General features: G+C 47.5%; 5 protein-coding genes and 1 long non-coding RNA gene across 10 annotated transcripts; 3 read left to right on the top strand and 3 right to left on the bottom strand.

Moving 5' to 3' along the window:
• The first annotated feature begins 2,481 nt into the window (after window positions 1-2,481).
• CTDSP2 (CTD small phosphatase 2) lies at window positions 2,482-22,228 on the top strand. Its single transcript, XM_090273526.1, has 8 exons — window positions 2,482-3,072; window positions 16,055-16,203; window positions 17,757-17,795; window positions 18,243-18,344; window positions 18,848-18,904; window positions 20,897-20,989; window positions 21,127-21,312; window positions 21,512-22,228. Exons 1-8 carry the CDS (start codon window positions 3,009-3,011, stop codon window positions 21,635-21,637), a joined length of 816 nt encoding a protein of 271 aa, XP_090129652.1. The 5' UTR covers window positions 2,482-3,008; the 3' UTR covers window positions 21,638-22,228.
• A 4,087-nt stretch (window positions 22,229-26,315) lies between these two features.
• On the top strand, window positions 26,316-44,325 carry AVIL (advillin). The gene is given in 20 exon segments (XM_090273523.1): window positions 26,316-26,412; window positions 28,630-28,714; window positions 30,291-30,365; window positions 31,303-31,499; window positions 32,372-32,480; window positions 32,561-32,671; window positions 32,979-33,181; window positions 33,878-33,956; window positions 34,056-34,154; window positions 35,026-35,274; window positions 35,276-35,380; window positions 35,865-36,002; window positions 36,106-36,264; window positions 37,037-37,216; window positions 38,548-38,693; window positions 38,801-38,945; window positions 40,388-40,576; window positions 41,158-41,226; window positions 42,135-42,251; window positions 43,676-44,325. Coding segments are annotated over 19 exon segments (2,550 nt in total). The 5' UTR covers window positions 26,316-26,412; window positions 28,630-28,648; the 3' UTR covers window positions 43,790-44,325.
• Window positions 38,249-42,011, bottom strand: LOC150012033 (uncharacterized). Its single transcript, XR_016510491.1, has 4 exons — window positions 41,917-42,011; window positions 41,316-41,441; window positions 40,472-40,567; window positions 38,249-39,251 (listed from the first exon to the last, which is right to left on the bottom strand). It is a non-coding gene; the product is annotated as an uncharacterized LOC150012033 (long non-coding RNA).
• Window positions 44,326-44,953: 628 nt separating the features above from the next.
• On the bottom strand, window positions 44,954-55,472 carry TSFM (Ts translation elongation factor, mitochondrial). Of its 2 annotated transcripts, none has more exons than XM_090273524.1 (6): window positions 55,304-55,472; window positions 54,914-55,087; window positions 54,201-54,329; window positions 52,854-52,976; window positions 47,485-47,572; window positions 44,954-45,562 (listed from the first exon to the last, which is right to left on the bottom strand). In XM_090273524.1, exons 1-6 carry the CDS (start codon window positions 55,400-55,402, stop codon window positions 45,156-45,158), a joined length of 1,020 nt encoding a protein of 339 aa, XP_090129650.1. In that variant the 5' UTR covers window positions 55,403-55,472; the 3' UTR covers window positions 44,954-45,155. The 2 variants fall into 2 exon arrangements, with proteins under 2 accessions (XP_090129650.1, XP_090129651.1); XM_090273525.1 differs by having other exon boundaries at window positions 55,346-55,472.
• A 146-nt stretch (window positions 55,473-55,618) lies between these two features.
• On the bottom strand, window positions 55,619-64,197 carry EEF1AKMT3 (EEF1A lysine methyltransferase 3). Of its 2 annotated transcripts, XM_090273530.1 has the most exons (4): window positions 64,166-64,197; window positions 63,674-63,899; window positions 63,435-63,546; window positions 55,619-57,720 (listed from the first exon to the last, which is right to left on the bottom strand). In XM_090273530.1, the coding sequence occupies exons 2-4, from the start codon at window positions 63,848-63,850 to the stop codon at window positions 57,329-57,331; spliced, it is 681 nt and encodes a 226-aa protein (XP_090129656.1). In that variant the 5' UTR covers window positions 63,851-63,899; window positions 64,166-64,197; the 3' UTR covers window positions 55,619-57,328. The 2 variants fall into 2 exon arrangements, 1 of the variants encoding a protein (XP_090129656.1); XR_016510490.1 differs by lacking the exons at window positions 55,619-57,720; window positions 64,166-64,197 and having other exon boundaries at window positions 63,485-63,546; window positions 63,741-63,802.
• METTL1 (methyltransferase 1, tRNA methylguanosine) lies at window positions 63,903-67,580 on the top strand. Of its 3 annotated transcripts, none has more exons than XM_090273528.1 (6): window positions 63,903-64,535; window positions 65,245-65,408; window positions 66,316-66,500; window positions 66,635-66,706; window positions 66,838-66,939; window positions 67,087-67,580. In XM_090273528.1, the coding sequence occupies exons 1-6, from the start codon at window positions 64,447-64,449 to the stop codon at window positions 67,240-67,242; spliced, it is 768 nt and encodes a 255-aa protein (XP_090129654.1). In that variant the 5' UTR covers window positions 63,903-64,446; the 3' UTR covers window positions 67,243-67,580. The 3 variants fall into 3 exon arrangements, with proteins under 3 accessions (XP_090129654.1, XP_090129653.1, XP_090129655.1); XM_090273527.1 differs by having other exon boundaries at window positions 63,979-64,535; window positions 66,593-66,706; XM_090273529.1 differs by having other exon boundaries at window positions 63,988-64,070; window positions 66,593-66,706.
• Window positions 67,581-68,152: the final 572 nt, after the last annotated feature.

Below are 68,152 nucleotides of genomic sequence, written 5' to 3'. Positions count from 1 at the left end.
AACAGCTAGAGCCACACACACACCCCACACCCTCCACACAGAAGGTATTCACAGCAGACAGGAGATGAAAGCAATGTTGTTGTTCCAACTGTAGATCACAACCTGGAGGTGGATCATAAAATCAATTTAGAGAGTTATGGCCAGCACCTTTAAAAAAATGAAATAGAATACAATAAATACAATAGAAAATATCAGGGTACATGCATAGAGCAAGGATAAGTATTCTTCCCATGAAATTTATTTCAGTTATTTCACAATATAAAACATTTCTTGCTGTGGGTCACTGAACCCCTATATGTAAGAACATTGGTTAAGACACAGAATCAACATTCATGCAGCAAACACATGAAGACTCCCTGCTGTGTCAGGCACCATGCTAGGCACAAGAGACTGATAAGTGAATAATACAGTCTCTAGTCTCAATCTATCTTCTTGTTGGGAAGCCAATAAGCAAACTAACAGTTGTAAGACATGACACTTAGTGCTCTGAGAGAGTATGTAAGGAGTATAAAGCCCTGACATGAGAGGGGATATCCAGAAGGGCTTCCCAGAAGAGGTGATGCAGTCAGAGTTCTCAGTACCTCTTCCATCCTATACATAGGAAAGGAACTAGGGTCAAATGTCATGAGTTCTAGTCTTAAAGTCTAATGACAACTTCTAGTCCTGCCTCTTCCTCCTAACAAGCTGTGAGACCTTAGGTGAGTCCATTAACCTTTCCATACCCTGTTTCCTCATCTACAAAATGGGCATTTCCCCTATCAATCCCAAAGAAGAGACAGATAATGTGTGAAAGTACTTTGTAAACTATAAAATAGGGAGGGATTGCCTCTATGGATGAGGAAATGGGAAGTGTAGAGAGGTAGTGTCCTGCTCAACACCACAGAGCTGTGGATAGCGGGTCCCTCTCAATCCTCAACCCCCTGCTTCTGCCTGCAACCCTCCCACTGCAACGGAGCTACCTTGCAAGAGGGTGGGGGCAGAATCCAAAATGGTCCCCTAGCAACCTAACTGTTGAAGATTTACCTTAAGAATTATATTGTTTTAATGATATGTTGATAATGATGGGCGGTAAATAAATGTGAGATTTCTTCCCTTTCTCCTTCTGTTAATGAAATGGGATCTGCCCATACTCAATGCTTAAAGTTACATAAGCATCATTCACATCTTCTGTAACAGCTTTCATTTTGGAAAAACAGCATTTCCATTAAAATGCTGTTATGTAAAAAGGTTTTGTGTATGTACGTGTAGGAACAGAAGGAATAGAAATGCATGAGCACTGGTAAAGCACACAGACATATACACCCATGCGGAGCAAGTACTTCATAGTATCTGGCAAGTTAAGATATGAGTTACTTGTCCTTCAACCCCCAGTTAGACCTGGTGCATGTTAGGCAATGGGGACTGCAGCATGAAGTCCATCAGCTACCTTCACTCTCCAGGGACCAGAAAAGTCCTGACCTTCCTGGAAGTCTCTCCCTTGGCAGGGTGAGTTCCATTGAATCATAGACTATTAAGGTTGGAAGTATCTCAGAAGTCACCCAGTGCATCTCACTTTACATCACCCTTGCCAGCCTTAACTTTTAACAGCTCTCTTCCTCCCAAGGCATTGCATGTCACCTTTGGTCAGATGTAGCGCATTGGAAAAGACCTGATATACAGCTGAAACTTGCCTTGCTGGCTTCTATTTCTTGGGGACAAATGTCTATCCCTCACCTTGAACTATTGGAATCCAGGAGCCATAGCCAGAGCATGGTTCCTGCGGCCTAAGAGCAAGAAAGGAGGCCAGCAAAAGTCCACGGACCTGAAGCTCTTCCCTTGGAGACCTCTATCCATCGAAACTGAGGCTCTTACTAGGGGGAGAGGTAGTATTGAAGTGGGCAGGGCTGGGTTTGGAGGAGGGAAAAAGGTGGTAACCCTTATGCAAATAAGTGGCTTTGAGCACATCCCTGCACCTCAAGTCTCAAAAGAAGCGTAGGGGTCAGACATCATGAAGTCAGTTTCAGCGCTGATACTCTGGAGTTCCACGTCTGTCTTTCGGGATTCGATGGTTGTCCTCTTTTATAAGAAATATTGGTCTACGATTCGAGGGTCAAGCAGGAAGTAAGAAAAATGCCTCGAACCCTCCCATCATAGGCAGACCTGGGTTAAGCTTCATGGCTTGCACTGGTTACCCGAGAAGAGACGCACAAACCGGAACACCCCAGCACCAAGTTGGGAAATATGAGCTTTGGAGTGTCCTTTTAAGTTGTTGAGGAAGGGGGTGTGGCCGAGGAGACGGGGAGGCCGCAGCCGCACGAAAGAGGAGTGGCCCGGGGGCGTGGCCGTAGCGACTGGAATGTTGTTGGGTCCTCGCACCGCATAGTAAGGAGGGGCCACGCCCCTTTTCTCCGAGAGGGCCAATTGGAGCAACGGAGCGGTTTCAAGTCTCCCCTGCCAGCCTGCCCGCCCGCCACCCCATCCCCCTCGAGGATTCGCCTTTTCTGTAACGAAATAGCAAAGCTCCGGATGTTCCGCAGCCCCGGGTGCTTACTGACAGAGGGTCCTGGGGCCTAGGACGGTGCTCCGCAACGCGAGGCGCCGGTGGGCCGTGGAGAGGCCGGGTCCAGAGCCGGGAGGCGCGCGGGGGTGGGCGCTGCAGCCGCGGGTTGTTTATCTGGAGTACGGAGGGGAGGGGGGAGCCTGGAAACCGCCCCGTGTCCCATTTCCTCCTCTTGTTTTCGCTCCGGATTCTCCATGTTGGACCCAAACTGAGGAGCCCGGAGCTGCCGCCGGGGGATCGGGGCCAGGGACACCCGGGGAAGCTGCTGCCCGGTCCGCCCGCTCTCCGGAGAGGCCGCCTCCCTTCCTGGCTCAGGGAGGGAACGAGAGCAGGGATGTGAACAGCTGTGGGAGTCCGAGTCTCGCGAGCAGGAGCCGGAGCGGGCCCCCGCCCAGGCCCCCCAGCCCAGCCTAGGCTGCGCGCCCGCCCGTCCTCCCGTCCAGCCAGCCCGGGCCCGCGGGATTGTTAGATGGAACACGGCTCCATCATCACCCAGGCGCGGAGGGAAGACGCCCTGGTGCTTACCAAGCAAGGTAGGGGCAAGCAACTTCCCAAAACTTTGCGTCGCCCGCGATCGGGAAGGGGGCTAACACAGCCCCGAAGCCGAGTCCTGACCCTCGACCGCCCGAGGCTCAGAGCCAGCGATTCCGACCGGACTCCCCAGTCCATCGGCCCCCGCATCTGAGGGGCACACTCAGCCCCCCGTGGGGGTTGCGCGGGCCCCGGACTCTGGGAGCCCGAGGGGGAGGGGCGTCATCTGCGCAGCTGTCACTCCGTCCTGCACCCCTCCCCCCGGTAAAAGGGACTGAGGGGGTAGCGCTGGAAGCACGAGTCCACCCGCGTCCGTCCCCTCCAGAGTTGGGCGGTGGGTCGTCACTTTTCCCGCACTACAACGCACGCTTCCCTAAGACCGAGGGGAGAGAAGTGGAGAAGGGGACGGAAGAGTCCCGAGCTGGAATGGAGCCAGGACTGGAGTTCAGCGCTTCCCAGGGTCCCCTTCACCCCCCAGCCCGAGGTTGCCCATCAGCGGGCAGTGTTGGCGTCTGGCGGGACTTGGGACCAAGTTCACAGCCCGAAGGCGGGGGCGGCCGCGGTGGGGGAGGGGCCGAGCCCTGACGGCCCGCGACCCTCAGGTGGGCCGCGGACTTCGGCGGCGCGGGGCTCTCTTACGGCCGCCTCCTGCCGCTTTAGCTGAGCTAACCAGCCCGAGCCAGAGGCCCGGCCTGAGCCCCTCCCTGCCCCGGTGCACTTCTCCGGGGCCGTCTCTGCACACACAGCCGCGTTTGTTTAGCCCGAGAGCGGTGTCCCTGGTTACATAATTCGCCGATGGCATCAGACCCGGCATGTTTCTGAATCGCGCAGCGAAAAAGAGCGAGTTCTCTGTGGGCAGTGGCTCGTGGCCCCCGCCTTCCTGAGGGTCAGGTGGAGATGCGAGGGGGCTAGCGAGCGGGCCCTCTCTGGGGTGGGCTTGGGGACCGGAGAGGGATGAGGCCGAGGCCTTTCCCGGGGCAGGGGAAAGGTTGGAACCCGAGGGTGGGATGTCTTTTGAGTTTGGTCGTGGTGGAGGCCCCGAAACTTTTCCCCTCCCCCCGCGTTCCTCTTCAGGCCTTGAGGAATGTGTCTAAAAGAGCAGACAGTTTCCTCAGGGAGTAAGGACTAGCGTCTTTTTTTTTTTCTGGATAACTTCCCGGAGTGAGGCCACCTGGCTCTGAGCTGAGGAGAGCTCGCTCTTGGGACCAAACTCGGAGTTACTGCCCTTCCCTGGACCCCCACCCCTGCCTGGAGTGGGGCATAAAGAGCTAGTGTTGCAGTGGAACGCATTGAGGCCTAGAATCTGATCGGGGGGCGCCAGCTCCCGGGTCTCCGTGTTGCCCCCAATCCCCCTATTTGGTAACATTAGTCAGCAGATCACTTATTCGTGGGGTTCAGGGCCCCAAGGAGCTCCTCCAACTTGCCTAGGAGCAAAGACACTGGGCTGGTGGTGTCAGCCTTTCCCCTCGCTGGGGGCAGTGTGTGCTTCCTGTGTCACTGTTCTTTAAACAAGTCTCTCCTTTGGAGGGGGAGAACCTTGCCTACTCAGATCCCAGCCCCTCCAAAGCCCCAGACTCCCTGGTCCCCTAGCTGCATCACTAACCAGGCTGCAGCTTCACCCCTCTGCTGGCTGCTCAGTTGTGCTGAGGGCAGAAGAGAGGCTTTCCCTGTTGATAACTTCACTCCTGACTCTTCGCTCTCTTTCCAACCTCACCCCAGGAAAGGACTCCCAAGAGCTAGCCAAAGCTAAAGAAATTTGAGTGTGGAAGGATTCCAGAGATTGGCAGTGTTATGAGAAGGGGGAAGAACAACCTTGCGCTTCACCACTCCTGTCCTCTCCTCTCTAGGGGCTCAGGAGGGTGCCTTCCCCGTGAGGACACCACACCACGAGTGAGGGAAAGCTGGACTGCTGAAGGGACATCTTATAAATCCATCAGGGCAATGGCAGGGAGGAGAATAGATGACAGCAGAAAGCAAAGCAGCTGGCTTCTTGACAGCGTTGAGGTTGATACTGGTTGGATTTTCTTGGAGTTGAGTTCTTCATTTCCTTTTTTTGTGTGGCTTGCACTTCAGACTTATCCCTGGATGAATCTGAATTCTTAAGCTAGCAGACATGGGTCTCCCCCCCAACCCCCCATGTAATTGGATTGCATTCCAGAGAAGAAATACTTTCTTCCTGGGCTGCTTGGGCAACCAGCAAACCAACTTTCTGAGTCCCTCATCATTTACAAAGAAACCCTGCATCCTTTTTAAAAAAAAAGTGGAGGTAGGTCGCAAATGTTTTAATTAGCTCCTTTAGGAGCTCATTGCCTTCCCCCCACCCCCATAGCACCTCATCTGTAGGCCCTCCTCCCTTTGGAAAAAGAGGAAGGAGTGTAAGGCAATTTATTAATAAATAAATTTCTAGAAAAAAAATTGATCCTAGCTTGAGTGTTTTTTTAATGAAGTTGTTGCCATTTCAGGGTTGTGGTTTTTGTTTATTTGTATGTGTGTTTGTTTTAGCATTCTCAGAGCTTTAAGGTTGGCTGGCTGGGTGTGTTGATGATTCAAAAGTAATTACAGTAGAGGAAGTAGAAGAAAGTTGCTGAAAGCGTAGATAATAAAAGGGCCAAAGTTGGATCATTGTCCCAGATAGATGGGTGAAATGGCTTCCTGGTTGGGACAGGGTTGTGTGTAATATCCAAAGTAAAAAATAAAAGTTAGTATCCGTTTGGCCAGAGAATGACCATATATTGCAGCCCAATATGAGGGTGTTGCCCCATTGCTGGGAGGTTGTACTGTGGGCTTTGGGGTTAAGTGGGGAAAGCCATGGGAACAGGCACCCCCTGTAACTTTCCAGTGTGAAATGAGAGGGTGGAGGCAGCTTCTTCCAGAGCTGAGGGTGACCCACAGGCCCTTTGGGGGAGTCAGGACCTTTGGGACCTTTTTTGTTTTCTATAGACCTGATGTCCCTTTTAGGGAGAAGATATGATGCCTCAGGTTGTCTTCCCAAATGTGCAACTAAACAGGTTATTGTAGCTGATCATCCCTAGGAATTAGGATGGTGGCAAGTTTTTCTAGCTTTTGGTTTCTCCACATAAGGGAGAAATTCTCCCTTATTCTGTCATGGAAAAACTCAAGCATCTTTCACTGTAGTTGTACTTGTAGCTAGGCCCATCACTTGAAAAGCTTGGCCCATCACTTGAAAAGCTTCAGCTGAGTCTTTTTGGGGCTTTCTTCCTTAACTTGCTCTCAAGGATCCAGGGTGCCTGCCTGTTTGTAGCTGACTCCTCCAGCCCCACTGGTTCCTATCCCTTCTCCCCCAGTCCTTAGTCTTGGCCTCTTTGTGGCTCCCTGAGGCTCATTTCTGTGTCTCCTTTGGAGTTCCCCCTCCCCCTATTTTGGAGTGGGTAGTGGTGGCCTGTGGGGAGACTTGAGTTTGTGTTTGCTCAAGGGAGTACAGCTAACTCAGCAGTGAAGTTTGAAATGCCTAACATCCTGGGGCGGGGAGTTTGCAGTTCTGCTGCTGAGTTTGACTTACGGAGCCCACATTGTGGTCCATCCCCAGTCAGGGCGCATAAGAGAGGCAACCCCATTGATCAGTGTTTATCTCTGGCATCCATGTTTCACTCCCTCTCTTTCTCCCTCCTTTCCCCTCTCTCTAAAATGAATAAGTAAATAAAATTTAAAAGAATATTTTTTTAAAAACAGTAAATACTGTATTAGTCACATTTCTAGGCAAGGTGAATTGATGCTCCCAGCCATTCTGTGGAGAATTTATTAATGGAAGTGTTGGTAACTAAGTTTGGGAAAGAAAGACAATATACAATTATGAACATATTTATATACAAATATATCTCTTTCTCCTTAACTTTATTCCTGCTAGTTTTGGGTAATTTGGGGTCTTGTCTGTTATTCCTATGTTGGGATAGGTAGTGTAGGTGGGGGTAGGGGGAGGCAAGGGCAGCAGTTGAAGTATTCACTGTTCTTCAGAGAATTCTTTCCCAGGCAGAATTGGTTGCTTCAGGCCTGGGTGCAAATCCTTTCGCCGTTCACAGTGAGACTTGACACATCACTTTAGTGTTCTGAGTGACCTATCTGTAAAATAGGAATATTGATATCTACACATCTGTAGTGCTTGGTACGTAGTAGGTGATTGATAATAAAGTCCTTTTTTACATAGCCAGACCACTGCTACTCAGCATGTCCTCCATTCCCCCAGGACACAGTTCAAACAGCACACCGGTCATATGGGTTTCATTGTTAAAGACAGGTGGCCAGGGGTCAGTGGGGACACTGATGTGAGGGCTTGGGCCTTCTGGAAGGAACAACCTCACGACCTTTCTACACAGACCCCTTCTTTGTGCCAGTGCGATTTGGGGTGGGATTTTATCTGCACTAATGCAAGTAGCATGTGCCTTGGGGCTTTCACAGTTCTGCCTGGCGCCTGGGCATCTGGTGATGGGAGAGGCCAGGAAGCCATGCACCTACTGTGAAGAGCGTCTGAAGTCTAAACCCTCTGAGCAGTTGCTCGGCCTCCCAGAAATGGACATAACGAAGATCTGAAAAAACTGTGTGCTGCATTCTCTTACCTTCTGTATTTGCTTTGAGAATTAATGAACCCAGTGAGATTCAGATTTCTTTTAGGGGATTCTAGTAACAAGAAAAGTACAAAAAGGTAGCAAAAAAACTGCTTTCATCCTGTCTCAGGCTGACCAGCTCAGGAAGCAGAGAACCCACTCACTAGTCTTGGGGACATGGGGTTGGGTGTGGCCCTGATATGATTCTCTGCCTTTTCTCAAATGGAGGAATAGTTCCCAAATGGGATGAAGATGACCTCATTAACATGCAAATCTTATGAAGGAACTAGTAGAAATCAAAGTGGAGAAGTTGACAGGGTACTAACCAGAGGCCAACTAGCACGGAGTTTCTTTGTCCAGCGAGGTGCCTAGCCCTTCGAGCCTGAGTGGTCTGTGCTACAGACTGGAAACTCTAGCAAGCATGCAAGCTTTCCTCTGGACAGGAGGTTGCAAATGTCCTGTTTCGTTCATCGGCCTTGAACCTCATCTCTGATTTGACCTCCTGACATTTCCTTTCCTTTCCCAGGTACTTCTTGTCCCCACATCAGACTTTGCTCTTATTATTTTTATTCTATACGTTCTTTTATGTCCTGCATTGTTCTCAGGAAACAAATGTGGCTCCAACCCCAGTAAGAGTCAAGCAGATTCATGGAAAAGCTCAAATCCCGCAGCACAGTCCTGTGGAAGCCCCTCCCCAAAATGGTGGATCCCAGCTCGTCAGTTTCCATAGTAGAATGGGGCTAGGGCCCCCTCCTTCACAGGAACAGTGACCTGTGGGAAGAGACAGCAGGCTTGGACCTTTTGATTCAGTGATAGAGCAAGTACCTCTAGAAAGGAAAACCAGGCCTCTGAGACGCAGCAGAGACACTGAGCCAGTGAGATATGGTGGGGGAAGGGGCCTGGGAGACTGGCTGAATCACCCTCCAGTCCTGGAAGGGTTAGCCAAGGACCGCTGGCAACCTTTAGACATCAGGTCTCAGCCAGGGACACACATCAGATTCTACTGTGACACTTACTAAAAATACAGACCCCACCTGGGTCCTACTGAATCAGAGTGCGAGCAGGTGGGCCAGGCTCTTGCCTGTTCCAAATGCTCCCTGTGATTCTGACAGGTGTCCCTGGAGAAGAGCCAGCTAAGCACAGCAGTGGCCCCAACTGCCTGTTTAGCCCTGAGCAGGAAGAGTCCCCTAGAGGAACCCAGTTTTGCTGTTTGTTAAAGATCTCATGGCTTCTAAAGGGAACTTCTAAAATTTTATCAGTGTGAATGGACAGAGTAATGATCTTTGCTCATCTAGTGATTTTCACAGACAATATTAATAGAGCACTTACCATGGGCCAGGCACTGTTCCTAGCATTAAATGCCTTTGAGTTCAAGCTTCAGGTAAGCTGAACCTTGAGGTGCAGACCTTTCCTGACTGACCTGTGAGGAAAATGACTGAAAAAAAGGTTGTGCCTTAGGCAAGACCACAAGCTGTTTGAGAGGCTGAAATGGGGCAGGAACCGGGTGTCACACACAATCTCTTAACTGTCACAATCTCTAACTCTGCTCTCCTGGTGGGCACACCTGTGCTAGTTGGTTGGTCCCAGGTGAAGCTGAGGGCTGTGGAAGGAGCAAGTCAGTGTCCCTAGAGGTGAAACAGACTCCCTGGCAGTCTTTCCTGGCTGACTCCTGCCAGTCCTCCTCCAGAGGCCAGCCACAAGAGGAAGGAAGGAAGGAACTGGTTGGCCAACCCCACTGAGTTTGCTTGTATATGTGTGTGTGAGGAAGAGACTGTGATTGGGTTTGGTGAGTCCCAGAAAGGCTATTTCCCTGCCACTAACTCTGTGTGACCTCTGAAATGAGAAGAAATCTCTATGGTCTCTTTCAATATGCACATTTTGAAATTGAGACTGAGATAAGAATATGAAAGTTCTTTGTACTTAATGACTAGTAGCTGACACTTACTGAGAGTTTACTAAGGCCAGGATACACCCTAAGCTCCTTATAAGTTTCACAGCTCTGTGAAATAGGTAATGTTAGTCTTCCTCTTTTACAGATGAAGAAACTGAGTCCCAAGGCCACACATCTTATACATACATGACAAAGCCAGGATTTAAAGCCAAGTCTATGCTAACTTGTGTAATCTATTGTTCCCTGGTCAGAAGAGAGATGGATGAGAGTCCCTTGCTTTGTCCTGTGCCTTCTCTCCTCTTTCTCCATCTCCCCCTCACGTCACAGAAAGCAGGCTTCCATAGCCGGACGGGAAAGAGGCACTGGATTCTTCCGTCTTTCACCAAATACAAGAATCCCAGGAATCGAGCAGAGAGCCTAGGCAGGGGCTGAAACAGCCACCCAGAGGGTGTTTGTGTCCTGCTTGGCAGGTTCTCTGAGCCTCCCAGCCTCCCACAAGGGCCTGCTCAGCACCTCCTTAAGGGAGGAGAGAGAGAGATTCAAGATGGGCAAGTATGACTTCCAGTCCTCCATGATGACATCTCTGCCCCAGCTGGCTCTCCATGGGGAAAAGCCTCCTGTTGGGGCAGGGGCAGGACCCAGTCCTTTGGATTTTCCTGGATGGTATCTCAGATCTCTCCCCGCTGCTGCTGTGAGCCATCAGATCACTTCCAGACATCCAGGAGCCCTCTGGCATTGGGCTGGGGGCTGAGGCTGCTGCTGACATATCTGTAAGGAAATGGCTGCTCCACCTCTGATCCAGGACTTGTCACTTCTTCTGGGAACCTCACCCCCAGCCCCAGCATGTTTTTAAAGTATGTGAGAGCTGCCCAGGAGGGTGTTTTGGCAATAACTTTTATTAAAGGCTGAGTCTAAAATTGATAAGAGTATCTTGATCATATTTTAAAAGTTGTCAGGAATCCCTGGCTCCCAAACTGAGTCCTCCTTGAGGAAAGGTCCTTCAAGTTGAGGCCCTATGTTGAGATCAGTGACTAGATTGCTAAAGTGGGCAAGGAAAAGGCAGGGAGGCAAGGTAGCCAGTGACCTGTGACCCGTACCCTTACGCCACAGGTGGCATTAAGGACCCAGGACTGAAAGAAGTCCTCCTTAGAAAGGAGAGAGGGAGATGCAGGGAACCCTCCTGCCCAGGGAAGGAGACTAATGGAGATGTAAAGGCCATGCCATTCTTGCTCTCTTCCTGTCTTTGTGCACATGGCTTACCCTGACTGCATGGAATTGAATGCAATCCCTTCTTTTTCCCATATAAATCCGTCTTGGAGAGGGGAAAAAGTCCTTGCCTTCAGATTCACAGTTGCTTTTTGGAACTTCGGGAACTGTGGCCGAGCTGGGTAAGGCCCTGCCTGCCTTGTTAATCCAAAAGAACAGAGTCAGCCTTTGGGCGTTGTGAAAACTGGTACACCCTCCCCATTATTTCCAGGCTTTTCTGTGTGGGGGATGTCTAGGCATCTCTCACCCTCCTGTTCCCTGCCGACTCACCTGCTGGTCCAAGAGCCCTACCGTCCACCTGGCACTTTAGGGCCTGTCCTTAGCCAAGGCACAGATGCCCCTTGCTGAGGACCTGGAGGAATCCTCTTCATGGGGAGCCCCAATCAGATGTGGCTTGGCTGCAGGGCCCAGGCAGCTGGCCAAGGCCGGAAATGCTCCAAATACTCTCCTCCTTCCAATAGCTAAGGGGAGGGAGGGCCCCTCAGAGAGGCCATTTTATAGTGGTAGCCAGACTAAATCCTTTGCTGTGGGGGTATGGGAGATGGTGGAGAAGAAAGTACTTCTGAGGGATGAACCAAGAAAGCATCCTTCTACATGAATGGGCTTGTTAAAATCCTGTAGCCTGAGAGCGTGCCTTGTACTGAGTCCCAAGCAGATGTGTAAGGAGGTTCCTTTGCTGGGACACGAAACTGTGTTGTTGGCAACAGTGATATCTGAACCTGACCTTCAGGAGAAGGTTAAAAATAGTGTTGTCCTGGCAAAGCCAGTCTGTGTGTGTGTGTGTATGTGCGTGTGTGTGTGTGTGTGTGTGTGTCCATGTACATGGACAGGCTTTTTAAGAGAGGGGCAAATAATGTTCCCATCTGGTGTATCTTGGAGGCCATGGCGGTAGACACAAGGGGAGAGGGCTTTGTTTATCTCAAGTGAAAGAGCCTCTCACCTGCTTTCCTGTTGTTTGCAGGATATCTGCCCAGGAGCTGCAAGCTGGAAAACAACTTTTGTAGTGGATTTGGGGAAAGGTGTAGGGGTTGTTTTGACTTTTTGGCATGAACTTATCAAAATTCTTCTGTCACCATTCATCTCCTTTCTGGATCTTCAGCCACATGCTGGGGATGGGAGGCCTCCTGATCTCCTGTCCTGTAGCTGGCTTCCTGGAATGAGGCCCACGATGTTGCCATGTAGTGGTCATCTCCCCTTTGAGAATTAAAATGAGCACAGCATTTAGCTTTGTAGTACATTACTATGCAGACAGTAAGTATTGGTTTTTTATCATTTCACTCAGGAGTGAGGTTTTACTGTTATCCTAACTAATGGATGAAGAAACTCAAAAGAGGCTATGTGGCTAAGTCAGTAACTGGCAGAGCCTGGACCCCATCCCAGGTGATCCTCCATGTGGGGGACACCTCTCAGGTCCCCCCTTTTCTTCACACTGTCTCAGCAGGAAGCCTTGAAATAGTGAGCTGGCGGGGTAGCCTGCCTTCTCTGTTCTCGGTCACCTGCACACTTTCTTAAAGTCAGAGCTCCCCCCATGAGCTCTGTGCTGGCCCTCTCTGACATCCACCCCTAAGCCAGATATTTGGAGCAGGGAGAGCAGATGCATGTCTGCAGCAGGCAGAAAAGGAGGGCTTGGTGTCCCCAAAGCGAGTAGCAGGGGGCAGAGGGAGGGAGCGCAGCTCGTTAGGGGGCTACATGGCACCCATTGGAATTCTGTCCTCTTGGGGAAATTGTGTGCAGCGAAATCCTCATGGGCCTGTAAATCTTGTGCCCTCCTTGGGAGGGGGAGCCAGTGCCCTTCTCCATCATACACAGGGGTGGGTGATGGCCTGCACCTGGCTGTCAGAGTCACAATGCTGAGTGCTGACTGAAAGGAGCCCTTTGAGAGACTCTTTGACACAAGTTTCAGATCCCACTCTGGTGTGTGTTCCCGCTCACCCTTAACCCGCTGAACAAAGCAGGTCTTGGACCAAAGCTCCTAGCTCCAGCTCCTCCCCCTCCCAGTCCCCTATTGTTCTCTTGATCTCCCAGAGGTAACTGCCAGGGTGAGCAGGTGCAGGGCTGGGGTGTGGGCGAGGTGAGCCCTGGAGTGGAATCCCAGAGCCTTGTACTGTTTATCCCCTGCACCTTTCATGGCCTGCCCGAGAGGACAGCAAAGAAGAGCTAGGCTGATCCCTAACTAGCCCAACCTAGGGAGGAATAGAGCAAACATTCTAAGAGACCTTGAGAGTGCCCACCACCTCCCAGTTGTTGGAGGAGTAAACACACACTGTGCCCCTGAGCTGTTGGAGGCCCTAGGTTCAAGGAGACCTGGGTTCAAATCCTGGCTCTGCTATCCCACTAGCTGTGTAACCTTGAACAGGTTACTTAACCTCTCTGTGCTTCGGTTTTCCTTCTGGGAAATGGGAGATTAGTGCCTACAGATGGGATTATAGTGAGGATAAAATGAGGTAATGATGTCAAGTGCCTTAATGCAGGCCTGGCAATCATAGGTGCTCAGTAAACATGACCAAGGCCCGGAAGGACTGAGTGCCTTGCCGCGGGTGCTCCGCTCCTTCACAGCCCACCTTCTTCTTCTCACACACTGGCACCTTTTCTGCATTGAACTCTTCTGGGCTGTTTTAAACCAGTGAAGACTTCCACAAGTCCTGGCTCTATAGAAGTGATAGGCCCTGGAGGCCCTGGAGTCATTCACTCAGCCAGCCAAAGTTATTGAGCACCTGCTACACAAAGAGCTGAGACCATTGCAGGCCCCGTCAGGAGACAGCCATATTTGGGGGAGGCTGAAGAGGCCCTGGTGGATTCTCAGTGGGGCAGTGTTTGTAAAGGTTAGAAGTACAGACAGCCTGGAGAAGGACTGAAGGAAATGGGGCCCCAATGGGGAAAAGGATAGTGACCTTGCTGTTACAGGTCTGGGGTACCGTTCCCCAGGCGCTGCAGCCCTTGCTGTGTTCTGAGCACCTGCCCCCAAGGTTAAGGCGTCTGTGGTCTCTGAGACCCAGGGTCTGCCTGGCCACATTGTGTTTTTGAGAAGACTCTCGTCCCCTGCAGAGCCCAAACCAGGCTGAGTGGCCCCCAGCCCCACCCCACCAAGCTCCCTGTCTGAGACTGGGCCTCCCGCAGCAGACACCAGCGAGGCCTCTCTGTGGCCTCAGCCAGCTGCCCCTTTCACCTCCTTGCCTCTCAGGATTACTCAGCCTTCATTTCACAGCGTCTGTCACTGAGATGCTGAGTGCGTTCTTGATGGCCTCTTCAGGAAAGGCTCAGGCTTGTGTGGCCTTTTAAAGAAAGGCTCATTGCCTGGGTTAAGCCTCTGATTGTGGTTCTGCGTGAAGAAACCATAAACCAAAGGAAGAGCAATAGTGCAGCTTTGGTCTTGGAGCTTTGTTTCAGTGTCTGCTTGAGTCCCTGGACTTGGAATTGAATGTGGGTCATACAAGCAGGTGGAGAAGCTGTCTTCTCCCTCTGGTTTCTGCATAGATTATTATGAATAGGACAAATCAAAGGACCCTCTTATCCTTTAAGTGCTGGGCTCTGCTCTAAAGTTTGTCTCCTTGACACAGGGGCCTTGCAGGGAGGTCCCCAATGTACTTTTCTTTCTTCCTGACAAAAATCCCGTCCCTGGAAATGTTGGTTCTTCCATGGCCAAGAGCTCAACAGTGGTGTCCAGGTTTTTAGGGTAATTGCTGGGGAGGAGGCCTGATCATTTTCTAAAAGGTTTCATACAGTTTCAAGGGATCTGGCCTAACCCAGGGAGAGGAGAGGAGAGAGTGTGAGCTTACCCTCCCTGAACCTGCAGGAATCCCTCTGCCTTTTCTGTTGAGTCAGAGCTAAGTCGTTGGTCCTGAGGGCGTGCTGATTGCCACTGGACTGACTTGCTCTTCAGCAGCCATTTCCTTACTCGTGGTCCAGGGAACAGAGTTTGGTTTTCTCCCCTCTTCTCCAGAGACACAGGCAGCCCAGTAATTGGGTGTTAAATGGCTCTTCCATCACCATGTCTGCAAGGGCCACCTTGGTGGTGCAGTGCACGCTGTGAGGACCTGGTCGGGGCAGGGGGCAGGGGCAGCTCCTGGGTGATCCCCACCACATTGTCTTCCCCTTCCCTTCTTACAGGGAACAATACAGGGAAAGTTGTCTTCAGTGTCACATTCTGTTAGCCTTTTTTTCCTCCACAAAGATACTGGCATTTCCAGCGTTTATTTTCCTGCACAGTGTACTTAAAGTGGGATGGGTTAGGTTTAATACTCATGCCCAACTTCCACACAGTCCTGGGGATAGAGACCTGTGGCTGAGGACCATTCTGGCAGTGGTTGTGTGGCGCCACCTCCTGGCCAGAGTACCCATGGTGTCTTCCAACTCGTGCTCAACAGTTGCCAGAACAGTTCCTCTAAAAACCAAAAAGAACTTGAAAAAGATGCTATACTCTGAAATCATTTCTGGTTCATCCTAATTTAATGCCCATAGCTTGGCCTTTCTGGGGCTGCCTTGCCAAGCCTTCTATTAACATGGCTTTGTATTTCCAAGGCCCAAATTTATCAAGGCAGGACCAAGCAGCAGCAATCTGGAATCAGACTTCAGGCTAGAACCTGATGTTGGATGTGTGTGTCCCATGGGGTTAATCTGTCTCTGGTTTAAGGTCAGGGGAGGGGAGTATTAAAGAAAGTGTCTGGGGTGTGGGAGGAGACAAGGGTATGAACAAAGCATTAGTTTTTTCCTTGGGGCTATGGTTCTTTTGTCCTCCAGTCTGCTGGGTCTACTCTGGGCTCAGTTTTGCTGCCACTGACCCAGCATCTAGGGACCCTGACCTTGAACAAAACTACAACTCCACTGACTGGAAGGGAAGGGATCTAGATTACTCTCTTGTCTAGAAATGGTTAATCTTGTGGGGATGGGTTTTAGTTAGGGAGAATTTTTGTCTTTGTGAATTAACTTTGAAGGTATCCTCTGGGTGCTGCTACCAGAATAAGAGGACACCTGGTTTCTATACCTAGTGCCATCTTTGAGTGCCCACCCTCCATAAAATGAGGAGCAAGTTTTCTGCAGCTCATTTCTGAAATCAGAAAGTGGGGATTCCTGCTGTTTTTGCTTTAGAGAAAAGGTGTTAGAATAAGCATGTACACTTCACTGTTGACTGTATTTGGTCATTGGCCAAGCACATACGGTGTGCCCTGGCAGAGCTTACAGACTGGAGGGGATACAGCCCTGGTGTTGGGGGGAGGTACCTCTGAAGAGAGATGCTCTGTAATTAATGCTTTGTCATTCCTTCTGCTCTAGGCCTGGTCTCCAAGTCCTCTCCTAAAAAGCCTCGTGGACGTAACATCTTCAAGGCCCTTTTCTGCTGTTTTCGCACCCAGCATGTTGGCCAGTCTAGCTCCTCCACCGAGCTCTCCGCGTACAAGGAGGAAGCCAACACCATTGCTAAGGTAGCTGGGTTGGGGTGGTGTGACGCTGAAGGCGGGGCTGCTAGTGGGGCCCATGCATCCACAGCCAGTAGGCCAGCAGCCTTGCCCTCAGGCGCCGAGGTCTCTGGCTCCGGAAGAGACCCTTCCCCTGAGGGGACCCATAGCCAGTTCATCTTCTTCCTCTTACTTCCCATTTGTGGTGTGGGTCAACCAGATGTTCCTGTTGTCTCTGAGGGCCCCTGCAGTCCAGGTCCTTCCAGGTTCCAGAAACTGCCAGGTGCTTTGCATATACTGTCTCACGTGATCAATGAGCAGCCCTGCAAGGAGACTCAAAGATTCCCACTTGCAGATGTGAAAACCAAGACCCAGAAAGTTTATGTAGTCCCTAAGGAGTGTAGTGTCCGGATTCCAACTCAGCTCATCCTGGCTGTAAATCCTGTGTTTCCTGTTTGTTTTTTACTATGCAAAGCTACCTTCCAACTTACTTGACTTTCAGGGAACCAAGGAAATGAAATTCTTCCACATTTTTGATAACTCATTCCAGCACTCTCACCTGTACGTGTGAGAGACATTTGGGAACCTGTGGGTGTCTTTGAGTCTCACAATGACCAGTAAATACGCCTGGAATTTCAAGGGTAGGGACAGCCCTGATCAAAAATCTTTCTGCCCCCAATGCCACAGGTACTTCTTTCGGAAACACCAAGGTCTAGCTCTCCTTCCTCTCTCAAAACCAGGCTGCTGATGTGCACATCAATGAAGAGTCACTTCATTATCCAGTAGTACAACATCACAGTATTATTAAGCAATTGATTTTTACAGAGTTCATAATACACAAAAAAGTATTGAGTTACAATATTAAGTAAAGAAATAGAATGCAAAATTATATATTATGGGGGAAAAAGACTGCTAAAATAAACTTGAAGGAAATACACTAGAATGCCAAATTAAGTTTTTCTAAGTGCTAGGATTTTCATTTTTCATCAAGGTTTCCATTAAGAACACGTTACTTTTTACAACCATAACAGTTTTATTATTAGCAAAAGGTGGGGAAACCATTCAGATCTCTTGCACTTCACCCCCCTGCCCATTTTGGGACCCATAGTGTGGGCTCGCGTTGGCTTGCTTCTGTTTTATAGAGGCTCAGTCGCCCCCCTCTCCATCAGTCCCCCCCAAGGAGGGCATAGAAAATACATGTTCTGAAAAAGCCTGGGTTCCAGGACTAAGCAAGAGGCTAAACCACACAGTAAGGGGTTCTGATTCTGGGTCTACCTCTGACTCTGTCCCTGCATCAGTTTCTTGACTCCCCTTTTCCTCACTTTGTCCAGCTGAGAGGCAGTGGCAGCTAGAGCAGGGCCACTGCCCTCCACCCTTCATCAGGCCTAATGTGGAAAGGAAGTTCTGGCCTTTCCTGCCCAGCTCTTAAGAAGAGTCAGTTTGGTCATTGTCAGTATCTTCTGGGGGTCTGAGATCTTGGGAGAAAATTACCCTCCAGTCCTGAGGCAGGGGCAGTGGGCTTTAGACAGGTGGGGAAGGCGTCTGTAGGTTGGCACTGACCACCCCCTTTCCTCCCACAGTCTGATCTGCTCCAGTGTCTCCAGTACCAGTTTTACCAGGTATGTGAATCAGACCGGTACGTCCTCAGATGCCCAAGACTCCGTGATCTGCTAACCCTGTGAGGTGGTGCCCTCATTCCTCCATGTCTGGCTGGCCACCTCCCTGTGCTGGGAAGCCATTTATTCCAGATATTTGCTGAGGGCCCGTTACATGCAGGGCAGTAGATTGAAAGGGTGGTGGGGGACAGCTGGTGTCCTTGCCACACCAGCCCTGGGCTCCATTTCCAATGTCCAGATCACTTCATAGTCCAGAAGGAGGCCGAGGCCAAGGATACAACTTTGTCTCTTCTTATTCTACCTCTTGGCCTTCAAGTGGGATCTCTCCTGGGTTGAAGTTGGGGGTCTTTCGTCTCCTTGATGACCCCGACTCTTCCCAGAGTTCTGCTGAGGGGAACAGCTGGGCTTGCTTGGTGACAGCAGATCTCAGCATCCTGGCTCTGGTTTTAGATCCCGGGGACCTGCCTGCTCCCAGAGGTGACAGAGGAAGATCAAGGAAGGATCTGCGTGGTCATTGACCTGGATGAAACCCTTGTGCATAGCTCTTTTAAGGTAACTTGACATCTGGAGCCCTTCTTCACTAATCTTGGGCTGTCTTGTGGACCTGGCTGAGGTGGCCTGAAGTTGCTGATAGAAAGGTGATCAGGATGGGGCCAGCCAGACCTCCAGCATTTTGGCCACACTGGCATCACATATATGGAACCAAAGAATGTTAAGTAGGAACCCCTGCTTTCCCCAGTCACTGTCAGCAGGCCGTCACTGCCCCTCCAGTCACATAGCACAGAGTGCCAGCAGGGTTTGTGTACAGGGCAGGCCCAAAAGAGGTTGAATCGGCTGCAGACCCTGCCCCTATCCATGGTATCAAAAAGTTTGTTGACTTAAGAAGGCCCTGAAACACTCTCTGCTTTGGTAAAATTTCAGGGGGCTTAGTGGGCTGGCAGGAGGAGCTTTCTGGAGTCTCTAAGACCTGTTCCTCCCTTCCCCTCTCAGGTTACAGTGCAGTGGCTCCTGTCTCCTTCCCACCACACTGACCTCATTAACTTTTCTCTTTCCAGCCAATCAACAATGCTGACTTCATAGTGCCTGTAGAGATTGAGGGGACCACTCACCAGGTGAGCTGCCTGCCAGGCCACACCCAGCCCAAAGGGCTCAGGGTCCTCCGTTCTTCCCAGGGCTTGTGTTCCATCAACTGATCCCTTTCTGTAACTTCAGCCTCTACCTTTTTATTGGTACCTTTACCACCTTTTCACATTCAGGACTTTCTCATCTTAAAAAAAAACAAAACACAAAAATCAGCCCCTCATCCCCCACTAGCTGTCACCTTTTTTCTCTTTGCAGCCAAGCTGTTTGAAATTAAATGTTGCATAATCATAGTCAATAGCTAACATTTATTGATCACCATCCCCCTCTCCCAGTGTGACCAGCACTATTGTATGATTTATTATATTTAATCCTTAATGGTTAGTTTTCTGCCTGTTCTGGGCAAGAAAGGCAGTGCTAGCTGTTTTCTCTCCTCCCCGTGCCCAGCCTCTCCATCTGGCTAGGGACTTTCTTCCTCCCCAGCCAGACACCTCTGTGATGCTTTCTCCCCACGCCTTTGGTCCCAACACTGGATTCTTTCTCCATTAAGTGCTCAGTACACATCTGTCAAAGTAAACAGCACTTGACTCTAAATGAGATCAGGCTATGGCCCTGCATAACCTGCTCAGTCCAGGGTTAAGGGATCGGGTGCTGTTGACAGTGGAAAACCACTTACTAAAAACGCCTGCCCAGGCCTGACAGCTGACCTGAGAGGCAGGGACAGTGCCCTGGTAGCCCTGATGCTTGTATGGCCTGGTCAGGTATTAGTTACTTGTACAAGAATGGGGTTCGAGACTTGTATGGGTTGCCGTCACTATTCTGTGTCTATCAGAGGCCTTCCCCAGCACCATGCCCCTCCCAGCTGAGGTGCTTTGCTAAGGCCAGAGCCAGCCCCTGCTCAGAGCCAGGCTTAGCCCTTAGACGACCTGGCCTCTGCCAGCAGCCCTGTACAGACTAGCTGAGGGTGTAGAGGTGTGCAGAACCCACAGGGAGAAAATGAAGGCATGATTTCAAACAGGCAACTATACTGTGACTAGTGAGGGTGGCTGCCTGCAGAAGGCAGGTTTTCAGCAGGGTGGTAAGGGCCTGCTGAGCTCAATGAAGAGCCAGGAAGAGAGGGGAATCTTGTTGAAAGTCAAAGAAATGGCAAATGATAGGGAGCCAAGTTGTAGCCACCTGGAGCAGAGGGTTCCTGCTGCAGAGCTGAGAGGGAGAGTCATGGCAGGTCCCTGCTCTTTGAGCAGGGAGTAACATAGATCAAAGGAGCTTTGAAAGAATGGTTCTAGGCGCACTGTGTAGGCTGGGTGAGAAGGGAAGAGCCTGGAAGCAGGGACGCAGTAGCATGCAGACTGATGAGGGACGTATAGCCAATGAATCTTTTAGGCCAAAATGTTCAAGATCGTGAAAGGTAGATATGAGTGTTAGAGTTGTCTGGCAGGAGCAAGCACAAAATGGGTGGGGACATTAGAGCAGGACACTGCTGAGTGTCTGGTCTGTGGTCATTAAGGGTCACTTCTCCCTGGTGCATTTCAGAGAAGCTGTGTGAGGGCATGAGGTTTCAGGAAGTTTCTGCAATCTTGCCCGATGGTGACCTGGACAGACTGTCCTGACGGAGCCAAGGACAGGAAGCTCCCACAGAGGCTGTGGCTGGATTCAAGTAATCCAGGATAGGCTGTTTCCATCTGTGAGGCCTATTCTTGATTACTTGTTTCTGGAGGCAGCTGATGGTTCGCCGCCGGAAACAGAGTTGGCTGCGAGACACAGGTGCATGCATTTCTTCCTAAGCTGGGTCAAGCCTGGGACCACCGAGCCAGCAGAAGCCTGGTGAGGTGGTGATGCCAGTGCGCTGCTCTGTGGGGCAGAAGGCTTCCAGCCAAGGCAGTCCCAGAGGCTGCGGTGTGGGAGTCTGGACAGAGTAAGGTTTGAAACTACTTGATGCTTTTTGCGTAAGTGGTGACAGTGACCCATGCTGTGAAGCTTCACCCTCACTGGGATGCCTCCAACAGGCCTCTCCTTTTCCTCAGGTATACGTACTCAAGAGGCCTTACGTGGATGAGTTCCTGAGACGGATGGGGGAACTCTTTGAATGTGTTCTCTTCACTGCCAGCCTGGCCAAGGTATCTGGGGCAGGAGGGGAGAAAAGAACTGGGAGCAGGGGCAGCAGCTAAGGGGTGATCCAGCAGCCCCTTGCTGGTCCCCAGATTGCCACTGGGAACCTGGACTACATCCAAACAAGTGTCCTCTCTCCTCCCAGTATGCCGACCCTGTGACAGATCTGCTGGACAGGTGTGGGGTGTTCCGGGCCCGCCTATTCCGTGAGTCCTGTGTGTTCCACCAGGGCTGCTATGTCAAGGACCTCAGCCGCCTGGGAAGGGACCTGAGGAAAACCCTCATCCTGGACAACTCGCCTGCTTCTTACATCTTCCATCCGGAGAATGCAGTGAGTGGTCTAGACACGCCCACTCCGGGATTGGGAGAGTCCCTATCCTATGTGGGAGAGGCGGCGGGCAGGGGGCCCTCAGACCTTACCAGAAGAGCATACTACCCCGTGTGGACCCTGGCAGGCTTCCAGGGGCTCTGGGGCAAGGGGGAGAGGAATGGCATTTGGGAGATTTATGCTGCCTTTTTTCCTGCTCCAGGTGCCCGTGCAGTCTTGGTTTGATGACATGGCAGACACCGAGCTGCTAAACCTGATCCCAATCTTTGAGGAGCTGAGTGGAGCAGAGGATGTCTACACCAGCCTTGGACAGCTGCGGGCCCCTTAGCCTTCCCAGCTTACAAGCAACGGTTATCCCAGTAGGGAACTTTCCTACACTGTGCCTTTATGATCAGCCTGACAGACGGAGTGGAAGCTGGAGCATCTCACCAAAGGGGGCCTGGAAATAGAACTGATGGGAAAGAGCTTTAGGACAGGTTAGATGCCAAGTGGGCAAATGTCAGACCAATGATACCCCAAGCTGCCTACTTCCTGAGTTGGGTTTCCAAGATATGAGAGAGAGGGACCCAGCGGGGCGGGAGGGGAGAGTGTGTGTGTGTGTGTGTGTGTGTGTGTGAGTGTGTGTGTGTGTGTGTGTGGTGATGCCTTGCACTTAATTCAAGGATATAAGTGTTTCAGGTTGGCAGAAAAAGCTGAAAAATCAGGATTCTCCCCAAGTTAGCTCGTCTCCTTTCCAGTCACCCTGAGAGCACCTGCGCTCCTTAGGGATGAAGATTATTCCAGGCTCCATTGCCAAAGCCATGGCCTTTCCTCAGTATTGTAAGGCTTGTGCCAAGGAGAAAGGAGAGGTCAGAGGCTGCTTTTAGGTGCCCCAGGCACACTCCTTTTTGAAACCTTTCTCCAGCTAGTTGCTGCAGATAGACAATTCTGGAAGATGAAAACTTGTTTCCAGGACCAGTAGCCCCAGTGGCCACGAGTCCTGCAGCCCCAGGGCTGCACTTGCTCTGGGCTGAGTGCCTGGCCTGCGCCTTTCTGTGTCTCCCCAGGGCTTGGGTGCTGGGCCCGCCTTCCTCACTAGCTAGCCATAATTCTCAAGCCCCTGGGGTGGGGGTGGGGGGCTCCCTGCCATGGAAGAGGGCAGAAAATTGATTTCCGTTCTTTTGACTCTTAAAATTCTCTTTCTAAACATGGAGTGTTGGGCCTGTTTTGTTTCTGACAAAGCTGCAGTCCCAGGCTTAAGGTGAATGTGTGGCACTGGGGGTGTCAGGAAAAGGAAAATCCCCAAAGCCATAAATGTGTGTGTCCCCTTAGCTTGTATGTAGATCAGCTGAGCTTGGGACTCTCTGTGAGTCTTCTCTTCAGGGATTCTCTGCTGGTGCTGGTGCAAGGACTTTGTTCCAAAGTCCGGGAAGGGCACTCCCTCTCTGCCCTTCCTATTTCTTGGGCAGGGCTCTTTCCTATTGTGTCTTCCCCTGAGGCCTGGCCTGTGCAAAGCTCTCTGCCCCATCTTCATCCTTTCTGGCTATCGCTCTTTCTCTCCAGGGCCCAGAGGCACTCCTGCTCTTCCTGGGCTGAGGGGGAGTGGGTGTTGGTTGTATCATTACGTGCCTCCTGCTTCTGGTAACAGGTACTTCACACACCTGCTCTTAGTGTGTCTCTTGCTTTCAAAGTTTCGTAAAAGTGAATTCTTTTTAAAAAAGAGTCACAAAATAGAAGTTTCCACCGGAGAGAAAACAAAAGGGGAAGTGCTGCAGTAACCAGGAGCACAAGGGGCCCCCAAAAGATGGCCCGACTGCAGCATCACTGCCTTAATCGTGGCCTCTCCCAGGGCTGCGTGGGGTTCTCTCTTCTTTCCCTCCCTCTGAGGCAGGAGGGAGTTCCTAACCCCATCTCTCTCTTCCCTGGAGGCAGGTGTTACAAAGCATTTGTACATTGTTTCAGGTGTGAGGGTACCTCCCACTCAGGATTCATCCCATTATCCTTTTCAATTTCCACACACTAGGTCCAGCCTGAGGAGCTAATCCAGGCAGGGGAGCAGCAGCTTGGAGTCCTGAGTGGTAGTCCTGACTAGCCTTTCTCTAACGTTACAGTGCCACCTCCCTGCTTTGTCCAGGGTTGTAAGGCCTTCTGTTTCCCTTTGGTGTCACAGAAGAGGAACAGAGTCCCCAAAGCCCATGTGGTCATTTCCCCCAGCATCATTCCCTGGTTCCCACGGGGTCCTCCTGCAGGTGGGGAGAGGGCTCTGGTACTAGCTTTTGAAGGAAATGGGGGCTTCTCATTCTAAGGCCCAGGTCTAGTCCCTCCATCCTGATGTTGCAGGAGGGGCCTTTCTCTCAAGGCCCACCCTTAAGGTTAGTTTAACTCTTGGGTCAAATCCGCCATCTGGACCCAGCCAAGCTTTTCTGACTAAAGAAGCAATAAGAGGCTCTAAGCTGGTCCAGTTCCAAGGACCCTTTCTGCCCTCCTCTGGGTCTCCATGTTCCTCCTGGCGAAGGAAGAACCTGTGCCAGCCCCTTTCCTGTCAGGCCTGTCGAGTGACCAGAGCCCAGGACTGCACGGGTGGAGTGTCCCTGCATCTCCTGCATGAAGCCCCTGCTCTGCAGGCCTCACTCCCCTCAGAACTCTGCTGCCCACCTGCAGTTCCTCAACAGATAAGCCATTCCCACTTCCCCAGAGAAGCAACAAGGCCAAATCTGTACAGGGCCCACCCATGTGGACCAGAGCCAGCCTCATTGCTGTCTGATTTCCAGTTTCACCATGTGTTAGGGGCAAGTGAAGATTGCTCCTGAGAGCAGTCAGGCCAGACTCCATTTTGGAGGAGGGAAAGATGGGGAGGGAGCCAGTTCACCTCAGGATCTGGTCTGGGTTTCTCACCAGCCCTTCCTGTGTGAGGCAGTCGGCCACTGTTCTTGGTCAGCACCAATTCAAGCCATGCCAGGGATCTGCTCACCTGCCAGGTTCAGTTCTTTAATGTGCCTCTTCAGGGACACAGTGTGTCTCTCTGATTGGGCTTCTAAATCAAAAGCCTAATGTTCGTGTCCCTCTCATAGGGGGAGCTTTGGACACAGGACCAGTTTGGAAAGGGTCAGGTAAGAGTTTTCACTCTGCACATTGTAGAGGGGACACTCTGTAGGCCCGTGGGTCCCTTATTATATAGAGAGGTTGAATAAATTTGCCTTTAATTAACTTGGGACCTTCCGTTTAGTTCTTTCCTGCCTCCCAAAGATTTTGACCATTCTGTACGTGTATGAACTCACTTTTGTTAACAGTGGCCCAAAAGCTTCTTTGTGCTAAAAATCATGGGAAATCTTAACGGCATCCAGTCCCTGGGAAACAGATGCCATTCTATTCTGCTACCCCTGCCCTGTTTCCAAGGCCTCGTTCAGCAGGACAGCCCCTGTCAGGCTGTCCCGGGTCCCACGTCCCAGCCAGGCCGAGTGTCTGAGGAAGGTAAGCCTATTTTCCCCTTGACGTTTTCAGTTGGTTACTTCACCAGTGCTGTCCGTCAGTCACTTTGTAAAATGGGGTTTTAGTTCCGCACCTTGTTTAACAGCAAATAGTTATATTTGAGCAGGGGAGGGAAGGCAGAGGTCTGGCCTGCTACCCCATTCCCTCAGTGTAGGGCCTGCCCCTGCAGCAGACCCTCCCAACCCCACAATCTTCTTTGCTTGTAGTTATCCCGAGTTTGACATGTTCCATGTCAGTGTCTCTTGCCCCCTTCAAGAAGCCATTTGGAGGGTGGGGGGGGGTCTGCTTCCCACTGTGCCTGGGCTACGGGATTCTGACTACCTTGCTTACAGATTTCATGGTTTGATAAATTTGTTGTATTCAAAAACTTGAAATATGGGATGCCATTAAGTGTCTGTTTATATTTTTGGAGTATTTGTATTACAATTAATAAAAGCAGGTTTAGCTCCTACTGGTGTGGCTCAGTGGATTGAGTGTCGGCCTGTGAGCAAAAGGATTGCCACTTCAATTTCCAGTCAGGGCACATGCCTGGGTTGCGGGCCAGGTCTCCAGTTTTGGATGCACAAAACAACTACACATTGATGTTTCTTTCTCTCCTTCCTCCCTCTCTACCCCTCTCTAAAAATAAATAAGATCTTCAAAAAAACTAAAAGCGGGTTTAAAAAACCCATCTGGGAATGGGCGCTGCCTCCTGACCCTGCTGTTCATTTGGGCACACCCTTCACCCCTCACTGCCCCTTCTGTCACAGTGGAGCTGGAGTACTATGGCTGGGAGACCGACTGCGGACTCAGCGCTGGGCTTCTGCTCAAGGTTGAAGAAGTCAGGCTACATTAGCTTTTCCCTGGCCCCCAATGGAACCAACTCCATTGCCATCCAGGTGCTTAACAAGCATATGCTTTGTGTCCTATTGACTTCTGGGGATGACCCAGCAGCCCCGGAGGACTTGGAGTCTTCACTCTTGTGTGGTCCTTACTGATGTTCCCAAACCAGGATGCCTGAAACACAGAACCCAGGAAGGGTTTTGGCACATAGTGGGCACTCAAATACTGATTGGACTGCTGTATGATCCTGAGGAGCAAAGCAGGAGGAGTTAATAACACACTCCTGCCACATCTTCCAGATATCTTCTCCCTCTGAGAAATGCCCAGAAGCTTCTCCAGGAGGCGCTTGCCAGCTTGAACATCCCAGGCACTAGGCGAGGAGCTCTGGCCCCTGCCTTCTGTCAGCATAATGCATCCATATCTACGATATGGCAAATTTCATATCCTCCCACCCTCTCCTGCATTATTGATGGGCTATGCACTTTTTAAAAATCAATTAGATCAGGGTGTGGAGCTGGAGTTAAAAAAAAAAAAGCTTTTGAAAGTCTGCTCTTGTTTTGTTGTTTTGAATAGGAACAGATAAAGCTTTCCCTCTGGTTTGAATAAGTCAAGCCCAGGGCTAGGTTGGCTGTGATTGGCCGGGACTAGGAAAATGTGGTTAAGATGCAAACCCAAGCAAATATAACCCAGTGTCTGTGCAGCCATTACTAAGCTCCGGCAGCAGACCTGGAGCTTCCTGCTTTGGGGTGGTTCTTCAGTACCACTGCTGCTGACTTGCCAGCAAACTGGGAAGACGGTGGGAGAGAAGGCAAGGTAAGGTCTGTGGTTTATGGGTGCATGTCCTACTGAACAAGGAAGAAACAAAAGGAAGAGGAGATTGAGATTCCCCTGGCATTTTGTCTTCTTGGATGAGGCTTTTAAGGGGTTGAACCAGGAGCTTGTGACCAGTTTTGCAAATGTCCTGTTGAGAAGCCAAGAACCTTTTGAGATCACTGAACAGATAGGGCACATTTTTTAAAGCTGATGATGAATAAGACCCCTCAGAAGGATGGTATGGGGCAAGGCAGAAGTTAAAACCAGCTTTCTGTTTGGGATCCGTTTATAGTGATACCTCTGTAAGACAATTAAGGGCCATTGGCTTTTAACATGGGATTTCAAAATTGCACCCCACACCAGGGATTTCTACGGTGATCTTAAAGGGTGCTGAATTAATAAAAACTTGGGGAGGAGGGAAGGAATGACCAAGTTTTAGGGAAATTTGTTGTCACAGAAGGAGTCACGTTATTTCTAGGTGTCCCAGTGTGACAGGAAGCCCCTTTGAGCATGTCCTCTCCTGCATTTGGGGGACCCAGGACCAATAAAATCCTTCCTGATTGCTATGTCCCTGCTGGCAAGTGGGACTGCTTTTGGCCTCTTAAGACTCACAGACAGCCCTAATTAATGGCAGTTGGTTTGGCTCTTACCAGGTTGACACTTCTCTGTCTTCAAGGAGTGAATTCATTGGCCCTTGTCCCCCTCACCTAGTTTGGTAACAGCATTTGCTTTCGATGCCTGAAATCTAGGGTCTAAAGAAAACCTGAACAAATATTTCCTGGCAGTTCTCAGCATAGGGTGGGGCGGTGCAAGTTATCAAATTAAGTCCTCAAACATTGGCTGCTCCGAGTCACTGTTCCGCTTTAGTCCTTCCATAGCAGCGGACAAAGGGAGTTTGTTTTTGTGTTTTTGCCAAGATCCATACTAAACTGCGCATGTTCTACAAACCTTGCTTCATCCACCAAACCTGGCTTCATCCACCACGGCACAAGGAAAGAATGGCCAGACATGCACTTCTTAACAAACATAAAGTGCCTCCAGATAGCAAAGCTCCACACAGTTGTTTCTGGATGGGTTTTCATCCTATGAAGATCCATCGAACCTGTCCTTTGCTTCGGAGCATTCATCAATTTTGTATTGTTATCAGATGGTATACTCCTTGAGAGCAAGAACCAGGCATGCATTTTAATTATATAAAGCCCCTATGCGAACCTGGATACTCCTTCAATAGAGATGGTGCATGATCCACACAGACTTCTCTTGACCACTTCCTCCCTCCTGCAACCCAAGGCCCAGCCCTTCACACTGGGCTCCTTAGGGTCTGCGTGGGAGGGGAGAGGAGGGCATCAGCTCACTGGCAGGCCAGACCACGCCCACCCCACCCCCTGTTGGCACCTGCACGCTGTTCCAGGCCCAGCCCTGCCATTTTACTCTCCCTTCTCTTCTGTGAGATACAGGGACCCTATCAGTCGTAAGACAAAAGCAGGATGCGTTGTCCAAGTTTTAAGGTAGTTTACTTTAAAAAGTCTGGCCCTTGTCCCCTGGAAAGTAAAAACTCAAAGAGAAGTCAAAGAGTTGACTGTGGAGAGGAGCTGGGAAGAGTTAGAGGGGATGAGAATGAGAGAAGGCAACCCAACTAAGACACTTTTGACATCAGCTTTTCTCCCCGTGTACCACTGAATTTAGAGAAGTTTAGGAAGGGCTGCAGTATATCAAAATAAAAACAAAGGATTTTAGGATCAAATACAGATTTCATTCTAGTGTGTGATCCTGGGAAAATTATTTAGCCTCTTGGTACCTGTTTTCCTGTAAGATAAAATATATTCAGCTTATGAGAATTAAATGAGATAACATAAAGTGAATCAACATAGGGTCTAACATATTTATCACCCCTTCAGTAAATAATTGTGGCTGTTACCAGAGCTCTTAACACAGAAAGTGGCAAATGGGAAGCAGAACTTCCAGGTGGGGGTCCTTGAGCCTGCCAGGCTAATGATGTGACCTTGGACAACTCGTTTCCCCCGTCACTGTAAAGTAGCACAGGGATGCACCACAGGACATGGCAGGATGACTGCCAAGAGATTTGTAAGTGACGGAAGGAAGGAAGGAAGGAAAGAAGGAAGGAAGAAAGGGAAAAAGGAAGGAAGAAAGGAAGGAAGCTGGGTGAATGCCTGCTGGGAGAGGCCCCACCTCCTTGCTTGCTCTATGATGTTTCAGTCCCAGGAAGACAAGAGCCATGTCTCTGAGCAGCGCCTTCAGGGCTGTGGGCAACGACCCTGGAATCATCATCTGGAGAATAGAGGTGAGCTGTGCTGGAAGCACACCTTCCTCCTCATTCTGAATATGGGGGCAGTCTTGAATCACCCAGATCTCCTACATGACAGTGGTCCAGCCCTCCTTAGTCTCCGGGCTGTGGTTGGGCAGCAGTGAGAGGTGGCATCAAAGTGCATGTTTTCCCACCCTTGACCCCTCCTGGGTGCTCAAAGCAGGTGGGTGGTGGGTGGAGGAAATGTTCTCAGCCTTGGAGAGCAGGGCTCCAGGGAAAATAAGCGTGCCCTTTATTCAGCCATCTGCTCACTGAGTCCGCACTTCCAGTAAATGCCCTGGAGAGATGTGTGTGGCCAGGGCCCACCCAGGAGACTGATACTCCTGGCTACTTCTGACAGAAAAATCTAACCAGTCTTCCTCGGAGGGTTCTGGCTCCTGCAAAGTTGTAGGGTAGGTTTGAGGGCACTGCCCAGATGGGGGCACCACTCATCACTTCTCCCACCTGGACTGGAGCCCCTATGGCTGACCCTGAGCTCCAGCAGTCTATAACGGAGAACTTCCCTGCCCTGGGCAGCCCCACCTGCCACATGTGGACCCCCACCTCCCTGCTCTGAGTTGAGTGGCTGCTGCGTAAGACCCAGAGGTGCCGCCTCACTCCATCCTCCATCTGGAAGAGGGAGCCACAGCCTCCAGCAAGCAGCTCAGAGCTAATGAGAGGCCTTGGGTATTTCCATTGTTTCAAAAACCAATAGATACTAAAAAAGTATTGTACAAAAGTTATGGGGTATTTACCATGTTTTTTATTTATTTATTTTCAGAGACAGGGGAAGGGAGGGAGAAAAAGAGGGAGGGAAAACACTGATGTGTGTTGCCTCTCGCACACCCCCCAACTGGGGACCTGGCCGCAACCCAGGCACGTGCCCTGACTGGGAATCAAACTGATGACCTTTTGGTTTCACAGGCCAGTGCTCAGGGCAACATTTTCACAGTCACACATATTTTACATAGAAATCACACAAGTATGATTGCGGGTTTACCTCACTTGGAGGTAGTGATGAAAATCTACATCTGAAGCCATGGGAACAGCCCTCCTGAGACAAGACAGACATGCAGGTGACATGTCTCCAAATATGGGACACTGAGCTTGGAGCCCCGCACACTGCTGGCACTCACGCCCCAAAGCCCCGCAGAATCTCAGCGTTATGTTCTGTCAGAACTTGGCCAGCACTGGTGGTCAGAGGCAACGGTGCAGCCGCTCCGAGGCAGGGTTTTACAGGAGAGCTTATAGCCAACTCTTTTCCCTGCAACAGTATGGAGGTAGCTCACAAGGCTCCTCTCAGTACAGCAAGACAGGACAAGTCAGGCAGCAAGAAGGAGTACAGGGGTGAGGACAGGCACCCAGATTCAGACTGGGCCATCATACTGAGCTCAGAAGGCAGAAGGTGGCCACATGAATTCTGTAGCTCGCTGCCACACCCTGTAAGGTCAGTGGGGATATCTCCCCTACCTCTCCTCTGCTGCCTGCATCAAATGATGGAAAGGAAAGGCAGGCTTGGGGGGAGGGGGAGGAAGGGGAGAATTCAGCCTGTGCACATTCCTTGTCCTTCCAGAAAATGGAGCTGGTGCTGGTGCCCCTGAATGCCCATGGCAACTTCTATGATGGGGACTGCTACGTCATCCTTTCGGTGAGCACTGTTCCTGCCACCCCATTCCCACAAGCTTCTCCCCTGAGAGCCAGGTTCCACTGAGGGATCTGCCATTGATGCTAATCAGGCCCCTGGTATCCACCTTGACTCTTTCTCGGTGTTGTACAAGACAGGCCTCCAGTTTGACCATTTTTTAAAATTTATTTATTTTTAGAGAGATGGGGAGGGAGGGAGAAAGAGAGGAAGAAATACATTGATGAGTGAGAGAAACATTGATCAGCTGCCTCTCACACACTCCCAGCTGGGGACCTGGCCTGTAACCCCAGCATGTGCCCTGACCGGGAATCAAACCTGTAACCTTTCGCTTTGAGGGACTATGCTCAACCAGCTAAGCCAGGCTTGTCAGGGCCAGTTCGACCATTTTTAAAGGCCATTCTTAGGTGTGTGTATGTGGGCGTCAGAGGGTGGGGGTGGGACCCTCAGTCTGAACCTGGGTAAGTAGCTCACAAACAGTACCTCTCCCTGGGGAGGGAGCAGACTCCAGAGTAAAGCGGGGTTGAGGAAGGCTAGATAGTTCAGGCCATTTCTGGCCCTACAGTGCTCTTTCTAGTTGAGGCAGCAATACCCCCATGAACAGCGCTGATAGAGAGGCGCAGAAGTGCAGGTCAGCGCTGTGCCAGCCGCTGAGCGCAGGGAACAGTGCGGGGAGCAGCACAGTGAGTCTCCAGTCCAGGCTGGAAAAGGTCCCCACTGCTCCCATTTATTTTGAGAACAATAAGCTGTCAACTTTTCCCAAATGTGGGGGCAATCGGGGCTGCCAGAGCGTGAACCACATGGCAGGTCCGCACAGGGGCCACTGCAGGGAGGGAGAAAGGTCAGGACACAAGCCACTGTATGCTGCACTCTTCCCATGCCAGAGGGGCCAGCACCAAAGGGGAAGCTGGTCCCTGACGTGATCTCTCTGGCTGCATCTCAGACCCGGAGAGTGGGCAGTCGCCTCTCCCAGGACATCCACTTCTGGATTGGGAAGGACTCCTCTCAGGATGAGCAGAGCTGTGCAGCCATCTACACCACGCAGCTGGATGACTACCTGGGGGGCAGCCCCGTGCAGCATCGAGAGGTCCAGGACCACGAATCCGACACCTTCCGCGGCTACTTCAAGCAGGGCATCATGTGAGTCGTTATGTACAGAGTGAGGACAAGAACAGCAGTTTACCAAAAAGGAAACCCAAAGGGCCAATCAGTGTATGAAGAAAGTAATCAAAGAAATGTAAATCAAAACACAGCTATCATTTCCATCTACTAGAATAGCACAAATCTGAGAGCTAGGTGGTGCCAACTGTTGGCGAGGTTGTGGGGAAATAGGAGCCCCCGTGCCTTGCTGCTGGCAGGGAGGACTGGCACAGCATTCCACAGAGTAATCTGCCCCTGAGGGAAGCCCACTTCTGGGTATATAACTCAAAGGAATCTTCATGGACCCAGCTCCATAAGGGCACATGAACCAGAATGTTCTCAACAGTATCACTAGTGATGGTGAAAGCTGCAGGCAATTTAGAAGCCCAGCACTGGGAGACTGGACAGGAAAAAATACTCCATGACAACAGGAGTACTTTGCAGGAGCTGGAAGCAATGGATTAGATACGTACCTAACATGTAGACAGAGTTTAAAATCATGGTGTTTAGTGAACATAGTAAGAAACAGCCTTGAGATATGCAACAGAATGCAAATTCCTGTTTTTAAAAAAATACACGCTCTTTCATGCTGTGTGGTCTTTATCGCTGATGTTCCCTTTGTCTTGAGCACCAGTTCCTTGTTGGTTCCTATTCCTCTTAATACCTCTGCTAGAATGTTGCTCCTTCTGAGAAGCTTGCCCTGACCACTCTGTCAAGAAGCCTACTACCTCTGTGTCTACCTCTGTGGCAGCAATTACTACCATCCTACATTTACCTTGCTTAACTACTGCATCTGTGTAATTCACCACTGTCTCCCCTGTACCTAGCACATAGCAGGTGCTCAGTAAATAACTAAATGGATGTTCCCTTAGCTACAAGAAGGGAGGTGTGGCCTCTGGGATGAAACATGTAGAGACCAACACCTATGATGTGAAGCGGCTGTTACATGTGAAGGGGAAGAGAAACATAAGGGCCACTGAGGTAAGTCCTGCCCTCTCTGTTCTGGGCCCAGGGCCTCTCTACCTGGTACCTAAGAATTCCTCCTGAATGTCTTCCTCCAGGTGGAAATGAGCTGGGACAGTTTTAACCGAGGTGATGTCTTCTTGCTGGACCTCGGGAAGGTTATCATCCAGTGGAATGGTCCAGAGAGCAACAGTGGGGAGCGCCTAAAGGTACAGCTCTTTCCAGCCTTCCCACTCTCTACTCTCCCTCTGGCCTGGCCATAGGGCTTGGCTGTCTCAGGTGCTCTTTCCTTCTCCCTTCCTCGCCAACTTTTCCCTGAGATTCCAAGCGGGACCCCTGCCTTGGAGTAGAATCTGTTTTAGAAAGAGGCCAAGTGTGTGAGTCTGTGAGGCACCCCTGGGCTCCTTAGCATCAGAATAACTCCTGTCTGGGACCTAGGCTGCTTCTCCCAAAGCCATCAGGCAGAACTAAGAGCAGGGGCCAGAGGAGCTGAGTTTCCATGGGTTTCTTCGACAGGCTATGCTTCTCGCAAAGGATATTCGGGACAGGGAGCGAGGGGGCCGCGCTGAAATAGGAGTGATTGAAGGAGACAAGGAGGCGGCAAGCCCAGAGCTGATGAAGGTCCTTCAGGACACCCTCGGCCGACGTTCTATTATCAACCCTGCAGTCCCAGATGAGACCACAGATCAGCAGCAGAAATCAAGTGTCGTGCTCTATCAGTGAGTAGTTAAACCTGGCTGCTGGTTGGAAGCTAGGACAAGGGGAAGGTGTCCCCTAGAAGACTAGGCACTTCTGCTTGACTCTTCATTTTGGGTGCCAGACTGCAGCTTTCTTTTAGTCTTTCTCAAATGCATCTTCTTGATAGAGCTTGGTGTTCTAATTCAAGGAGGCAGCTACCACCTGTTCTTATCAGCAACTCTTCCTGGTCTCTTGGGGAAACTGTTCCTTTACTTGGAACTATACATGCACAGGGATGTGGATAAGATAATATTTGGAGAGAGACACACAAAAGTCTCCTCTAGAGAAGAGAGACCCTCACACTCCCATCTGCATTCAAGCCACATCTGTCACAGAAAGTCAAACTCTACGTAGAAACTCCATACTAAAACAAAGCCAGGAAAATATCAAATGACTATGAAATGGATGGTGCTAAGGATGGAGCTTAAGAGGAAGCAGTGGTGGGAGGTGGGCCACAGGACTTGTGGCAGAGCAGGAGGCCCCCTTACCAGGGAAGGTGGGGGCAGTGGTGATGTTAGAGGAAGCTCAGGGTTAGCCTGGAAAAGTGACTATTAGCCGAAGTCTAGCCCCACCCTTATCAGGAGATGGAAGGGAGGTCGGGGCAGGGAAAAAAAAAAAAAAAGACTATGAAATGCTTTGTAGAAGAGAAGGCACAGGCTAACCTCTCCCTTTTCCAGTGTCTCCGACTCAGCTGGACAGCTGGTGGTCGGAGAGGTAGCAACAAGGCCTCTGGTCCAGGATTTACTGAACCACGATGTAAGTAGAGCTTGGGTGTGCTTGGTGTGGGGTGATCACACCTGGCTTCAGAGGCAGGCCCTGGGCAAAGTGTAACCACTTCCTCCCTGACTGCTTCAGGACTGCTACATCCTGGACCAAAGTGGAACCAAGATCTATGTGTGGAAAGGAAGAGGAGCCACCAAGGTTGAGAAACAGATGGCCATGTCTACAGCCCTGGTAAGAGCTACAGATGTGTAATATTGTCCAAAAATTATGTCAGTAACACTTCAGATGTGCTCAGAGAGCCATACTAGGCATTTGAGTGTATAACACTGCAGATATATACATGGACTTTGACGTCAAACAAACTGGGATTCAAATCCAGGTTTAATACCATCTCCTGGGGTTGTTAAGATTAAATAACATTTGTAAAGCATTCAGAACAGTACTTGGTATATGTTACTATTATTATTTTTTAAAGATTTTATTTATTTATTTTAGAGCTGGGAAGGGAGGAAGAAAAAGAGAGGGGAACATCAATGTGTAAAAGAAACATCGATCGGTTGCCTCTTGCATGCCCCCCAACAGGAGACCTGGTCCGCCACCCAGGCATTTGCCCTGACCAGGAATCAAACCAGTGACCTTTGGGTTTGCAGGACACTGCCCAACCCATGAGCCACACCAGTCAGGACGGTGGATGTTATTATTGAAAAGGATAGATACCATTTATCAAAGTTAATGGCCCTGTCCTCAAAGAGCTTATGATATTGTGCAGACCCATTCAGATGAACCCAGCAGGATGCACTTAAGAAAGCAATAAATGAGCAAATGAATGTGAAACAAAGTCAGGAGAATACATGAGTGTGGAAAGAACAGAGTATAGAGGATCATGCAAAAAAACTAATAATCATGACAAGCCAATCAAGAGATGGCAAAATGTTCAGCTCAGTCCTTTCCCTGAGTCAGGTAAGTTTGTCCCCAGACGGAAGTGAGTCAGGATTTGACTCTCCGTCCCAGAAGGAGGAAGGGAGCAATCCTACCAGTTGGCTTCAAAGGGGTGCATTCCCTGACTGACCTGCCTTTCGGGGGCTGGGCGGGTTGTCTACAGAACTTCATCAAGATGAAGGGCTACCCCAGCGGCACCAACGTGGAGACTGTCAACGATGGTGCTGAGTCAGCTATGTTCAAGCAGTTGTTCCAGAGGTGGTCAGTGAAGGCACAGACCACAGGCCTGGGGAAAACATTCAGCTTTGGTAAAATTGGTAAGATTGTCCCAAACTGTCTTCTCACTGCTCGGACTCCAGAAAGGCAGGCACGGATGCTTGTCACTCACTTGGCTTCTCCCAACCCCTTCTCAAGCAGCTAAAGTTTTCCAAGATAAATTTGATGTGACTCTGCTGCACACCAAACCAGAGGTAGCTGCCCAGGAAAGAATGGTGGACGATGGCAATGGAAAAACTGAGGTAAGCCTAATGATGCCCATCTCAGGGCAGGCAGGCAGCACTGGCCCTCCTGGCTATCCTGCTGTAGAGGAGCAGGTGAGTCCGTGTCTGCTTTGCTTTCATCTTCATCTCCAGTGCCTAGAATTCTCCAAGAGGTGTCTGTGTCTGCAGTTTTTCCACAAGTCTTCAAGGAAGTGAAAGGCAGATACCCCGGTGACCTGTCAATAACTCACCTGGCAGGTCTATTCAAATCATCTCTGAGCTGTGATGGGGAGGTGCCTGACCAGGAACAATCCAGTTCTCCTACAGATTCAAATCATGCAAATGTGATGAGCCCTCACCACTGGGAAAGCAGCAGCAGAGGGGGCAGGGAGACTGAGTGGACAGATGTTAGTGCCTCACATGGGGATTCTCTGCTAACCACGTCCCCGGACCCCATTCCCTCAGGCAGCTGTCTCTTCAAATAGGACCCCCATCGCTGGGGAATTGTGTCTCCTATGCCCAGGTCTGGAGAATTGAAAACCTGGAGCTGGTCCCGGTGGAGCATAAGTGGTATGGCTTCTTTTATGGGGGAGACTGCTACCTGGTTCTCTATACATACGAGGTTTATGGGAAGCTGCGTTACATCTTATACATCTGGCAGGTAGGCCTGGGGCGGGCTCTTAGCTTTCAGAGAGGATGCTTCCTCTGGCCACTGAGCTGGAGACAGGGGCGGCAGCAGCCCACTCCTCCCATCACCACTGCAGGGCCGCCACGCCTCACAGGATGAACTGGCAGCCTCAGCATACCAGGCAGTGGAGGTGGATCGCAAGTTTGACGGGGCCCCTGTGCAGGTTCGGGTTACCATGGGGAAGGAACCACGCCACTTCATGGCCATCTTCAAAGGAAAGCTGGTTATTTTTGAGGTGAGAACCCTCAAATCAAGTTACATCATGAGCTAGAATGCTCAGAACTGACAAGCCAGCAGGGGCTACAGTGAAGGAGGGGAGGGGTGGGGAGCAGGCCTTGGGGTAGACATGGACCATGGGTTAATCTAAGACACTAAAGTGAATCCCAACTGCCCAGGACTTCAAGTCCAAACCACTGCCTGATTAATGTTCAAGGTCTTTCATAATCTGACCCATATTACCTGGGTTGGTGCATTACCCTCAGCTCCCTAACCTACACACTCCACTCATCAGGTGGGTCTCCCTCACTAGACCTCATATGCGCCATATCATTCCCTGTCCACCTCCCTCACCAAATGTGCCCCTTCAGATTCAAGTCCTCCTTCTTCCATGAAGCCCTGACTGAAGCACTACCAAAAATGTACAATGCCACATGCTTGATATACACAAGTCTGTGGTCAAGTCCTAGTCTTGTCATTTATTAGACAGGTTCCTAAGATTCAGTTTCCCCATCTGCACTGTGGGATACCTTCAGTTACTTAGAGGATCAATGAAATAATGTACACGGGCACCAGCCACAAAGCCTGGCCTATAATAGCGGTCTCAGAATGAAAGCTAACATTATTGGTACCATAAGTCCAGCTCACCCCAACCCCTGCCAGTTAGCCTACAAGCTCCTCAAGGGCAAAGACAGTGTCAAATACATCCATGTTTTCTGCAACAGCTAGCCCAGTGCTCTGCTCACATGGTCTGCCTTAAATCCAGACTCTGCTTCTCTCCTTCTCTCTAGGGTGGGACTTCCAGGAAGGGAAATGCTGAGCCGGAACCTCCAGTAAGGCTCTTCCAGATTCAAGGAAATGACAAATCTAACACCAAAGCAGTGGAGGTTCCAGCCTTCACCTCCTCCTTAAACTCCAATGACGTCTTTCTGCTGCGGACCCAGGCAGAGCACTACCTGTGGTACGGCAAGGTAGGATGGCTGGGCCCAGTGGTTGCACCAGCCTAGCACCCACCCTCTGGTCAGCAAGGGCAAAGGAACTAAAGAGTAGGCTGGGAAGGTCCACAAAAAGAGGAGTCTTTTCCCTAAAGGATCTTCAAAAGAACTGCCAACATTCCCCACAATTGGGCCTCCAATTAAAAAGTCAATGACAGCACTGCCCACTCATACCCAGGAAATATTCCATAAACTTCTCAATGGACAGGGGCTGAATTACCTCCGAACAAAAACACTAAAAATGTGTATCTCCATAAAAAAATCACTGAATTGTCTTACAAAAGAGAATTAAACAGGAAAAGCTCACCATCGTTAGTCATTAGGGAAATGCAAGTGAAACCCAGTGAGGTGCGACTACACACTTACTAGAATGGCTAAAAAGTTTACAATATCAAGTGCAAGTGAGGATGCAGAGCAACAGGAACTCTCACATTGCTGGTGGGGATGCAAATATGGCCTCTGAAAAACCACCTGTCTCATAAAACATACACTTACCACATGATCCAATAATCCCACTCCTGGGCATTTACCCATGGGAAATAGAGACCTGTCTTCACACAGAAACCCAAACACAAATGTTTATAGCACATAGCACCTTTATTCACAATTACCAAAAACTGGAAGCAATTCAACCAGAGAATGGATAAAGTGTTGCCTCCATACAGTGAATACTACTCAGCAACACAAAGAACAGTCCGTCGATACCCACAGCTAAGGGTGATAATAAGTGGAAGCAGCCAGATTCAAAGGCTACATAGCATATGATTCTGTTATGATCCCCTGGAAAAAGCAAAACTACTGTGATGGAGAGCAGAGTAGTGGCTGCATGAAGTTAAGGGTTTGGAAGGGTTTGAGACACAGGGGTAGCCTGGGTGAATTTTTTGCAGGGCGAGGCGTCTGTTCAGATTCTTTGTTGTTGTGGTAACATGATTCTATGTCAAGACTCAGAACTGTATGCAAAAAAGAGTGAACTTTCTTGTATGTAATTTAAACAATGTTTATATTTTTCTCTTAAAAAAAATCAAAAGTAGGTGCTAAAATTTCATCCGCAACCAAAACAAAGGTGACTTCTGTCAACATCCATGGTGGGTTTCAGAGTCCAGTTCTGTTCTTTGCCACCATATTGCTTTCCACCCCCCAACCCCGAACCCTTCCCAGCACTAGAACAAACCTATTTCCATGTCTGACAGTACTGTGGCTTGGTCGCTGACCCTGGCTACACTAAGCTATTAGTCTCAGCAGCTTTTTTTCCACATCAACATGGTCATGTGCTATTAACATCTGTGTTCTCCTCACCCTACACTCAGGGCTCTAGTGGGGATGAACGGGCAATGGCTAAGGAACTGGCCAGGCTTCTCTGTAATGGCACGGAGGATGCTGTGGCTGAGGGCCAGGAGCCCCCTGAGTTCTGGGACCTGCTGGGAGGGAAAGCTCCCTATGCCAGCGACAAAAGGTATGGGACCACAGCATCCCCTTCTCTTGGCTCCCCCTGCCTTCCAAGCTTGTGAACTGCACATGATTTCTAAGCAGCTCAGTTCCCCTAAATGCACTGCATTGCAGACTACAGCAGGAAATCCTAGATGTCCAGTGCCGTCTCTTTGAATGTTCCAATAAGACTGGCCACTTCACTGTCACTGAGATCACAGACTTCACCCAGGATGACCTGAACCCAGATGATGTGATGCTTCTGGACACCTGGGACCAGGTAAGACACAGTCAGAGTGCTTGGAACTAATGACGAAGGTCCCTACAGTTTTGATTATTTTAATGTAGTAACTCTCCTGCAAAGATAAACCCAAGGAAACCCTGGACCATCCCCAAGTCAATCAAACAATGGTGACCAACAAGAAAGTCTGCTTTTTGCCAGGGTTGGAGAGAACAGAATGTTGTTTAAAACTCACCATCCTGGGAATTTTCCCACCTTGCTCTGGGAAAATCAGGTCATCCTATCATCAGGCACTTCTTTTTCTCAGGATCAATAGCAGCAGGCTCCACACCCAGAGATATGGATCTCTTAGGTACAAAAGGGTGGAAAAGGGATATTTTCAAGGCAACCCATCCTGACATCCATCTTCTTCAATTCAGCTCAGCAAACATCTTCAGTACCTCCCCTGTTCTAGTCACTGTGCTAGGTGTGGGGTCACCAAGGTGAAGAGTGTCATCATGTTCTGAGACTTGACAGGTTGATGGAGGGAGGGGGAACATAAAGCATCGTTTATTATGATGGAGGTACATACAAAGGTGCCATGGGAGCACAGTTTAGTGGCTCAGAGAGGACTTCCTGAAGAGGATGGCTCCGAGGCTGACTCCCAAAGGATAAGCAGGCATTAATCAGGTAAAAAGGGCATTTTGGGCAAAGGAAATAGCACAAGTAAAAGCAAGGCATGAAACAGACTAGTATACAGGGAGCTACAAATAATGTTATCAGAACATAAGACAGAGTTAAAGAGCACCCTAGAGATGGGCTGAAGAAGTAGGTACAGACCTTACCTACCGTGTGAAGAAATTTGAGATTTATCCTCCGAAGCTACTGAAATTTAAGCAGGTGAGTGACAAGGTCAGACTGTGCTTCAGACAGAGCCTCCCAGCAAGTGTAGGAGAGGAGGGGCGGAGGTGAGAACAAAAGAGGACTGTGCTGGGAGGCCAGGCGGTGGGCTACTGTAATAGTCCAGTAAGAGCTGCTGTGGGGAGCAGGGATGGACGGGTGGTGACCGACCTGACAAGTGCGCTGGCAGCCCTGGTAACTCACTGGGTGTGGGGGGTACCTAGGATGACTCCCAGGGTGTGGCCTTAGAACTGACTGGGTGGGTGCCACTCACCAAGAATGAGGACACAGGCACAAGTTTAGAAAAGAAGAGCTACACTTTGGGGGTGTTAATAGTTGAGCTGCTTGAAGAAAGCCCAGAGGAGGTGTTTTGCAAGAAGTTGGATTCAGGAAGTTGAGGTTCAGAGAAAGAGCTCAGGACTGGAAATGTGGATGTGGGAGATACACATGACAATTAAAACCTCAAATCCAGATGATTCTCAGAAAAGCTCTCTCTGCTGAGGCCGTGAATTGCTGAGGGGTATGGTAGGGCAGTGTTTATGATCTAGTACATAGTCCTCGTTGTGAGTGCATTAACAAATATTCAGTCTCGACCACCACAGGTGTTCTTGTGGATTGGGGCCGAGGCCAATGCCGCAGAGAAGGAGAGAGCTCTCGCTACAGCCCAGGAGTACCTGCACACTCACCCCAGTGGCCGAGACCCTGACACACCGATCCTGGTCATTAAACAGGGGTTTGAGCCTCCCATCTTCACAGGCTGGTTCTTGGCTTGGGACTCTCACCTTTGGAGTGTAAGAATGGGGAGAATGGGGAAGAGGTTCTACTGTTAGGGAGCTCAGCGGGAAGCTGGGGTACTCAGGGGCTGAGTAAATCCAAGTCCACATTTCCCTTACCCCCTGTCTCCTCCCCGCTTTTTACTTTTCTTTCCTTTCCCACTCTCAACAGCACGAAGTCCAGTTATAGAAGTCACAGTTTGTTTCAGGAATAAGCAGCCTGTATGAGTAATAATCTTTTCTAGCTTTACAGTTATCCTGACAGCTAGGGTAAACATTGTTTCCCATGTTACAGATGAGGAAGCTTAGAGAAGTTATTTGTCTAAAGTCACAATTGTGCAATTTTCTGACTTCCAGTCAACTGCTTTGTCTTGTATGGAGGATTGAGGGACCACCAGCAAAGAAGCATATTATGTTTATGTACTTTCCAGTCCTGCATGGGCCCAGAAGGAGAGATTTTCCTTTTTGCTTATCCCTGAAATATCTTCTGATTCCCTAGCATTTTTGCCTTTCTCAAGGGTACAGACTGGGCCTGAGATGGCCCTCCCTTATATATATATGCAGCACCCCATCTTATGTTTTCTATCTCTTCTTTTCAGGCGGGGAAATCATATGAACAGTTAAAAGAAGAGCTGGGAGATGCTGCTGCTATCACGAGAATCACTGCTGTGAGTTTCTTAGAGGAGCAAGTCACACAGGCAACCAGAGCCAGAGACAAACAGCAAATGCTACAGACGCCACATGGGTGAAATCCTACCATGTTCTTCTTAGTATCACTCTAGTGGTCTGCCCTGATATGAAGGTTGTTTTAATCAGTAGAAAAGCAGGTCTCATCGAGTCCAGTTCCTTATTTTACCATCCTCCAGAATTTAGAACAGACTTGCTGTTTAAAAAAAACAACAACAAAAACTAATTTTATTGTTCAACTCTGCCATTGAGGACAGATTAAATTTACTGGCAGCATTTTTCAGAATAAGTTTCTAACTGATATGTTGATCAGTTTCTGATGGTGGAGTTCACAGAAATTCAGGGCCATTACCCCTATTTTAATGGCTGCAAGAAGTGGAGCTGCTGGCCAGGAATTCAACAGCAATTTAACATCAGGATGAGTGCATGGCACCAGCTGTCCAAACCAAGTGGCAATTTTGTCCTTTGTGCTCTACAAATTCAAGATGCCAAAGCTAATGGTGATGTGGTATCTTTAAAATGTATTGAAAAAAAGTATGACTTCAATTTAAAGTTATGCAGAGGCTGGAAATGTAGAGCCTAAGTGAGGTGCCAAGAAAAGGGATGTGATCACAATATTTAAATAAGATTTAAGCACAGCCTTTATGCCAAACTGGCTATACAGGATTTACCTTAAAATTATTCAGTCAGCTTTTCCAAGGACCACAAAATCTGAGTATTTTAGATTCACAGATGACTCTGACAGGTTTGGGACAATTGTTCTAAAAGATAATTAGAGAAGGTAAAGTGGTATAAACCAAAATTTTCATATTATATTCATAGAACTTCAACTGCACAGACCTGAACAGTTTTTTACCCTTTGTCTACGCTTTAATCTTATCTTACCTAGGACATGAAAAATACAACCCTCTTCCTGAATTCTGAGATAAAATATTACCCTATAGAAGTTCTATTGAAAAACCAGAGCCAAGAGTTGCCTGAGGATGTGGACCCTGCCAAAAAGGAAGTGAGTAGCTGAAGGAACTGTGTCTGATATAAGCAGAGCGCTCCATGAGTAAAGCGTCTGTCTCAATATATGGCCTAGGACAGTTCTGAAACACTGTAAGCACTCAACAGATATTTGAGCTACCCGGGAGCTCAAGCCAAAAAACCAGGGCTCCTTCTTGATACTTGATTCTCACCTCCTACTCAATCCATCACCCTCTGTCCACTCCTCTCTATCTCTCTGGTCCAGCCGTCATGGACTACTGCAATAGTCCTCCAACTGGTTTCCACACCATCCATACAATCTGTTCCCCACATAACAACCAACAGCGTTTAAAAACAGATGACACGCTTGTATTTAAAACACCTTGAATGGCTTCCTACTGCACTTAAGAATCCAGAATCCTTTCCATGGCCTCCAAAGCCCTACCCAATCTGACACCTGCCCCCTTGATTTCATCCCACACGCCACTGCCCTTTTCACTTAGCCCCCTTTAGCCAGAGGCTGCTTTTCCTCAAACATGCTCATTCCAGCCTTAGAGCCTTTACACTTGCTATTACTCCTGCCTGAAAAAAAAAAAAAACATAACAGAGCCATCTCCTTCCCATTTCTTAGGTCTCAGCTCCAAGGTCACCTTCTCAGGAAGGACTTCCCTGACTCCCCTACCTAACACTGCTTCCCTCACCACCCTCTAGTCCCTCTATACTTGTTCATTTTCTGTATCCCCCTCTAGAAATATCCTTAAGAGCAAGGACCTTATCTGTCTCATTCACCATAGTCTCAGCTTTTCACCTAAAATAGTGCCTGGCAGATAGTAGGCAATTGTTAAGTTTTGACTGAATGAATTAACATATTTATATTGAATGAATAAATTTATTCTCCTTTTAAAGGATTTGATTTGGGAAGGGTCTCTAGATTTTCCACAATATCTTATCTAACCAACTCTTGACTACTGGACTCTACAACTTTCTTGAAAACAGGGGTCATATTTTAATAATTTTAACTTGGATAGAAAATATTCATTAAACATCAATAAATCAATGTTAGGAGAATTTTATGCTCTCAACAAGATCTTGTATTTGAAGATATCTGGATAAAAATGGCAGATAAGGGCATAGAGCAAGGAAAACCATCACTCAGTTTATGTTTAGTTCTCCATTTAGCCAAAACCTAATGTCTACAATTCATATATAAATATATCCAGTTCCTTGTCCTTCTGGCAAGAAATTGGTGCCAGGTGAAACTGTGAGAACAGTTGATCCAGCCAGCTCTACCACCTGGAAAACTCTCCAGTGACTAATTTAAGTCCTTTACAGACTTTCTGAACATGTATCCTGCTTCCCTCTTCAAGGACCTGCCCTTCTCAGCCCCACTCTCCCAAACGCTGTTGGCACGGACAGGTGCCACATCTTCCTTCTAACTGGAAACTCTGTTTTCTCTCTTAGAATTACCTCTCTGAACCAGACTTTGTTTCCGTGTTTGGCATCACACGAGAGCAATTTGCTGCTCTGCCTGGTTGGAAACAGCTCCAGATGAAGAAAGAAAAGGGGCTTTTCTAAGGCAAGGCCACAGAAAAGAGCAGATAGTGCCAATATCAGGAAAGAATTTATCTACCAGTTGTTGCCTAACAGGCAGCTGCTTAATGTAGATAAAACAGTGCCTGAAATTACAGCATGCTCTCCCTTTCTCTCATCCCTGCATTCCTTAGTTGTTATATCCCTAAAATGTTAACTATCCACTTTTTGATTTTTGTGGTCTTCTGGCTAAAGCCTCAGCGGAAAGCACTAAAACTACATAATTTGGAGAAGTCAAAAGTAAGAGAACAAAAAAGAAAAGAAAAATGAAATTTTACATATCCTCCAGTGAGGATTAAGAAAAAAAAGTTAAGAACAAAAAGAAAAACAAAGTTTAAAGTGTTTAATATTAAGGCAAAAACCTAAGTTTTCAATTTTAACATTGCTATTTTCAAAACCTATTTAACCTACAAATCACTGAAGTGAATCACATGTATACCCCAAAGCCAAAATCCAAATGCCCAGAACTGTATATGTCAGGCGTTTTAACTCTTCAAATAAAGATATCTGTATGAGCAAAAGGTAGTTCTTTTCAGTATTATAGGTTTGCCTATTACAGTAATTATCTGAAGTATTGTTGGAAGAAATGTCTCAGTATGAGGGAAGGAAAGAGGCACTATTGCGTGAGCTCTCTAGATAACTGTACCACTGTTAAGTCCTGTTTCTGGCAAAGAGTGCCAAAATCTGCTTTACAGCTGTACAGGAAACCTCAGTCTCCACCCACCCACACCCCATTATCCAAAAGAGAAATAGGGTCATGTGTTATTAATTTCAGTAATTAGGCCAGAACTAGTGTGTTTACCACCGCAGAGAGCCTTCAAAGCATACTACAGACATCAACAAATGAACCACATTTTCCAAACAACTCTTAAGTTTGAGTCAACAATTCCAAAAGAGTCCATGTGGCAGGGGGAATCTAACTGGGAAGTTTCAGGATAGAAGTACAGTCCAAAGCATCATAAGAGAGTTCCATGTCACAGAAGAAGTAAGACAGAATGAGTTAGAATTTTTAGGGACACCATAATAAATCCATGTTGAAGGGAACATATTGAAGCCTGTTTTCCCAGACACTGTCGGTCACTTCAATAAGGCCCACCGTTGTTTTCTTAAACTTGTCATAAGGAAGACACAAAAAAGCTAAACCCAGCATTACACAAACAAGGAAAAAATTCTACTCTCTTTATTATATAACAATTTTATTTTATAACTTTACCCATGAAGTATGATTTCATTATAAACTCAAATGAAAAACAAATCCTGGGTTTGAAGAGACTTAGGAAATAAGTTCTTTGTGTAATAATGTTCAGAACTAAGAATAAACATTCCTTCCTAGGCCAGAAGTCTCTGGAACCTATTCAGCCTCTGCTGCCTCTTCCCCTTCTCCACATTCAAACCGCACAAAGTCTACTACAGACACTCCCTGGGGCTGCACATACTGTCCCAACGTGATAGAGGGATCCAGCAAGTATGGCTGGGACAACATCTTGGTTTCTGCCTCTCCCCCAGGCTCATCCTCCAGGGAGCCAACAGAGAGAGGGGCCATGCCTACCACGTGCTGCCCAAGGCGGCGGCCAAGGTCTTCGAGGTTTGCTTTCCCCTCAGATGTCTCGCAGATGACCAGGGCCCCATACTTCCCCAGCACCAGGTTGTGGAGTGAAGGGCTGTGCATTTCTCCATGGACATAAGAGCCAACATAGAACCCAGCTGGCACCTTCACCCATGCAGCTCGTTTAAGAATCATGTTTTCTCCCAGTTTCCCTATAAAAAACAAAAACAAAAACAAAAACCACATTTCCAGAACATGATACCTGTGATAGTACCAAAATACACACAGAGGTGACCAAGTTTGGGAGACAGTCCTCTGCATTTCCACTGCGGGTATGAGATGGAGATACCATTTCCAGTTTAAAGAGGAAAAGGTGTGTGCAGGGAGCAGGTAGGGAAAATGGAGAGTACCTTTACGGAGCACCAACTATGTGACAGGCATGCTCTTATATATTATATAACGACATAGGCTATAATGCCACACATACCCTGGACTTGGGTCTCAGTTCTGCCTCTTACCAGCTTACCTTACCTCCCCTCTGTCACTCACCTTAAGCAAGTGACTTAATTACATAACCTCATTTACTAATTTATCAAGCCTTAGTGTCTTCATCTGTAAAATGGAAATACCACCACTTAAAATAACCCGAAAGCAGGATTATTGGAAGAAATATATAATTATGTAAAAGCACTTATTAGAGTGTTTGGCACATAAGTACTCAAATGCTGGCTACTGTTACTAAACTTAGGCTTAGATAGCTAAAGTAACCTACACGTACAAGGGTACACAGCTAACACATAGCACAGCTGAAATTAAAATGCAGATGTCACTCCAAAGCAATTAAGTATTATTTTTCTCACCAAATTACCATCCCTCACAAATGCCACCATGATACAGACAACTCCTGATCACCCACTTCATCAGGGAAAAGTCCACAACTAAAAGCCCCAGAAAATCCAAAATCCTGTGTCATCTGGTAGTTTCAGCTTCCTCTCATTAAAAAAAAAAAAAAAAAAAAATTAACATTTTCAGAGGTGCTTGGGAGAACCAAAAATGGATTTCAGTTTTCCCCTTTCTCTCAGGATGCTCTACCCTCTAAGAGAAGTTCAAATAAGCCAAAAGGTTGTAAGGAGTAGGAGAATAAACAAAGGGGTCCAGATAAATATCCCTGAATTAGCCATAAGTCATATCTGAAAGTCACAAAAGGGTAGTATCCACAAACCAGAAAGAATCTTAAAAGAGCTCAAAGCAGCCACCCAATAGTTAATTCCCAGAAATTGACAAGGATGAAACAACCAGTTCTTCCAAAATTTCTTAATAAGCCCCATACATGACTGTCTGCCTTGTTTCCCATCTATGACTCACTGAAACATTATACATACTTCAAGGCAACTCGATAAAAATTGATGCCTTGACTGGAAATGTTAGATGAGCAATATATTCCCAGCAATCTCAAAACCCAGCCTTACTTCCTTCCCTCCATCAAGGGCACCTAGGAAGAAGGCAAAATCCCCACTAGTCCCAACACAATGATCCAGATACAGTTCCTATAGCCAGTAAGTTCTGAAAGACTGTACCTTCACAAGTTCAGGATCAGGTGTTTTTAAAAAAAAAGAGCCCAAATTCCCAAAAATGATGCCCCTAAATTTCCCTGAATCCTTTTATAAAAAGGTGAAATGACCTTGGATTACTATCTCCCCTACTGCGTACAGAGAAGTAGTCAGCTGGAAGTCATAAGGTATCTCTGCCTGAAGATGTGCTTTGTTTGGTCAGCACAGTGATGCATGCAAGTGTGGAAATCATTTTAGTTTCAGACAGCTAAAAACTGAGATTTTTGTACACAAATCTAAATCCTTTTAAAGAAACTTTAAAATTCTGACAATACTGAAACCCCATTTCCCCGAGGGTAACAAATGGCTAGAGCTTGGTAAAGGTTCCCTTCAGCTGAGCATGTGCTTTTCAGGGTTCTACTGCTCCCTAACATCTAACACACAACCCACTGAGCACATTCATATTATCTCACCTTTTTAGGCACATGAGCTTGCAATTCTTGATATAGATTTGGAAGAATACCAAAGCTACAAAGAGATCCAGTTCTTAATTTCGAGGTTCCAGAATCCTTACAAATACTCACCAATTGCTAAGGCCAGCTGATCCTTGAGAGGGCCTTCCCTCTCAGGCCCAGCGGGAAGTTCAGAGAGCTCAGAGGAATTCAGGAAGCCCTAAATGCACCCACACATAAAAAAAAAAAAAAATGAACATGAATCAGTTTTGTACTACTCAAATGATAAAAAAGCTAGGCAAATATAGTCTATTTCTCAAAATATGATTTAAAACAAGTATAGATGATATTTTCATTAAGCCAAAGCCATTAAAAATTGGTAACAACAGATCATTTCAAAGAGAGCTTATGGGGCCAAAATCAGGAGCTCTTAATGCTATGACCTACTCAATAGTGCTATGTCTTCCTGAGGAGATATAAAGTTTTTTAAAGAATTGTTAACAGTTCCATTTTTATAAATATTTTATTCTATCACTATACCACCCCCAATTCCATCCCACACCTATCATCTGGCCTAACTTCTTAAAATGTAGTTTCCTAGAAATCAGGAATAATATTTGCATTATCAATCATAAAATATTAAAGCAAAAAGCCTGCAGATTGTTGGACTGCATAATGGTACAATCTAAAGGAGGGGAATTGGACAATAGCTCACAAAAGTATATACATTTTTATCCTTTGACCCTGCAATCCTATTTCTAGGAATTTACCCTGACAATACACTTTTAACAATATCAAGCATACACATGCACAATGGTATTCAATGAACAATTATTTCTAATTGTAAAATACTGGAAATAGCCTAAATGCCTGTTCATGAGAAAAGACTGGCTGAATAAACCATACAACAGCCATACAATGGTTTATTATGCAGCTTAAAAAAGAAAATAAAGAGAGGTCCATGAGCTGCTATGGAATATTTCCAGGCTATATTAAGTGAAAAAAGCAAATTAAAAGAGTATATAAAAATTATACCACCATTTTTAAGACGTATTTGTATAAATATGCTTATTTTTGTGAAAATACATAAGGGATAACCAGAAACCAATGAAACTGGTTTTCTATAGGAGTGGATAGGAAACAGGGTAGAAGGGAAAGAGGGAGTAAGGCATCTGTGTGTGTGTGTTTGTGTGTGTGTATTATTACAGTTAACTTTCAGAACCTTGTTAATGTTTTATACATTCAAAAATTAAATTAGCAGAGGGAGGCAAAGAAACTAACCCAAGTAACTTTTAATACAATCCTTTGACCACATAACTTCAATATAAAGACAAAAGGAATGTCAAAGAGCCCTGACCAGTGTGGCTCAATTAGTTAGGCATCACTCTGCGAAGCAAAGATCGCAGTTCGATTCCTGGTCAGGGTACATGCCTGTGTTTGGGGGCCCAGCCCCCACCCAGTGCACTTGCAAGAGGCAGCCAATTGATGTTTCTTTCTCACATCAATGTTTCTCTCCCTCTTTCTCTCTCCCTTCCCCTCTTTTTATTTGTTTTATTTTTTTAATTAATTAATTAATGTTTATTTTTAGAGAGAGGGGAAAGGAGAAAGAGAGGAAGAGAAACATCACTGTGTGGTTGCCTCTCACTTGCGCCCCCAACTGGGGACCTGATGTGCAACCTAGTCACGTGCCCTGCCTGGGAATCGAACCAGCGACACTTGGTTCGCAGGCCGACACTCAATCCACTGAGCCACAGCAGCCAGGGCCCCTCTTTTTAAAAATAAGTAAAATCTTTAAAAAAAAAGAATATCAAAGAAATCTTGAATTCCTTATCAAGGTTGTTATTTGCAGTGGTCAGGTATAGTAACTCTGAAACAATTTGGTGTGTAAGGTAACATCAGGTAAATAAATAAGTTGCTGAGAGGAGGAAGATAAAACAGAATGGGGGAAGAAAAAGAAGAACCCTGTGGTGCAGGACTAGAATTGAAACAGACACACACACACCCCTAGCTGTCTGTCAAAAGAACAGAGCAGCAATGACATCTCAGTAGAAATAAGAATACTTAATGCCCAGATCTTGGTTTCTAAAAACCATTCCCCCACTAAAAAGGATCAGCACTCCTTAGAGAGGTGAATAATTACATTGTTTGGGGCAAGAAAAATAAGACATGAGCCCAGAATATCCTGTATGCCAAAAAGTAAAGAACTACTCATAAAATAATGAGGATATATCAAAGGACAATGGAGTCAGCCTGCACAGGTTTGCCTTGCACTGCCGAAACCCAGGGATAATTTAAGCATTAAAATAAATAATGGATTATACAATGAATTGTAGCCTGTTGTATAAAGTAGGAATCCATGAGTCAATGTTGGTATTAAATAAATAGAGAAGTCTCTTTCTTACAGTAGAATGCCAACTAAGAAACTTTATATAAAAGAAATGATAAGAGTTAGAGAAATAACCATTATGCAACTATCATAGTAATAACTGATCTGCCAAGAATCATCAATGGATGCTAAAACTATAAGGTTAAGTTTTTTGGAAACTGGATGTTTATACATCTCAAAGAATCTCCCAAACGGGTAAGTTGTTAATTTCAAAGAGGAATATGACAGCTTTACAGTGAAGAAACTTGGCAGAAACTGCCTTAACCAAGCATTAATAATGGAACCAACAGTTACTATGTACCACTTGATATGACGTTCTGAGAAAAATACAGGATGTTGATTTACTATTCCTACAAAAATCCATATTCTGAGTCTAAATATGAGAAACATCAGACAAACCCAAATTGAAGGACATTCTACAAAAATGTCAATGTAATGAAAGGCAAAGAAAGGAAACTAACTCACAACTATCAACAACTGAATCTAAAAAATAAAAACAAAATCCAACTAAGCAAATCAGAATAGGAACAGAATCATATGTATGGGGATCATTTGGAGGATTATCAGCTGGGAGAGGACAGGAGGAGAAATGGGGAAATGTTGCAGGGATTAAGAAGCATAATTGGTTGGTACAAAATAGACAGGGGGAAGTTAAGAATAATATAGAAAAGGGTGAAGCCAAAGAACTTATATGCATGACCCATGGACATGAAATAAGGGGAGTGGGATTCTTGAAGGAAGGGGGGTACCGGGTGGAGGGGAGCAAAGGGAAAAAAAAAATTGGGACTACTGTAACAATATAATCAATAAAATATAATTTTTTTAAAAAAGGAAACTAAACAGATATGACAACTAAAACCGTGATGATAATAATATATATACAAAAACTGATAAAGCACCCAGGCCAGGTGGTTCAGTTGGCTGGAGCATCATCCTGTACACCAAAAGGCTGCACATTCAATTTCCAGTCAGAGCATATACCTAGGCTGTGGTTCGATCCCCTGATGGAGCCTGTATGGGAGGCAACCAATTGTTTCTCTTCCCACTCCACCCTTTCTCCCCCTTCCTCTCTCTGTAAGGTCAATAAACATATCCTTGGGTGAGGATTTAAAAAAAAAAAAATGATGAAGCAAATGAGGCAAAATGTTAACAAATGGTGACTCTGGATAAAAGTCTACTGTAGTTTACCATAGAATACTGGCAACTTCTCTGTAAGTTTGATTTTTTTTTTTTCCAAAATGAAAGTTTAAAAAAATAAAAATAAAAAGAGAAAAATAAATAAATAAAGCTAAAGGGACCAAAGTCCCCTGTTACAGATAACGAAACAGAAACACAATAAAATAAGTGAATGGCTCAGGGTTACAAATAGTTACTGGCAAAGTCAAGATTTAAATTTATAGTTCAAGTGACTCATGTACTCAATGTAATTCTAAAAGACAATCTCAACATAGTTTTCCATATAATGTCATTATTTATTGCCAGTAACAATTGGCATTTACCATGAGATTTCAAAAAGTAAATAGGAGAGAAAAGATGGTACTAAACAAAAAAATTGTGTAAGTAGTTGGTTCATTTCTACCTTGACAATAGAAGTAATCAAAGGCAAACAAATTATTCCTTTCTTGATTGCTCTATAGACAAGAATATCCTTACCCTCCTAAATTACACCTTCTTCAATACCTATTTAAGAATCCTTTCTTCAGGTCATCTAGATTTCTGAACACAAATCTGCACCTAATCTGACTGACTCCACCCCACTGGCATTCATTCATTCATTCAACACAGGTTTACTGAGCGTCAACCAAAGTGCTGGGCCCATTTCTCCTTCAAAAGACATAGTAGTTAAAAGACCAATTCCCTGCCTCATGAAACTTGTGTTCTATTGGGGAAGAAAGACAACATACAAATAAATAACAATGTAATACAGGTAACCCCCGTATAACACGGTTGTTAGGTTCCTAACAAATGCCATGTTATGCGAATCCATGTTATATGAAACAAAGAGCTAGTACAAAAAGGTGGGTTAGGTGCCAAAAATTAAAAAAAAACACTATTATATTTTTATAATTAAGAGAAATATCTCTATTAAAGCAATCTGCATCAAAAGTATTACATATTAATATGAATTAAGTAATATTTTCTTCATCATCACTACTAAGCTCCATTAACTTAATGCATTTTCTTTTTGACAAAATATCCTCATTCTCTGAGCTTTCTTCAGCATCATCTTGATTTCTATGCTCTACTTTTTGCAAAAAATCTGTTATTTTAGATTGCTTGCTTTTAGCTGAGAGATCTTTATAAAATACGGTGCTAAGCACTTCTGAAGTTCTCTCTTAAACTTTGTGTTCCTTTCAGTGCAAGGATCTTCATTTAAGAAATATGACTAACTGTTCAGCTAAGTCTAGAACTTTCTTTAGGCTTTTTAGAGTAAACTGTTTAACTTCCTCATTTTCATCAGTGCTATCGTCCCCTAAGTTATCTTGGCACATTTCAGATGTCATTCCCACCAAAACTGCTTCATCAGTTTCTTCTTCTACCAGCAATTCTTGGGTATCTTCTACAGTCATATAGTGAAAACCTTCCCCTCCTAAAGACTTAGCAAATTCTACTATTGCATCCACCCTGTTTTCTCCTGGCTCGATTAGATTTTCAGTTTGAATTGACTCTGACCATATATTTTTCCAACAAGCATTTAATGTTGTCAGTTTTATTTCTCTGATGGATGAGTTTATTAGCTCTTATCACATTCAGTATTGTATGGGGATTTCCCTAATTTCATGTTATAGGGAGTTTTCCCCAATTCTCTAGCCATGTTAGAGTGAAACTGTGTTATAGAAGTACCATGTTATATGGGGGATACCTGTACATAAACACTATAACAAAAATTTTTTGATGAAAAACCATAAATTTTTAATTTACTTAATAAGGGGACAGAGCCACAGGAGGAAGGGTATGGCTCTCCAAAAATATAACATTTAAGCAGGGACACGAAGTAAGAGACATGAGAATGTCTGAAAAAAGGGAACAACAAAGGCCCTAAAGGGGACTGGGGGGTGGAGAGGGTGGAACAAATGTAGCATGTTGGAGACATGTTAGAGACCCCCAAACTCACTTTACTGTATGTGGAGAGTTGATCCTTTAGGCTCTGACAATGCAACATGGTTCCAAGGGCTACTTGCTGGACCAATTGTTGAAATTTTAGATTTCTTGAAACAAAATCTGTCTCACAATTTACCTGTAGGAATGAATTGATATTGCTGTGTAAGTTATTTACTGACAGTTTCCAAAAGTGCTTTAAGGTCAGAGAGTAAACCAAGGTATTGACAGAACAAGCTGTAGGCTCAACAAAGCAGAAATGAATGACCCTAGCCCTGGTTGGCGTGGTTCAGTTGGTTGGACGTCACCGCAAAGCGAAAGGTCGCTAGTTTGATTCCTGGTCAGGCCACATGCCTGGGTTGTGGGCCAGGGCCCTGGTTATTGGGGGCACATGCAAGGCAACCAATCGATGTTTCTCTCACACGTTGCTATTTCTCTCCCTCTCTTTCTCCCTCCCTTCCCTATCAAATAAATAAATATCTAAAAGAAAATGTTTAAAAAGAATGAATCTCAGAAATTTAAATCTGTAAGTTTATCTCCAAGTTTGAGGCCAATAACTGAATGAAATGATTCCCTCTGTGTCCCTTAGTTAGTAATGACCTGCACATTCAGAAGATGGTTCCATAATGACCCCAAAGGACATACTACAATATCGCCATTTGCCTGTGGCTGCATGCCACAAACAACTCATTCTCCAGCCTCCACCAACTACAAACCAGTTTTGTCGTCAGCTTATTTTATCTCCTTCTCCATGCTAAACTCTAATCCACCCTTCTGATTCTTCATCAGTTGTGACCCTGAAAACTCTATAACAGCTACTCTCTATCCATCAACTAATGAATATAATTCCTAGCTTTAAAATCAAACTGGTCCAGGAAACAATCCGTGATGAGGTTTTAAGGCTACACCAGACTCACATTTAGGAGTACTATCCAAGACTGCTAGGCCTTTTCTCATCAACACATGTGTGCATTTCTAAACTTCAATGAATCCACAGCTAATAACTGTGGTCTCATGGGTTTAACTCAACTACCCTTTAAGGTTCTCAAACACCTCTTCCTGAAGAATGCAAGAGCCCTAACAGTAAGGCTCCGTTGGTTGAGCGTCCTCCCGCAAAAGTGAAAGGTCACAGGTACAATTCCCAGTCAGGGCACATGCTTGGGTTGTGGGTTAGATCCCCAGTTGGGGCACGCAGGAAAGGCAACTGAATAATGTTTCTCTCCCTCTCTTTTATTCTCCCTTCCCCTCCCCCTAAAAATAAATAAATAAAATACTTTAAAAAAGAAAATAAGCAAAGAGTCTATCACAAAGCTTTACACTGAAGGGACATCTGTTCCAGGTACCTGGAATTCTGACGACTTACCTCTACCAACACAGTCGTGTTTCCTTCCTGCAGCAGCCCAATCAGACCTTCTTTAGTCTTCCTGCCGTGGAGCTTGGCCGCTTTGCTCCAGCCCTCCTTCTGGGCCTGTTCATGGAGCCAGCTCTCTGCCTATAAATTGAAAAGAAATGGGACAGATGACAAAGTCACCGAATTTAGAACTGAACAGGACTCTCAAATATGTTCAGGTCCCCTGACTTTCTCTGCTTCTTCTCAATCCCGTGATAGAAACTGAAGTAATCTATCATTTACTGGCAGCCTATCACTAAATGCCAAATTGTGCCCCATGCTTTGGATAATATTAATCTTCACAACAACCTTACAGAGCAGATAGTAGTATTTTCATTACGTATACAAGAACAATGCAACTCGCAAAGATTAAATAACGTGTCCAAGGTCACAGGGTTAGTGTGAGGGTACCATGATTTTAGTCCTGCTCTGACTCAAAGCTTACACAGCCCTTTCAGCTCCAAGCAGCAGGGAACAGCACTGCTATCTGCAAGATGGAACGTCTGTTAACATGATCCTGAGTACTGCAATCGCTTCCTCGTTAGACGGAGTCAAAGGCCGAGGTTTTCATTTGAGTCAGAATCCTACCTAGAGGTCGGCCGTTATGAATACCAGACAGCGAGCTCCCTGAGGCTGAGATCCGGCCCCAGTATCCGCCCGGCTCCCTTCCCCCGCCTCCCACACACCTGTTTGAGATCCCCGCCACAAGTCTCCAGGGCCTTCTTGCAGTTTACGAAGGAATAGCCCGTTTTTCGCCGCAGCTTCATGAGGAGCTCCTTCCTGGAGGCCGAGGAAGACAGCCAGGGCCCAGCGTGAAATGTGTGCCATGGCTGGGGCGACTGAAGCGGAAGGAGCACTGCCTGGAGGGGGCAAGAAGAAAAGGATGAGAAGCAGAACGCACCGAGGCGCTCCGGGGCAGAAACCACGAGCCCGTGGAGGCGACCTTAGGAGGGCTGGGACCCCGGGCGTGGGGGAAAGGCAGCGCGTGGAAGCTGGACCGCGGAGAGGCAATGAGGTGGGAGGGAACGGGGGGACGGAGTCCGAAAAGGGGTCGGCGGTAGGGTCGCAGGGGAGACCTGCAAGGAAAGCAGGTCGGTGCAGGGGCCAAGACCCTTCACCGAGCAGCTGCCGGTCCGCGCAACCAGGCAGAGGCGCAGCGACCGCAGTAGGGACATTTCCCCAGCAGCCGCACAGAGCCGCAGGTCTGGAGCACGGGTGAGGCCACAGGCCTACGGCGTGGCGGTAGGGCCAAACCTCTCCACCCGAATGTGCCGAACGGGGATATCGCCACCTGCTGGCCGGAGGGAGCACACTCTCCTCCCCCTCTTGGCTTATTGAGCCGGCAGATTGAATCGCTCGCAAGTGAAATAGGAAACCATAAGACAAAGTCGTCACAAAATAACACTGTTTATTTCCAATGCTCTTTTATATTCATTACCCATTTATGACTCAAGACAAAATTGTGAGGTAGGTGGGTAGGTTCAGATATCTACCAGAGGTTACCTAGGAAGGTAGGGGCTCAGTCCCTTCAACGAACCCAATAAATATTTGTTGAATGAGCAAAATATTTGTTGAACACTATGGTGTGCCAGGAACTGTGCTAGGTTTCAGGGAATTAGATATAAGTAAACCACAGCCCTACCCTCCAAGGTAATCTAATGGTGAAAAAATAGAGAGCAGACACATGACCACACAAGAGACGGTTAAGTCTCATACGATGAACATTTAAAGGGTGTCAAAAGAGAAAGAAATCACATCCAAATAGAAGACTCAGAAAAACTTTTTTTCAGGATAGAGACTAAGAGTAATGAAGGTTATGACAGAAATAGCCCTTTCAGGGAGGGAATCATCAAAGAGAATGAAAAAAGAAGTCAGGGAACCTTGATGTAGATTTAGAGAACAAAGTAGATCTTTTGTAATTTGGCCCAAGGTTGCAATACATTTTGGAAGTCAGTAGGAAATGAAGTAGAGGTCATTTGGGATTATACCAGGTAGACTGAGTACCAAGCAGAGGAGCTTATTCTTGCTTCTGTAGGCAGCAGCAGAAGCTAATCAGGACTGATTTTAGAAAATTACAAGAGTTGGAGGCCAGGTGGCCAGAGGATGTGCTATGTAGCCCAAGGAGTTACTACAGTGGGAAGAGAAAAGAGGTGAAAACAAAACACATTGGGAAGGAAGGACTGACAGGACTTGGGAACCTAGATAAAAAGAAAAAGAAAAACCTAATACTTCGTGATCGGGGCCCCAACTCCAAAAAGGATGAAGAAACTACAGGCCAAAAGACAGCTCTGCTGCCTATCCCCAGCTTCAGGTCTGGGAGGACTTGACCCACTTAGACCCATGGTCCCATCAGACTATCTTTAGAAGCAAGAAGTGGGTAGTCTGAGACTTCTTACTTCCCAACACACCAACAAAAGCCTGGGTTCTTTGGATGTAGAAGAGATCTTTAATAATCATGTGTCTTTCCCTTTAAAAATAGTCCAGTAGAACCCTGGCTGGTGTGGCTCAGTTTGTTGGAGCATCGTCCTATAACCAAAAGGTTGTGGGTTCAATTCTCACTCAGGGCACATATCTAGGCTGTGGGTTTGATCCCTGGTCCAGCTGCATAAGATTCCTGGTCTGGGCACATTTGGGAGGCAGCCAATTGATGTTTCTCTCACACTGATGCTTCTCTCTCTCCATTTCACTCTCTCTAAAATCAATGAAAAAATGTCCTCAGGAGAGGATTAAAAAAAAAATTCCAGTAGGAATCTGGCAAAAAATCTATTCTGTATAAAAAGACAACAGCAGGACTAGAAGTGATCAGTGATTCACACCCCATTTACCTCCCCTTCTCCTAAAAACCCTGGATATCCTCCCATCATCCTTTGCTGAGAATAAGAGCTAGGAACTTCCTTTATGCTCTAAGCCAGTGCTGCTAGGACTCTAGGATTCCTAGCAAGCAAGCACCTCCCTAACCTACCCAAGAGTATCTGGGAAAACTAAGAGGGAAGGAGGAAAGAGAAGAGCAAGGGAAATCCATCCTTTTTGGTCCTTATGTTTCTGGCTTTGGAGCTGTTGTCATTCCTTCAGTAAGACAAGGGGTTCGAAGAAGGGTGACATCAAGCAGGCCTTGGTTCCCTGTGTCTGGCCCTATAGATGTTGACATTTTCATCCTCATTCCGCTGAGCCAGTTCCAGTTGGAAATGCTGGGGCAGGAGATGCTGAAAGAAGCTCTCTGTCCCATGCTCCTCTCTCATCTTGGAGGCCAGATAGATGGTGCCATGGGGCCCACACAGGTGTTGGAGGGTCCCCAGCAGCCGTGGGAAGGTGGGCTCCAGATACACGATATCAGCCCCGAGCACAAAGTCATAGTCACCAGGGAAGACATGCTGATCAATCCCCCAAGACAAGGCGCGGACCTGGGCCCGGCCTCCAGCTGGCACATTTGCCTGGACGTTGCCCTGGATCTGTTCTAGGGCCAGGGGCAGGTCAGTGATGGTAACATCCCCCCCTGAGAGAGAGGAAGGAGAAGAAATGCAAGTCAGAGGGACCAATAAAGGGGTCTCTGCTCTTGCCCAGAAGGTCCAGAGGCCTCAGGGCCTAGAGGACAATGTCTTGACAAACCAAAGTCCACCCTTTTGCTTTCAGTTGCCCTAACCTCCATCTTACCCACTGCCATTCTCATTACTCTACATTTTACAACATCAACATTCTCTCTGAGCTAATCTTCAACCCCTCTGCTCAAAACACAACAATCATATGTCAGCAGAAGCTTGGGAGGCACTAAGCTGGAGACAAGCTATGCACCCACCCCCTACTGACACAGACCAGGCCTTCAAGGGTCTGGAAAGCTTCCCAGAAGACATGACCTCAGTGAGCCTTAAAGGACAAGTCAGAGTTAGTCAGGTGGAGTTTTCCAAGCAGAGAAGAGAGAGGACAAAGGCCTGGTGGTGAGGCAGCACAGAGTATTCAAGGAAGGCTGGATCTTAGATAATGTGGAAGGGAGGAGAAAAGTGTCAAGACATGAGAGTAAAGGGAAAAAATGATTATGACATGCTAAGGAGATTCAGCCTTGATCCTGAGGGAGATAGGTTTTAAGTGTAGAAGTAGAGGGTGAACATAATTAGATTAGCATCTCGGAAAGCTTCATTCATGCAATAAATATATGTATTGAGCATCTAAATTCTGTAGATACAGTGGTAAGCAAGACAAAACCTTAGTCTTCCTAGAGTTTTATCCTAGAGGTAGAGATACACTAAGTACTGCAAATCTCTTTAATCACAACCACGATGACCGTTAAGAATTCATTCATTGCCCTGGCTGGTGTGGCCCAGAGGATTGAGCACTGGCCTGAGAACCAAAGGGTTGCCAGTTTGATTCCCAGTCAGGGCACATACCTGGGTTGTGGGCCAGGTCCCCAGTTGGGGATGTGCAAGAGGCAACTATACATTGATGTTTCTCTCCCTCCCTTCCCCTCTCTCTAAAAATAAATAAATAAAATCTTTTTAAAAAAATCATTCATTCATATTTATTATGTGCCTATCTATATACCAGGTGCTGAGAATACAACAGTAAGCCAATCTAGATGAGAATCCCTCTGTTCATGGAATTTACAATCTAGTGGTGGGAAATGGACAACAAAACACATAACATACACTGTAAATCAGATAGTAATGAGTGCTCTTTTGAAGGAATTATCAAGCAGGGAAGGAGAATAAGAACTGCTTGAGAGACAGGCAGGGAATATAATTTTAAATGGGATGGCTAGGGAAACCCTTACTGAGGAGATAAGTTTGGGCAAAGACCCAATGGAAGTGATGGAACAAACCACTCAGGCTAAAATGTACCAAATGAGGGACCACCAAATGCAAAGACCTTGAGGCAGGAGTTTGCCTGGCAGGCTTGAGGAGCAGCAGGAAGGCCAGTGGCTGGCACAGAGTAACTGAAGGAGATAAAAGTGGGGACCAGATCCTAACCAGGGCCTTTTCAGGAGGCTGTGAGAAATCTGGCTTTTAGTCTGGGCGAGATAAGAAGCTGCTGAATAATTTTAAATGGAAGAATGACACACACTGAGTTATGCCTTCAAAGGGTTACTCTGGCCCTGGTTGGTGTGGCTCAGTGTACTGAGCACCGGCCTGCAAACCAAAGTGTCGCTGGTTCGATTCCTAGTCAGGGCACATGCCTGGGTTGCGGGCCAGGTCCCCAGTTGGGGGCTCATGAGAGGCAACCACACATTGATGTTTCTCTCCCTCTCTTTCTCTCTCATTTCCCCCTCTCTAAAAATAAATAAAAATATTTTTAAAAAAACAAACAAAAAACAAAAAAGCAAAGGGTTACTCTCGCTGAGAAAAGACAGCAGAGGGACAAGCTCAGAAGCAAGGAGACCAGTTAGGAGGTAGCTGCAATGACCGCCCATGAGGTGACGGTGGTATGACCAGGACAGTAGCAATGTCTAAGAAATGGTTGACAAATATGAGATCTTGCTTCCCAGTGTACGTCGTCATTTGGGTCAAATACATTCTTATTAAAAATTCTCTAAAAAGAAAAATGAAATGGTTGGATCATGAATATATTTTGAGGGTAGAGTCAACAGAATTTGCTGACAGATTAGATATGAAATATTAGAAAGAGAGAGAAATTGAGCCTGGCACCAAGATGTTTGTTTTGGCCTGACCAGTTAGAAGACTGAACTGCCATTCATTTAAATGAGGAAGACTTCAGGAGCAGGACTGGACAGGAAGATCATGAGTTTGTTTCTGAACACATTAAATTTGAGATGTCTGTCAGACAAGTACACAATATCGGAGTAGCAGGAGGCTACACAAACAAGTCTGGAGGTGGAAATGGGCAAGTCAGAGCATCAGCAGCATGGAAAGGGCATTTAAAGCCCTGACATGATGGGACTGCATGGGAGCGAGTGCGACAGAAAAGGGAAGGGCTCACAGCACATCTCCTAAGCCCTGAGGCACTCAAATTTTCAGTTGTGAAGATGAAAAGAAACCAACAAAGGAGAATGGAAAATAGTGCCAGCAAGGTGGGCAGAAACTAGAAGTGTGGTGCCTTGGAAACCAAAGGAAATGCTTCAAGGAGGAAGGAGTGTCAAAGGCTGTAAACTTAAGAAAGGTGGGCTCATAACTGACTCCTGTGTTTAACCACATGGTGTTGGAAGTGAAGCTCACAGCTTTGACCAGAGCAGCTGGAGTGGATGGGGCATGGAGTGGGGGACAGGGTTGTCTACTTGAAACGGATTGAGGGAAGAATAGGAAGAGGAGAACTACAGACAGTGAGCATTAACTCTTGAGGAATTTTGTTGTAGAAGAGAAATGGTGTGGTACCTGGAGGTTTATGTAGGATCTAGAGTTTTTCTGAAATAGAAGAAATTATGGTATATTTACGTATTGACACACACACACACACACACACGCACACACACAGGGAATGATCCAAAGAGAAGGAAAATCTGATAATGCGTGAGAGATGTGGGAGGAGAGGTGTTTACTAGAACAATGTCTTGGAGTAGATGAAAAGGTTTAATTTCTCCTGATGAGTGGAGAGCTTGACCTTAGCTAGGAGCACAGCATTCATTTGTGATATACATACCACAGAAGAGAAGGCAGCACATACAGACCCAGACGCAGTTAGGTGAGTAGATGTTCTGATAGGAGCATGTGGACTTTTTCTATGAGAAAATAGAAGCAGTCGGAAGAGATAGGAAACAAAGTCATCAGCTGAGGATGAAGACAGGGGAGGAAGCATTTGGAGGTTTGAAGGGTAAGAAGGTACAAATCAGATGTTTAGGAGAGAAAAATAAGTGAATGAGGGAGGTGTAATATGCTAGCTGGGTAGCACTTAAGGATGCACCTGAGGTTAGTAACAACAAATTTTAAATGAAACCAGTCAGCACAGTTGTGAATATACTAGGAGGGCCTAAGCTAGGCTGGGGGCAGCAGTGCCAAGGAGGCCTTCCTTTAGAAGTGATGTTTGAGTTAAGCATTAAAGAATGCATATGTATTAATCAGCTGGTACAAGGATTTCAGACACAGAGTGAAGCCTGTGTGAAGGCTCTAAGGAAGGGAACACCAAGATAGACTTGAGGCCCCGGCTGGGTAGCTCAGTTGGTTAGAGCAGCATCCGATATGCCAAGGTTGTGAGTTCAATCTCCAGTCAGAGCACATACAAGAATCAACCACTGAATGCATAAGTGGATGGAACAATTTGATGTTTCTCTGTCTCTTTCTCTCTCTCCCTCTTCTTCTCTCTCCAAAATCAATTAAAAAGAAAAAAAAAAAAAAAAAAAAGATAGGCTTGAGGAACTGAAAAGGGTAATAAGTAGCACAAGGCATACAGGAAGGGAAGGGAGAGGCAGAGAAAGAGGCTAGAGAGGGAGGCAGGGCCTTAGAGGTTATGCTAAATGTGTTTGTTCTATTCTGAAAGCAACAAGAAGCTATGAAAGATGGAAGTGGGGGGATGGGATGATCAGAGTTACATTTTTAAAAGATTGCTCTGACTGCTGAGTAGAGTGGGCAGAGGTGTAGGCGGTGGTAAGGAGTCAAAGCAGGAAGACCAGTTTGACCAATTGCGGTAGTTTAGGCAAGTAATGGTGGTGCCATGGACTGGGGAGCTGTCAGTATCAATGGGAAAGCATGAGATTTACAATATTCTTAGGAGGTAAATCAATATGACCTGAATAATGAATATGGGGTTGAGAAAATGAGATGTGTCAAAGGTGATGTCTAGGTAGTCCACTAGGCAAATAGTGGTTTGATCCACTGTGATGGGGAAGTCTGAGGAAGAAACACATTTGGTGGGGGAAGGTCACAAGATCAAGTTTTAGCATAAGCATACCAAACTTCCCCATCTGAAAGCTCTAATGAAAATCCAAGGAAGGTGGCAGTGGCCTGAATTAGAGATGGTGGGGAGAGTAGAAAACTGGGGAAGCATTAAGGATATATAACTCATAGGACTGGCTGATTGCCAGGATGTGAGGGGAGAGGGGAAGAGACAAGACAACAGTCAGATTTCTGACTTGGCAGCTGAATAGGGGTCAAAAGAGGAGAATCCAGCTTAGAAGTAAGTGAAAGTAGGTGTTCCCAACCATGTTACTCACCCTTCTCCCATCTTAACATAACTACCCACCTCTCATTCACCCATCCTTCATGGGAACTACTGCTGACACTCCTTCAGTCCTCTTTGAGCCTGCTAAGTTCACACTGTTCACCTCTTTCCCTTCTGACAGAGCTTCTTCAAGGGAGACATGGCCAAAGTATGTCCACTGGCTCGGTGCATACCTCACCAGAGTTCTTACACTGTAACATCTTCCCTGTCTTCCCCACTAGACCATGAGCTCCTTGGGGAGAGGAAATCTGTCTTACTTGTATCATAATACTGAGCATGACTCCTGGCACATAGAGAATTCCAAATACATGCTGAATGAATGAACAGAAGAACAAGTGCCTGCCTCTGGGAAGATTTCCCTGAATGTTAACCTAGTCATGTCTCTCCAAACAAGGACATGTTAATTTGTGTTTCTGGAGAGATGACATCATAAGTGTTCGTAAATGAATATTTCCAGTGTAAGGTTTTGCCCTACTATCAGATTATAAATTAAGCAAATGTTTCCTTCGCAGTCTTTGGTTCTTGACAAAAGTGAAGCAAAGTTTTTCTTACCTTTTCCCTTCCTAACTGTGTGATGCCTAATTCCTACTCCACTTTCCAGAAAACACATCTTACCCCTCAGAAACTCTTAAGCCTTCTCTCAAGCAATCAAAACCTTAAAAATCTAAAAAATACTCCTAATAAAGTTATAAAGCACTCATGGGGTTTAATACCCACAAGTTACTTTCCTTACAAGGTGCCCCCAAATACACATCTTGCCAGAAGACCACGTCCAAAGCAAAGGAGCTCTTAAGTAACAGTATGGTCCATGAAATCACAAAAAGAAAAAAAGATAGGAAAAAAAAAATCCCTTCTATTAAGGCCTGCCAGGTTTTTAAATCCTGCCCCCAAATCAACTACCTTGGGTGCTCTGACAGCCAATGAGCCCTGCCTGCCACACAAAAGCAGGCCGCGGGGACTTTGTTTAAAACAAACAACAACAACAAAAAAAACAAAACAAAAAAAGTACTGGGCTGGTCCCAAATCATTTCCCAGAGAAGAATTCAGGAAGTGGCAATTTCTCCACCTCCCCGGTTCCTGCAATCCTCTCCCTCCAGAAAGTTCACGCACCCTGCAGCGCCGCCAAGATCCCCACGATGCCGGTCCCCGCGCCCAGTTCGATCACCTTCTTGTCTCGGAAATCCACATTTTGATTTTCGAAATAGTTGCACAGACTCAGAGCCTATAGGAGAAAAAATTTTAAAAAGAGGGGGTAAAAAAACAGTCGCGGGGTAGCTCCATATGGCAAAGGGAGAGTCCGAGGTCTGGACTTTCGGCGGATCCTCAAGCCAGGGCCACCCACTCCTCACCGCATCCCACACGCGCGCTGCCACCCCAAGGCGGGACCCGAAGTTCTGCGTGATGCTCAGTACGTGCCCACAGAAACAGAACCGGCTCTTCTCCGAGTAAGAGTCTGCGAAGAGCCCGACCTCCCGCGGGAACACCGATTCGGGCTCGGGTGCCGGATCTGGGCGGAGGTCCGCCATCTGGTCCAGAGAGTTCGGGATGCCACGGTCTGTCCTGGGAATCCCGGATCTGGAGTAGGATGGGGGTTGGAGGCCCTCGGGCCGTCTCGGCTGCCCCGTGGCACCGAGCCCCGCCTCCCTGAGTTTGCCCTCCTTCCTCCAGTTTGACTTCCTGGAGGTGAAATAAGGAGCTACCCCTCCCGCTCCGGTCCCCAGCCCATACCCGACAGGACTCACGCAGGTCAGACCCAGCAGTCTGGTCCGAGACCGGGAGAGAGGGGAGCGGCGCGAGGATTAACTCTACTGTAGGAAGTGGGGTCCCCAGACCCCTTTTACCTGCGTGACACACGGGTTCCTGCAACCAGGATGGCAACCCAGGCTGGGCTGACGCAGGCTACGGAAAGAGGCTGGGCGCCGGTTCTGGCTTTGCCAGCCCCGTTAAAGACTTAAGGTTCAGAGGCGCCTCGCTGCCCTGGCCCACTCAGGGCCTCCCCATCCAGTCCCGCGGAATTATCTCTTGGGGCCTTTAAGGGGTGGGAGCTGTCTGTGCGTCATTAGCGTGCGCCGCAGGCCTTGGTCTCCACGTGGGTTCGGTAGAGAAACTCGGGCCGAGGATCATGGCGGGAGCCGAGGCCCCGCAGCCGCAGAAGCGCTACTATCGGCAACGTGCTCACTCCAACCCCATGGCAGACCATACGCTGCGCTAGTGAGTAAGCAGGGCAGGGGGCAGGAAGGAGGGCGGAATACTCTCGGAAGGGCCCAAAGCAGACCGGGAGAGCGACCGTACTGGGACAGCTGGAAGGGTTCAGGATAGACCCGGGAGGATCGTCTGCGTGCAGTCAGTTTTGGGGGTGGGTTGGGTCGCGTCGACTTGGCAGTGGGCGGGGTTGGCGGGTTGGAGGGGGCGTGGCGTTCTGGCCAAGCCTAGGTGGGGGTGTTAAGTCTGGCCGGAGAAAGAAGCTGTCACTGACACTAGAGCGATGGCGGCAGAATGCCCTGTACATCTTAAGGTTTCCTTTGTCGAATTTAACAAAAAGACAAACACCCAATCCTGCCCGCACCTTATTCCATCCATTTCACACGGAGCACGCAAACAAAGTAAGATCCCAGTGCCTTAGGCAGGCAGTCTCAGGGAGAAGGGGAACTTGTGCCCCAGAACTTGTGCCCAGAGTCAGTTATATCAACCCCTAATTACAGAGATGGGCGGGTCTGCAGTCATGGACCTCATGATGGGCCTGTGATTCACAGGGTGGTTTCCACTGTTTCTCCTAGAGGCCACAGGTCCCACTGTTTAAAGAATTTTTGAGAAACCCTCCTGTCTGCTTCCCACCCTTACCACCCACCCACACACTTGTAAGTACCATTTCTGCAATGATATAGCCATCCTCATGTTTCTCACGTCTTCTCTCCAACAGCCCTGTGAAGCCAGAGGAGATGGATTGGTCTGAGCTATATCCAGAGTTCTTCGCTCCACTGACTCAAAATCTGAGCCACGATGACCCAAAGGATAAGAAAGAAAAGAGAACTCAGGCCCAAGTGGAGTTTGCAGATATAGGCTGTGGCTATGGTGGCCTGTTAGGTAACATTCTGCCTGGCCCTTTCTCTAGGCAAGGAGAGGCAACACCTAGGTTCTGCCACCTCAGCAGTTTGGTGGGGGCTATAGTTGGCCTTTCCCCTTCGGACCAGACACTGATGCTGTGACATCAGCATGGAGAGTCTCCACCTTCCCTCTACTCTGGGTCTGTGGCCTTTGCCCTGGAGAAGGGAGGGGGCTGCCTCAAATGCCTTTAGAACTTGGGTTGTCCAGTCTAGCCTTGCCCCTGGCTCTAGTCACTACGTGAGCCATTTCACCTGCCAAGTACCGGGTCAGTGAGCTGGTAAGCACAAGCGTCAGAGATTAGCCACTGTGGCCAGTGATCCTGAACTGTCTTTCTCAGGGATTCCACCACTCCTCCCTTCCTCACTAGAACTCATTCCTTCTGTTCCACTCTCCTGTTTTTGAGTTCCTCTTGTATGTCTGTATTGCCCCAGACATGCTTGCTGAGCCACTTCTCTATTTTTAGATCTTCCCAAAGAGATAAGGAAATGACAGAGAGGAATAGTGTGGTACTTGGTGGCATAAACTTTGGTTCAAGTTCCAATTCTGTCTCTTAGCTCTGTGACCTTGGCATTTCTGACCCTCAGTTTCCTCATATTCACAATTTACCACAGAGTGCTTAAAGGATGAAATGAGAGAATGTGTAGAAACACTAAAACACTTGGAAATATGCATGTATTCCCAGGCCCTCCCACTTCCAGTCCTGCCAACAATTTTCGGATCTCCCCAAGCCTTCTCCAGTATGGAACAATCCGTATAGATATTTCTCTGTCCACACTTGCCATTCCTGATTTTGGTGGTTGCAAATTGAGGTTTCCTTTCCTGTACTGACTGCTTTGAAGTTCCTGCAGTATGAGGTTGATGATTCCATTCCTATTTCTGTATCTAGTGGAACTGTCACCACTGTTCCCAGACACACTGATTCTGGGTCTGGAGATCCGGGTAAAGGTCTCAGACTATGTACAGGACCGGATTCAAGCCCTACGAGCAGCTCCTGGAGGTGGCTTCCAGAACATCGCCTGTCTCCGTAGCAATGCCATGAAACACCTTCCTAACTTCTTCTGCAAAGGCCAGGTGGGGAGGGGCCCTGAGGGTTTAGGCTGGTAGGAAGGTGGGACGTGGAGGCCAGGCTCTCACAACCCAGTCGGTGCATATCTGTCTCACAGCTGACAAAGATGTTCTTCCTCTTCCCTGACCCACATTTCAAGCGGACAAAGCACAAGTGGCGAATCATCAGTCATACATTGCTGGCAGAATATGCCTACGTGCTGAGAGTTGGGGTGAGTTGGGAGTGGAAGGGAGGGTGGAGTGAGTGACCTATTCAGGGATCTTCCACTAAGAATTCAGTGGGGGTACATCCCATCATCTCACTCTTCAATTGCATGCAGTCCCCCTGATTTTGCCTATTCAGGGACTGGTATATACTATAACTGATGTGCTGGAGCTACATGAATGGATGTGCACCCATTTTGAAGGGCACCCCCTGTTTGAGCGTGTGCCTCTGGAAGAGCTGGTAAGTTGGGGGCCTAAGGGAAATTGTGAAGATACAGGCCCATTCCACAGTGGTTCAATATTCTTTGAATCCAGCTCAGTGCCAAAGGGATGGGATGGGAGTCTTGGGGCCGGAGGTGGACAAGGACTTATTGGATCGTTCTCCCAGAGTGAAGACCCCATTGTGGGACATTTGGGCACCTCAACCGAGGAGGGAAAGAAAGTCCTACGTAATGGAGGAAAGAATTTCCCAGCCATCTTCCGAAGAATACAGGATCCTGTCCTCCAGACGATGACCCCCAGTCCTCCCCCTTCTGGTCCCTGACTGTTTACCTTGCTTTATCTGGACTCCATATTCCAGAAATTAGATCAACTTCCTGGACCTTCCCAGCTGAGACCGTTGGGACTTAGAGGCAACAGTCTCTCAAAGAAGTTGGGGAACTACCCATGGCAGAATCCTCTTTTCACAACTACCCTTGCCTCCTCTCACCTTCCTGACCCTCTGTTGCCTTCAGAAAGCAAAGGAAGCTAACTGGGAAAGTCAGAAGACCTTGGATGAGAAGGGGTGTTTGGGAGGGTGTGGGGTCTTACACTCTATTAGCACTTCCTTCTCCCTCTGGGATCTTTGGAGTGAGGAATACAATTTTCCGCTGTCCATCTAAACTGCCTCCTAGGTTCAAATCACCTGTCCACGTATGTGTCCTTTGCAGTCCTGGGGATAACACATACAGGGGTACATGCCCATGCTGCTATTTCTCAGGGAAGACTAGACTGTGTATCAGGTGCCTCCTCACATCCTCTCCCTGCCTAGGACTTGGACTGGGGGACCTATGCTCCCTTTATTGTGGGACTCTGAAGAGTCCCAGGAGTGTAGAGTTGGAGACCCTCTCCTTATTCATGTTGACCTTCATTCCAGAACTTCAGGGCTGACTGGCTGGTACAGAGCCTGATGGGGGTGGGGTGAGGGAATAAGGAGCAGAGAGCTAAACTGTGGAGGATTCTGAGCTAAAAGTGGAAAGGGGTTGCTGACTAAAAAGCCCCCCCACACACACACACACAAAAGAGGCAGTCAGCTGGAGATTCAGGCACTGCTGTGTCCAGCAGTCCAGAGAAATCTCTCAGCTTCTCTAATTTGCAAAAATTCCTTCATTTCTGCTCCTCATGCCCCAAATTCCCATGGCTAGGACAGGGCTTATTTACCTAAAAGGACCCCACCCACACACCTCCCCAAGAAA

Source organism: Furipterus horrens, unplaced genomic scaffold (genome assembly GCF_987537825.1).
Source record: "Furipterus horrens unplaced genomic scaffold, mFurHor1.1.pri manual_scaffold_4, whole genome shotgun sequence".
Lineage (NCBI taxonomy): Eukaryota > Metazoa > Chordata > Mammalia > Chiroptera > Furipteridae > Furipterus > Furipterus horrens.
Note: the sequence above shows the minus strand (reverse complement) of the source record. Positions and strands in the feature narration are given on the sequence as shown.

Bases quoted from the DNA above. Each gene is read 5' to 3' on its own strand.
- CTDSP2 (XM_090273526.1), top strand. From the start codon at position 3,009: ATGGAACACGGCTCCATCATCACCCAGGCGCGGAGGGAAGACGCCCTG. The intron at 3,073-16,054 runs GTAGGGGCAAGC...CTTCTGCTCTAG, and splicing joins CCTGGTGCTTACCAAGCAAG to GCCTGGTCTCCAAGTCCTCT. The intron at 18,905-20,896 runs GTGAGCTGCCTG...CCTTTTCCTCAG, and splicing joins TTGAGGGGACCACTCACCAG to GTATACGTACTCAAGAGGCC.
- TSFM (XM_090273524.1), bottom strand. From the start codon at position 55,402: ATGTCCCTACTGCGGTCGCTGCGCCTCTGCCTGGTTGCGCGGACCGGC. The intron at 52,977-54,200 runs GTAAGTCGTCAG...TCATTCCTACAG, and splicing joins ACACGACTGTGTTGGTAGAG to GTAAATTGTGAGACAGATTT. The intron at 47,573-52,853 runs GTGAGTTTGGGG...GGGTGCATTTAG, and splicing joins AACTCTCCACATACAGTAAA to GGCTTCCTGAATTCCTCTGA.
- METTL1 (XM_090273527.1), top strand. From the start codon at position 64,447: ATGGCGGGAGCCGAGGCCCCGCAGCCGCAGAAGCGCTACTATCGGCAA. The intron at 66,501-66,592 runs GTGGGGAGGGGC...TCTGTCTCACAG, and splicing joins ACTTCTTCTGCAAAGGCCAG to CTGACAAAGATGTTCTTCCT. The intron at 66,707-66,837 runs GTGAGTTGGGAG...TTGCCTATTCAG, and splicing joins CCTACGTGCTGAGAGTTGGG to GGACTGGTATATACTATAAC.
- EEF1AKMT3 (XM_090273530.1), bottom strand. From the start codon at position 63,850: ATGGCGGACCTCCGCCCAGATCCGGCACCCGAGCCCGAATCGGTGTTC. The intron at 63,547-63,673 runs GTGAGGAGTGGG...TTTCTCCTATAG, and splicing joins CAGCGCGCGTGTGGGATGCG to GCTCTGAGTCTGTGCAACTA. The intron at 57,721-63,434 runs GTGCGTGAACTT...CCTCTCTCTCAG, and splicing joins GATCTTGGCGGCGCTGCAGG to GGGGGGATGTTACCATCACT.